This window comes from Dreissena polymorpha, chromosome 11 (genome assembly GCF_020536995.1).
Source record: "Dreissena polymorpha isolate Duluth1 chromosome 11, UMN_Dpol_1.0, whole genome shotgun sequence".
Taxonomy (NCBI): domain Eukaryota; kingdom Metazoa; phylum Mollusca; class Bivalvia; order Myida; family Dreissenidae; genus Dreissena; species Dreissena polymorpha.
Window position 1 is genome coordinate 46,369,623 of NC_068365.1, and position 68,688 is coordinate 46,438,310.

Below are 68,688 nucleotides of genomic sequence, written 5' to 3' on the forward strand. Positions count from 1 at the left end.
TAACAGATACAGCTTTAATAAAGATCATAACTGTTGACGTTTAAATATTATAAGAGATGTTATAGCAATATATGTAGTGTTGTGTTACATTCCGTTAAATAGAACGTTCAGTTTCTTACGATGTGATGCGTTTTAGCAAGTGCAGTTCACAGTTAATTTTACCGGAATTTTTAAGAACTATTGTCAAACCATAAGGCTCCTTCCATAATCGTTGCATTAAAATCCATCTTGATTGCCGTCCTTGTCTTGAAAAAATAATTGCGACGTATCATGTAAGACTTAAGAAAACGACGCTCTTTCATAATTTATAATACGCATCTATAACCTTTACCGCGGGTTATTCGACAACAAATTATGACATATAACATATAATATTGATTAGGATCGTTTTGTTCTTTATCTGTTTTTCTGAAGTACGTAACAAAACAATGTTGCGTCAATTGTATTCATAGATAATTAACAAATGACGTCCGATTCATTGATAACAAGATGTGTTTGTGAAACACCATGTTCCCCCATATATTTGACCTTTGACCTTAAAGGATGACCTTGAAATTGACCTTGACCTTTCACCACTCAAAATGTGCAGCTCCATGAGATACACATGCATGCCAAATATCAAGTTGCTATCTTCAATATTGCAAAAGTAATGGCGAATGTTAAAGTTTGACGCAAACAAGCGAACAAACAAACCAACAAACAAACAGACAGGGCAAAAACAATATGAACTACAGTATATACTGGGGGAAATAAAAATCCCAGATTAAATATGACCTCATAGTAATACAGGGTGCAAAATCAACGGTTTTTTTAGGGGGTTACACACGGGCTAGACAGAATGTAAACACACAGATAAGAACTTTATCTTTGCAAATATCTCAAGTTATTGAAGTACATTTGCAAAAATCTAAAGTGCGTAAAAGACAGTTTTTCTTGAAGTTTGTGCCGATAACTTAAGGTATAAGAATAAATCCTTGAATAAGTCTGAAATTGGTGACAAAATTTCACCTTGCGTTACGCAAAGTCGTACAGTATACATGGAATTTTTAACAAGCACACAGGTTTATTAAATAAAGTAATTCTTTTGTATTTCAAATTGCTATAAACAGCATAAAATATGTCTTTTATGCACTAGTTGAAATTCTTAAGAAAAAATCTTTAAAAAAATAATTTTGAAAAAAAGCAGCACTTACCGGTGTGTAACATCTAATAACATTTAATTGAGAAAACCCAACCAAGTCACGTAATCCTGCACCCTGAATATACACTTTAGTGAACTCACATGTAAACAAACAAACATAAAATAAAGATTAATACCGTGTACGTTTGTGTAAATATTATTATTGATTTTATCTCAATACACATTTTCGTTACATTCCGTTGAACAGGAAGGGTAAAATTGTGACGGTATGATATGGCGCAATTTAGAATTTGCAGTTCATGTTCAATTTCCCAGAATTCTTCAGAACGAAAATCAAAACATTAGGTAAAACTCGGGTAAAACATGAAACCGGCGCAAAAATATTCAGTGGTATTTAATTGAATAAATATGTATATTTATTATTTTTACCACCGATGATACAATACGCTTTATTTGAAAAACAAACTGCCACAAAAAACGTCGAATGTCGTATTGTGTGCCGCTTTGAATGTTGCCTGTCGCCGTATGAAGTCGACACCTGACAATCAAAGCTACGGCATGACTTGAGACATTTTACAACGATAATCGACACTTTAAGCCGTCACTCAGATATCGAATATTTAAACTGTTCAAAAATTCAAAATAAAAATGTCACATATAGTGTGTTGAAACATCATCATGTTATTTAGGTTGCACGCAAAGGATAACGCTTGTAGGCTGCCATTTAGGTAAATTAAACGTGTTTTTAAGTTTATTCATCGCTTTCCTTTTTTGCTAACGAACGACGTCTGTTTAGTGATGCGCACGAAATCTGTGCGCAGAACTGCGATTGTGTTTATGAAGGGGTGCATGTGTACTCCCACAGCCGCAACAGCAAAAAGTATCAAAGGCTCTTGGAGTATATTAAATATGGACTATGACAATTGAAAGTTACCTATCAACATCGACATTTTAGGCAATATAAATGGCGATCGTAATATAAATGGCAATCGATGAAAATATAACCCGGATTAAATTGAAAGGGTTGCCTTGTGACAAAAAATAATTTTGCCAACTAAAACAACTAAACTACAAAATCACGTCGTACACGTCAGTGTCATGTTTGTAAGGATCGCGTCTTATTGAACGTATGTGAACAATTAAACTATCGAAATCCTCAGCTAATAAACATACTTCACAGATGAATAATACACAAATATTAGTTTATCAACTAACCATAAAGATTATCGCTGTGTTTGCGTTATAACGAACTAATCGTAGTAGATCGGGAATTGTTTATCATCGAGTCCACATGTTGACCAGACGCTTGCAAGGGTAAGGTCATGGGGGTGTGTCAGTTTTCAGACCACTTCTATATTCGCCATATCATAACAGTAACCAGATGTACCGAAAGTGAGTGCACTCGATGAAATTACCGAATCGTAGTGTAATTTTCCAAATCCCACTCGATAAATTCGAAAAGCTAAATAAGTTTAAGCCATATTAAAATGATGTTTTATATGTAGTTGAAGTTTAACGAGGTATGGTATTTCAACTAGGATTTAAAACGATAACTTTTTAACTTAATAACATCGCCATGTGATAAACCGTGTGCAGCCGGCCAGGGACTCGAACCCGGGTCGCTTTCACTAATCTCGCTGTCCACGAATTCGACTCTTATGAGACAGTGTATAACATATCCCGACAAAACCATGTACTCGTTCTATGCGGAACTGTACATGCGATGGCACCAATTTGAGCAAAAAAGGGACACAAGCTAGTTCAATCAGTCTGGGCTTCTAACCCAGGACACCTCGTTATCAGGGCGAGTGCTCAATAACAATATTTTGCCTGAATTTTCGAAATGTAACAACATTTTCGGCATCCAATTTTTGTTTCGTAGAAACGAAAAGGCAGCTTCATTTTAACATTTAACCCTTATTTATAAATCAATTCAGCGTTCACAGTTTGCGTTCATTTTCTCATTATGTTTACACTATTTAGTTTGCATTCTGGTGAAAACTGCATGAGAAATGATTAATGACGCTCGACTGGTCATTGTCGGCTCGGGTACTACTGATATGTATCCCGTATTCGCTTGAGTAAACTTACATGTAACCGGGTACGGTAAACGTACCCGGGCGATATTGTACCCGAGTTTCATTCCCGCCCATAATCCGATGTCGTAAAACGCGCTATCGATTGACGTAAAACGATATTGTTTATCTTAAACAAACTTCTTTTTAAAAAAATGCATCAGCATGCTTTTTGAGTATGAGTTCCGATAATATAGAGGCCATTTTACAGAAAATTGACATAAATGTGAACATACTTAATTAAAAAAAAGCCGACAACGACCGATTTAGCGTTAAAATTACCTGGTACGTTTAAGTAAATTTACCTAACGCGGGGTACATGTAAGTAGTACCCGAGCCGACAATGACCAATCGAGCATTAATTACATGATGTCCACTTGCTATTGATATTTGGCAGTATGGACATCAAATATTACTTTCTTGTGAATTTAATTTGCTTAAGTAAATAAGCGTACAGTGTTTTGATGTAATTTTTACAACGACCTACAACGACCTACAATTGTTGAGTCAACTAATGTAAGAAATTTACATGTTCGTTTTAGAAAGGACCAGACGGCTGCCGGTTAACTTCTGTACCATGAACTGTTTACAAAGAACAAAATCGGAATGTCGTAAAATATGTTTGCTTCCCCTAAATGAATAGAAAACAGATACACTTCGAAAAATCGAGGACTTCATAAAAATGAACTTTTTTGGTTTCATATGACCAGACAGATGTTTTTTTGGAATATTTTGGCATGGAAAATCCGAAGAACAGTGTAACACATTGATGGGTTCTAAATTTGAGATTATTAAATGGTATTTTTAAATTATAAATATAAACATTCAGTTATCAGAAAAATTGCAAGTTCACAATAATAGTATAAAACACAGATCAATATCCGAAATTCAACATCTTATATACAATGCATTGATTTAAACATGTAAGTTTCATGTTAATTTGTATTGCCCCAAAAGATTAGCATATTGTTTCCGAACTGTCCGCCATTCTGTCCTCCGCTCTGTAGCTCAGCCATTTTTAAACAGTCGTTTTCTGAAAACGGCACTAGCGCAAAATGGAGGTCAAGATCAATAACGAGCTAATCACAACATTAACGTTTGTTATATACCCATTGAATTAATACACTTAATATTTGAAAACTAAAATGATGTTTCACTTTTAAATCTAAGGTACGTAGATCGCATTCATCGGATGGGCTGTTCACAAGAACCACAACGCTCACTCCTCATTATTTCGAGCTGCTGCCCTTTGTTATTAAATGTTCTTTGGCTAGGTAGATCTAATTGGCTTCAGCACTCTGTAAATACAAGATGGTGTAGGATTTATCCAGTACACACGACCAAAATCTATTTCACATATGTTTATTAATACACTGAGAATTATTTGCCTCAATGTGGAAATAATACTTGCGTTAAACATAACTGAACATGTTTCTTTCATATGTAATTTAAATTTAAATTTAAACTACCATGTATTAAATTGTTCTACAAGACATTAACTTTACATATATAAATTCAGGTTCCCTTTGCATAGGATCTTGTAATTATTTCATGTATTCAACCAAGAATCGTGTAATTACATCAACCGTCAAAAGTCCCAACTGATGCAACTAAAAACATCTTATACTTGTATATCATTGAATTTAATTGTGTTGGAATGGCATCATAATTTGATATGCTTGATCGCACCGTCAATATAAATATTCAGCAAGAGTAATTGTCGTGTTCTTGCCATGTTGCATATGGATGTATGCCTAAGGACATACATGACGAAGAACGGAGTTAACTTTGTGCAGGGATGTCGTTTGATTCGCTGAGCAACAGGAGCTCCATCAAGGTGATAATTCCAGTCATTTTGATACTCGTTGACCATTTTCATCAGACAATTAACATGTCATTGATTTGAATGACCAAACAGTTTGTTATAAACAGCATAAGAATGCTATAAAAGCTAACAGGCATATATTAAGGTGAATAAAATATTTTGTTTCAATACATGTTCAAAGATATTCTCATTTCATTAAGCAGTACTGTAATTAAATGATAATGGATTAATGAATATGTCTTTACTAGCTGATTCTGAATAATAAACGTACATGTATTCATCAATTGATAATGAGTTGGTCTAAACGTAACATTTATGGGTGTTTGCATTAATGCACAGTTTATGAAGAGAATCTCATACAAAATGATGTTCATCAGTTCATAAACATCCTTTTGATAGCCGTGTTTGTTCTTTCACCATCCACAAGTCTGTGAATAACAAACAGGACGATGTTATACGGTGTTTTCGATCCCACACTAATCGGAGTTCCTCGTGCGCCAATAAATAAAAAATCCATTGTTATCCAATTTAATTTAATTGAGATCATATTCAAACTACTTTCCGTTCACAAATAATGTTCGTATATTTTTAAGCTGTTCAAGAAAAGGCAATCTTTGCATCCCCCTTTGGTGTCTGCGCACGCGTCAGCATGCAAGTTATTCTGATTTCTCAGAACTGGCTTGAGGGGTGCTTACCTAATATCCTTATGGCAGCAAAGGCAAATATTAGAAATAATATTTTAAAAATAGTCAATATTATTGTCCATATATAAAAATGTAAACAATGTTGCGGTTAGTTTTTTAGGAATAGTTCCTCGATGAACTTTATTCAAACTGTATTTGCAACGTCCCTTCGCTATTATAGACCACAGCTAGAAACTATTTATCGTAATTTAACAAAATTAAGGGGCTATTTCAAACTTAAATAGTTGCAGTATTTTAAAAAGACAAACATAAAAGAAGTATCTAGTTTGCAATTGAAATTTGTTGAGACGTAAAGTTTTTAATACAGACCAATAAAGTTCTATGGGATTTAAGTCATTTCTGGATTACCAATGATACAAATTGTCTCTATTTATCTATGTCTCGTTTAATATAAAACTGCGGTAATAAAAACTGATTAAACAACAAAGTACTACATACAAAATGTGTACTTTACCTCATTTACGAACGCTCGACATGGTCAGTCAGAATGGCGTTTACATCATGTGCTCAGTTGGATGGTATATACAATGATTCAACCACTTGGTGCATTAGTAGCAGTGAATATGTACATGAGGCCAATATAATGTTTCTTGGAATAGACCAATAGGATCATCACCTACTATCCCGTAGACGTAGGAAAATTTATTTTTAGAAATATTTACAAACGAACTTTTCAGAATGAAATTAAGAAATTTATATTCATAATTGACTCAGATAAACAAATATACAAATTATCAAATACATTAAATATCTATCCTAAGAAAAGATAAACACCTAGGACATTTACATGAAAGCTTATTTTGTAAGCATTAATTAATTGAAGAAGTAAAATGTAAAAGGATTAATTACAATTTTAACACTACCATTTAAACATTTTCCCCTACTTTATCTTGTGTATTTCTTAACCTATACCTCAAGTTCATAACATCTCTGGTCTTATTGATGACAAAGATTCTATCTAAATTCTCCTGAAACACAACCTTTGAACAATAGTGTCCCCTGCAACAATTATGTGCAGGCAACAAACTTAAACCAAATTTATTCTGAAATAATTTGTTTTAAACGTAATAATACATGTAATGAGCAAGAATCACACAATTACGTTCAGCATACAAATTATAGTGTCATTCGAGCTTCTTAATCAACATTAAGCTTGGCTTAAATTGACATGTTCAGGCGGGTAAGACAATTTTCGACATTTTCTTGTTAAAATGAGGGATTTTAGTTTGTCGAATATGCAAGTCAATATTTTAATGCGCTTAATTTTCCGACATTTAATCTTTTCAACAACTTTAAATTTCTTATAATGATATTGTTCATAAACAGGTAGTTAACGTAATGCTTCTTGCATACTTTGGTGTCAGATAATAGTTGTTTTTGTGTGAAAATTTGCATTTTGGTCCTTGAAATATGTAAGTCTTTATTCTTATGTTAAAACGAAATGTTATATTTTACCAACAAACATGCAAATGCTAAAAGCAATGTGTCTTGCATACTTTGGGTTAGAAATTATTTATTTTCTTTAAAAAATGTGAATGTGTGGTAAAAAAGTATGCCAGTCAATATACTTATCGGCTGTATTTCCCTATTGTCCTTCTTCTTCACAACTATAGCTGGCTTATTTGCTTGCTAATGTAATTGTGTACAATCACGCACGAAAAGAATAACATCAATTAGTCTTGCATACTATGAGTTTAGCTATTTTTGTTGAAGTGTTGATTTTTCATCCGCAAAATATTTAAGTCAATATTCTTATGTGATGATGTTTCAAAATGTTCACTTTTGTTTAAAAGCTTGGAATTTATTAAATTGATCACAGTTTGCATAAAGTCGATATTCTTACGTCGCTGTAAATTATTATCAACTTATATATCTTATTTGAAATAGTATTGCTTAAAATGCATAAAAAAGCGTGTTTATTTTGCGTACGCTTGGTTATTTTCTCGTTACTGTGTGGATAAGGCATACAAGGGAGCACGACAATGTTGTTTTTCTGTGATTTGGGACAGGAACTAGGCATTATCTTATTAAAATAAGGCTTTTATGCAGTAAAAGAAAAAAAGACGAACACAGTATGTGCTTAGGTTTTCAAACTGTATTTATCCTATTTAACACCGATCCCACATGCATTTTTAACGGTCACTATCAAGCAAAAAGCTTCCTGTGAAGAAAGAAAGTTTATTGTGTGATTATTTTAGAGCACGATCATTTTGTTTATGAAATTCAGCTTCAGGCCATACAATATGACTGTTAAATTGGCAAGTAATGATTATTATGAGCTATTTTACCAACTGTTTATCTTAAAACCAAACAATCTCACATAACGAGGATTGAAAACTGGTTTCAATGTGTTTGTGTATTTTGGTATTTTGAGGTTTATGGTATCCTTCCGCGCCCCAGGTTGCATTATGAGTGTACTTGGAGTTTCTCCCAGCACTCCTACCTTATGAACCTTCTTGTCTCACTAAGATTGGGAAACATTGCGAATTAAAATCGCAATATTTAGCCATATTTAGCCATTTAGTTGTTGCATAAATATATTCAATTTAGGAGTGGTAGTGTGCTGTGGCGGAGAATTCCATTTATCAGGTGTGATGACCACCAACCAAATTTACATGATTCCCGGAATGGGAATTTAACCCGCGTCGACTAGGTGTGAAGCGCTTGTACCAAGCCCTACACTTACCGGAGAGCATCTCGGGTTTCGGTAAACGTGTTGGACATATGTGCTATCCCTCTACTTTTTTCATTCAGATGGTAGTTCAATTTCGTGGTTCCACTGACGGTTACGGGCGCTTTACCAATGTATCCTTTAATCACAAACCCTTAGATGGAAACTGTGTACTTAAAAGGCTCCCATTTCCTGACTCTTATCAAGAGAGGTATGAAATATCCAAACAGGGACATGTCAAACTATTTGTTGGTGTCCAATCTCTGTATGCTTTACTTTTTTTTAAACATATAACTTTACAATCGTAATGATTAGTAGTATTATATAAACATATATTTAACATACTTACATGCATAACGATTGATGTGTATATTGTAAGACATTAATTTTGCAGTGATTTATATAAAATTGTAACACACATTTTCATTATATTCAAATGAAAAAAGTATACGGGTACCCTGCCGTAGGTCCTTCACCTGATTCTGTTTAACTCAATTTTCATTTCAATTTCTTAAGTGTGCACCCATGTCATTGTATCAATATAACAATCTTGTCGGTGTGAAATTTACGAGACATGATTGTTAATACTGTTTATACCAAACCCTTAACTTAAAAATCTGTATACTTATTCAATGAAATAAGTATACTTCTTTGAATTCGCAACTATACGATTCGTTCAAACATAAAGTTTATCAAGTGACGACTATTTTTCCTCTGCGATTGCATATACAAAGATATCCTTCAAGCCATCAGGACCATTCAGGTTACATTTGATATGAAACATCGTACATAGGCCCTCGTTAGTGCTGCACTATTTTTAAAACAAAACAGAATATATATATTACAAATATTGTCGTGTCAACGCAATAAAACATATACATGTTCAATTAAATTACTTCTCTATGACTGTCATTCTCAGGACCTTTCGAAGTATTTATTTATACCATGGTGATAATTAATCTCTGCACGCTTCTCCTAGTCAAGCTTCTGATTTACTTGAAATAAGAGCACACCATTATATCATGTAATACTTAAATAACAATTGTCCTACCCGATTTGGCCTGTTAAAGTCATCCAAAGAATAATACCCCCCCCCCCTCTAACAAAATTAAATAAATTATGTGGAATGGATAATGAACGGAAAATAGACATCCAATCATTAAAGGTAAACAAGTAAACGTAAACTGAGACCAGCTGATACGAACAGAAATACAAATGTCCTCAGCAACCATTGTTATGTCTAGAGAACATCTTTGTTGTTGGCATCTACGGTAACGTCTTGTTGGAAATTGTGTTGCACATTCTAATATCAGTTCTGAAATAAATATATAATACTCTGACAATATGAAAGCAAAGACTTTCCGAACATGGAGAAAAAAACACACGTTCATAGATATGCGTGGCGGATTTCTTTGATTATTAATTTGTGTTATTGTAAAATGTGAATGTTATTTTAGTCAAGCAATTTTCTAGAAGAGGATTATTAAATTAACCCCTATATGTGCTGTGTTTGAGTTAAATATTATCTTATTGCATTAGATGTTTTGGAACCACCTTATATGCCGGATGGCGTTTTCGTTTTGCGCATTTTACGAATCTTGCGATTGACTCGCCACCTGGTCATTTAATCGTGCGCATCAGTTTGTTTCCTGTAAACTATATGATTACGATTGTTATAGTCTTATGATATTAACAAACGTTGTTGTCAACCTTAATTTTGATCAAATATATAAGATAAAAAATTGAAGGGAAAGGGTCGATATTCGGCGGGTCTCAAAGAAGGAAAACACGTATATAGAACGAACACTTATTGGATAAAATCTACTATAGTAAGACCAAAATCTATTTGAATGGTGCTCTATGCAGTATATCATAAATATAGGATCATCACAGAAAGTGATAGTCGCTGTATTTGCCGGCTTCGATAATAACACTTTATGCATGCAATACTTATATTTTATACTGCGTGTCGGCTTTTGGTTTTGAAACGGTAATGTGGCGCTTCCATGCGCAGGGACGCTTAAAAGGCCTTAACTAAACACTTTAAGATAATTAAGCCAGTTATATGAAATTTACTTGTATAGTGTCGTCAAAGTGGTGCCTGTCTTGTAGCCATAGTTCTTCTATTATTTCGTCAACGTTGGAACAGAGATACCGGTCCATGAACGACTGAACCATGCCTTCTGCGGACCCCTCGTACGATTTCAGCACCACATTATCATCTACGGAAATACAAGGCATTACATATCTATCGAATGTTAGTTTCTTGTCATTTATAAGTAATTTTCACCATCAGGGGTATTGGTCTAATGACCTTTGGATTTGCAAAACGCGCCTCTTTTAGAGTATAATTAAGAAAAAATATTGCTGAAGCTCACCTCATAGACTGAAAAGAGAATTGAGCTGAATATTTCAATTTAAGGACAAGTTCCATCCTTAATTTGAAATATGAATGACTTTGAAAAATAAATACTTCTTAAAATGGATATGGCGCAAATTTTCAACCCCAAATTTGACCCCAAAACAATGTTGATGGCAATAAGCAAAAATGGTATGTTATTAGTATGTTAGCTTTTTTATAACTACAGTACAATTGAAACCGTGTCTGTAAATCCATGCATCCTGTAATTTTTCACAGTTAATACCTCGAATTATATTCACTTTCATTAAACAACTTATTTTGAAAGATAAATGAACTATTTCAATTGTCAAAGTACGAATAAAACGAGGATATACAAATATTAAAACTTATAAAACTTTGTTCAAATTCTTATCTATATTAAATATGCAAATTAAACTCAATCTGAGAATGTATTTCTATAATAAACTTTGAGGCATCTGAGAAAAGGAACGGTCACAATTTCACATCAATTTCACATCAATTTGCCCGAACATTTCTTAATTAGTTAACAAACTTTAGATACAAACTTCCATCGACCTGTTTTATGACAATGCCTAGTATTTGTTGATTTTGTTTACAATTATTTTTGTATGTATTTGAAGATGCAATTAATATTGAATATAAATAAATTGATGTCGTTAACTTTAATCACCTTCATCTATCACTGTATTATGCTGTACAAAAATCTTGCGTGGAATTCTACGAGCAAGAACAACGTCTCGTAACGCTAGGAACTTGACGTCTCCGTCTTCGGGTACTTCAGAATAGTGATCATAAATCTTCTTTGCCTCCGCAAAGTCGCCAATGGCACGGTACGTCTGCAAAAAAATACCGAGGCGCAATATCATGAATCAGTGCGGAATTATGAAACAGTCAAAACTTTCCCTTGATGAGTATAAACTAAATTTACTAAGCACACACATGGTTTAGTAAAAATTTCAACTGCAATACTATGTGTTCCGTCTCTCGGCAGGTCCAGTAAAATTGTAGAAACCCAAAATCTCGCATAAACTAAAAATCAATCATTTTATATTTTTAGTCAAAGCATTTTTTTTAAATTGGAAGAGAATAATTTATATTATAAAATAAAACTACTACTAGTTATCTAAACAAAATTACAATTGAATTGAAAGAAACGTGCACACTTTTTTGTGTAGCGGATAAGTAGAAAACAACTCCTCTGAAAAGTGTGCAAACAATCAGATAATTGAACTTAATTAAGTAGTCGCATGCCAATACATATAATTCACTCACTTAAATTAGATGTGAAAACATAAGGAACACAAATTTAATCTAAATTTAATTGCACTCAACAGTAATTTTAATACATTTTGAAAGCATTCAGTTAAAGGTTTTTTTGGCTGAAATTAAAAGGGGTTAAAAAAAGCATCAAAATCGCAAGAGAAATCATGTTACATAATATAAGTTAAATATGTTGCAAAAAGGTGTGTTTATACAATGCTAAACAGTTTTAAATAAAATACCTGAAGTTTCCTGAGGAAGTTTCCAAGGGCAGGTTTCCCTACAGTATGTATCTTCTGGCGGTCAATTCGAATTACAAAGTCTGGGTTGCCATCACTCCCTGTGATTTCAGAGATCTCCAAGAAGCCTTGCCCTGCCTCTAAGAGCACGCGCAGTATCACAAACCTGGAGACAACAAGTACACATGTCACAGGATAAGAATAAACAACGACCTATGTGGCAGACAAGTGATCATGTCATTATAACAGCTAGCTCATACAGTTAGACCCTATCATCGTACTGTATCCGACAAGGCCTGCCTAAATTAAGCCTAACGGTTGCACAAATCAAATTAAAACAAAATACACACACCCAATTGCAAGGTGTTTTGTGAAGTGATTCAGCAGAAATTTTTTCTCGATTTTTTAATTGAATAAATCAGACCATGATAACCACAAACAGGTCACTGACATACATGTATATGAAACATAATGAGAAACTTGTATGATAATAAAATGTAACATAATATTTGGTTTTGATTGGCAAAATATTACACAGAGTTGCATCAGAATCCTAAAATGAACAGCATTGAGCAGTCTTTGCTGCTCTTTTTATGTTCTACAACGACATTAGAGACACGCTGCCTAGTAAAGGACTCTTAAATTAATACCAATTAGTAATAGTTAAGTCTAGCATCAACATATTAAACGAGTTAGCATGCTACTAGAGGCTCAGCACACACCATGCTCTCATATGGGCCGACCGCCATGTGGTCGTCTCTGGCGTGTAGAACTCAAGTGCTAACAGACTCGTCCGCATCAGGCTCAACCACACCACATATACCACGTCATCGCCGTCATGCTCATGGTCAAATATCCTGCAGAGAGCACATATCGTTAATATTTTTAACTTTTTATGGTTTCCATTTAGTTGTCAAATGTCAATATATATATACATATTAAATTATTTGCTTGTACATAGCATAGTATTACAATTTGAGTTGATTACAGGTAATTGTGTACTTCCAACATTTCCATCAGGCTAAAAAATAAATAACTAATATGGATATTATGGCCCTAAAGAGCTTACATGTGTTAATTGACACAAATTAAAGACTTGAACAGGTTATTTAAGTTGTGACCATACATGATCCTAGTTCAAAAAATGGCCTTCATATTTTCAAGATGACGATTTAGACCAAGTTTATCAAGACTTAGTAAAAAAAGAGTTCACAGATTGGTAACACGTGTTTTAGATATGACCCGGTGGTATCGTTTTAAAACGAATATGGCCGAGATTGAAACATGGCCTAAACACTGTCAAGATGAGCATTCTTTTCAAGTTTCGTAGAGATTGAGTTATATAATTAGCCTCAGGATGAGTAACAAAGTCTTTCTTAGATCTTACCTAGTTACCAAGTTTTTGAACAAACATGACTGAGATTTGTACTCGGCCTAGATAATGTCAAAAATATTCTTACTTCGGCTAGGTTCGGACAAGTCCGTTTCTTTGGCTGAAAAAGGACTTTGTCGGAAGTGCACCCTTGAGAACGCTCTAAGAGCGAGAGTCCAATCAATGACCTCATAATTGCTAGGAACCCACAAGATTAACTATGCATCCATTTGAAGTCCATCAACTATATTCAGAAAAATGCAATATTTGTCATGGGGAAAACTTCCGATATATTTTAATGTTTTCAACTAAAAGTGTTCTAAATTCAAGGTACCCTCAAAAAGCAGCCCAAATAAAAAGGAGTGTTGTATTCGTTTAATTTTTAAGTCTTAGAATTGGTTGATGATTATCATCAACCTTAACCACTGTGCCTGTCTGTCATTATCATAACCAGGTAGCTCCCTGAGATTGTCCTTGGTGTCTACCATGAACACGGTCAGATAGCCTCTCTGAGATTGTCCGTGGTGTCGACCATGAACATGGCAAGATAGCCTACCTGAGATTGTCATTGGTGTCTACCATGAACATTACAAGAAAGCTTACCTGAGATTGTCCTAGGTGTCTTATATGAACATGGCCAGATAGCCACCTTAGATTGCCCTTGGTGTCTACCATGAACATGGCCAGATAGCCTTAATGAGATTGTCCCTGGTATGCACTATGCATATTGCCGGATAGCCTTCATCAGTTGTTCTTGGTGTCTACCATGAACATGGCAAGATAGCCTACCTGAGATTGTCCTTCGTGTCTACCATGAACATGGCCAGATAGCATACCTGAGATTGTCCTTGGTGTTGACCATGAACATGGTTAGATAGCCTACTTGATATTGTAATGTAAGGTGACACAAGTCTACCTTATAATGACTTTGATGTCTATCATGAACATGGTCATGCAAATTCAGCTAAGAATATCGTATGGTGTCTATCGTAAACATGACCACACAAGTCTTTCTGGGTATGTCAAAACAATCCCCGTGTTATGCCTCATACGAGGCACCAATGGTCTACCTAAGTATGTCCTCGTTGTCAATCATGTACAAGGCGACACACTCCGCGCGGCATTCTTCGTAGGAAGCCCCGAAGCTTGGGAACTTTGTGTCCCACGTCTCCCCCGGCTTGTACCAACTGCTAATCTGAATTAAGATTATCAGAAGAATATGTTCATGACTCTCATTGACTGTAAAAAAAACTGTGCACGGTATAAGTTCCGGACTCAAGTTGTGTCTTAATGTAGTCAAAGATTTACAGATGCTTTCTTTGTACCTCAATGAACATTCAATTGTCTAAAACCAATATCAATTCTGCCACATAGACGATTTTAAACACACAACCACAAAAGACAAGAACCCGTCTAGAGTTCGCTCGCTTAATTACAGTATTTGAGAACTCATCGGTTAGTTCTAACAGTTCAAACAATAACCAAGAAACACTGTACAAACGGTACGTATAGATTCCCGCATCCCGCATCGAAAATCATGTCATGTCTTATTAGCGATCTTTAGACAAGTTGAAATTTGAACTGAATCCTAATGTTAAAACTGATATGTTTATCAATCTGTTTCTAAAATAACAAATATCAGAAAGGTGCTTAGAATGTATTCTTATCCAGGGTATCGTAAATATCGTAATGTTAATATGTAAGCCCTATGCTGCTTAGTACTCTTGGTCCCATGTGCTTGTTCCTACCGGTTCGCCGGTCTCAGTGTGTCGCACTGTGTTGATGTCAAAGTTCAGGTTACCATCAAAGTCCTAGGATTCCAAACAACGAAAGCAAATACATTTTTATCATTCTCTTTTGAAGCAAAACTAAAACACATTTAAATAAAAGTAAAACAATTAATTCGCAAATAGCTTCAATGAACAGGAGAATTGATCGAGACAGTAAATATTTGGACACCACTGCACTAGTAAAATAATGCCATACATTCAGAAATGTAGGTATCCTGTGAAAGAAACGTCATATGTGTATGATTGCGTAAGCATTCAGATATTTAATAAAAAAGGCCGACTGGCGTCATATTTGCTTTTGAATTATCTTGATATATACACATCGTTGTGCCTTTATGTTTGTTTAAGAAAGTATGTCAAGATGCGAAGAATAACATCATGGTTTAGCAATCATTTGTTGCTTGTTACAACTGAAAGAGACACATAATTTACTCAACGTATTATTTGATTTCCGTGATAATAATGGTCAATTTTACACACAATTAGACATTACATAGGATCGGACATGCACCTCATTGAACAATTTTCCACTGCCATGTCCGAACAGCTCGTGTAAGCCCACGTGCAGTTCATAAGTGGGCGCCATCAGTTTCAAATACAGATCCTGAAAACCACGAATACAGTTTAGAAAATATCTTCGTGGCTGAAGGAGCTATATACTCAAAGGTTTATAATTAAGAAAATATATGACGTAATTAAATGAAAATTACGTAGCGACGGATACACACCATCCTACAAACGTCTTATAACTTATAAACTGTTGGGTAATACGTCCTTTTGAAAAGGTGATGGCAATTGTCGTTCTAATCGACACCATTTAAATGAAAACTGCTTAGTTATTAATTGTTAACATTTGACAACTTGTATTGTACACCAATGAAGATTTGTGTGATTGTCCGGGTCAGAATGCATCTCGGCAGGATGCCGCCGGGACACATTTTACGAAACCGAGACAGCCCTTGTTAGACCAAGACATACGATATGTGTGTTTATAAAAACAGCTCTTTCATGTAATCGTTTAAACGTTTTTCAATGACATTCTAAGTATGGGAAACCTCCTGTTGTATATAATCATTGACAAACAGAACTTGATCATCGAATAATAACTGCGAAATACTAGACAATGGATTATGATATTTGTACTCTCCACTTCCTACTCAGTGTTCCTTAATAGCATATAACTATTGCATAATTGCCTTCGATACTCAGAGAATACTATCCACAATTAACAAATATTTTAATCGATGCGATACTCGAAAATCTCTACAAATACTGAATACAGAGTAATGGTCCCTGTTCTTTGCATCATAGATATTTAAAATAAAATACTGCAAGAGTTCTAATAATACTAGAGACAGCCCTTTTTCGTGAAATTAAGTAGCATATGAATCCCTTTATTAATTACCATTTTTTATTTTACATATATGCCTTCCATAAAAAACAAGATGTCACAATGTCATATTGAATTAAAGAGCAAGATCAACTAATTTGTCTAAAATAACAAATACCACGCCTTTTTGGCCTGTATGATAAGTGTTTTGTCCCTTTTTGTGAAGAACTATAAATTAAAACATTTTTCTGAGGCCATATGCATACCTTGTCTTTATCATCAATAAATGTTTCTCCAATGTAGCAATCGACATTGACTTTGTTGAAAAATGTGACGTTTTTGAAGCCCTCATCTTGCCGTATATCATCGTCTGCAAGCATGTGCATTTTATTATTATAAGAAATAACGTATTGAGCCAAAAGTATTGATGTGGCCATGACGAATGTGATATAAATTTTATAAATGCATTTAAACACCTTTATATAATACTGTAGTACTAGTTGGAGTGGCTCTTTAATTTATTAGTATATTATTATGTCATAAAAACTAACTAGCCCCGATTGAACAAACAAGCTATGTCTTATTGAGCAAAAAGGCATCCTGCATACACAATGTCACTGTTATACACCCATGCAAACTTAAGATCTTGACCTTTAACCATGCAAGTTTAAATATTGTAATCACAAAGTGTGGAGTGCTTTTTGGACAAATTGGGGACAACTGACTGACAGACAAGTGCCCATGGTGATACAACTGTACCACCATCATTGCGAGGGGAAATATAAAGTGAGTTTATTATCAAATATTCCCTTAGTGATCATCTCACAGCTATATGGTATATTGCAGCCGTCAGGAACACCGGATGCCCCATACGTGAGCAGATCTATCGATAGTGTGTCTGGTCTCAGGAATTTGTCCATCTCGTATTCAGCCGGCCATGGTAGGGTCTTCAACAGCCGCTCAGTGTTGTTGACCAGTTCCTGGTACTTAGCGCTCCTTTCTTTATTCACAAAACCCACAAAAGCTGTAAATTATACAATGTGTTTCAGTTACTTGAAAATTGCAAAATAATTATCACCATAATTATTCTACGTTTCATGAACCTTTTCCTCTCATATAAATGACTCTGTAGTATGACTCTATTCCAGTAACTTGACATAGCAAAATAATTATTACCATAATTATTCTACTTTTCCTGACACCCTATTAATAGCCCAAATAATTATATTGTGGGATACCAAATATTTTCCTCTCATATAAATGACTCTTAATCTTCGGATAATTTCATTTTATCAAAATTGTTCCTATTTATGTCGATCTGTTGTTACATTGCAAAATGACAGTCATAAAACATGTCATGCATAGCAGAAAGTCAGCGGACCATGACCTATGTTGTACGTATGTGCATATAAATGTATACCTGGCAAATGATATTATTGATAACTTATAAATGCAGCCTCAGGAGAGGAAGAACGACGGTAATGTGTTCATCAAAGAGATTACTGCACGTGTTACCTTCAAATTCGGCACGAACACCCAATGGATCCCTGTAGCTCTCCAGGAAAGCAAAAAACCTGTTTTTAACATTACATATTGTAAGCCAGATATATAAATAAGACCATTTATAAAAAGTATTCATGAAATTTAAATGGTGTTCCAAAAAACGAGTCAAAATGTTTTCTTAGGTAATCTGGAGGTGATTCCACGGAAATTTCCTCGCGTGAATTTAAATAAGATGTTTTAGTGATCTTTGTTCGTATGTTTTAAAAATGCCTAAATCGCTATTGTTTTATTTTTGTTGTGATTCAACATCAATGATTCCATAATAGGTTATATAGGTTATAGGCCTGAACTTGGAATGTCAAGCAGATCGACGAACAGTTTCATCCCAACAATTGATTTATAAAACATTTACGCCCTCCTTGTCAACACATGGCCACCCCAACCCAACTATACTCACGTTTCCACGGCGGGACTCTTGTTCTTGATCCAGATTCTGGCCATGTCCATATGTGACGGAACAGACCCCGTGGTGAAGCTGACAATATAACCATCCAACATGCGAGACTCCGCCTCAGTGGTCGCAAATTCCTGTCACAACATCAGAAAGCGTGGCTTTAAAATAGTTCGGTTTATTGCCATTATTGAATTCAAAACTGTCTAGCACATGTCCAAACATGTTTCCATATTTTTAAGTTAATTGTATTACAAATGTATGTGAACGTCCGTGGTAATATCGATGTATAATACCAGCGCTATGTTTTCAGACGTTATGCAGATTTCGGCTTTCATAGCGAAGTTAATCCCCGATTGGGCAGACATTTGGCTTTAAATTTTCACCTTGGTTGATTTTACCAATATAAAAAATACAAACTACTACGTTATTGTCTCAGGTTGCACTTTGTTAATCTAAGAAAGCGATCTATTGTCATTGTTCATTACATCATTCAAAACCCTAAACGTTCTAATATACATGGTACAATTTCTATATCAATAGCATTTCTATTATCATAAACATTTATGTGTTTTCAAATTTTTAAATCAACCTGTGACAAAAAATATACAATATACTGAAAGTTTGTAGCTGCAATTAAATTAATATCCCCATGAATCGTACGGTTCTCGCACATCGAGCGTCTCCTGGTATCGATCATTTTATTATCATTAAGAACTAGGCTTTCGTTATGACGTCACATGCATGCGCTGCGAGTATTTTTAAATGCAAAAAATAAATAAATAAGGAAAACACTATTATTATTGCCTGTTAAAATCTTACTTCAACTAAAATAATCCAAATGTATCCATATTGATTACATTTGTTTAGTCCTCTTCATTAAATTTCCACATATATAGCAAAGTGTAGCAGTCGACAGAACTTGTGTAAACAAATTTGTTTGATTTTTTTTCCAAACCAATTGCTGTAATTTGCTCCCGATTTGCAAAAATCATAAAACTCCGCGCCGAATTTGTCTTGAACCAGCATAGCTGGATCAAATACTTGCCGATATGACCAACCATGTAATGATAGCCGAGCCCCGTGGTACAATTGCTCGTTGTAATTTTTACTATATTTTAATAATGGTTATTAAGTTTTTATTATAAATCTAAACTGATTATTGACTTTTTTCAAAATATTAAAGAAAATGATACAATTTCTCTTTGGAGAAATCATCGGTGATTCTAGAATAAGAGCTGTGCACACATTGCTTCAGGTGATATACGCGTGTTCAGTGGAAAAACCCGTCTCGATTGGACGCTAATTTTTTCAAATCGTTTAAAAGTAACATTCATGCGAAATGTAATTGAACAAATAGCGCACTTTTTGCTCATGCAATTTTTGTAGCACTTATATGTGCCCATGTTGCTCAAAAGAATAATGACCGATAAAACAAAAACTTAAATTGTAAATAGAAAATTTAATTACTATAAAAGTTTGAAATGTTTAAAATGAATATCATTTTTTTGCAGAATTGCATCAAAAGCCTTCAGCTTATTTAGATACTCTTAAGTCTGTTTTCCGAAAAGGACAGTACTTGGCGTCGTTTTTTTAAAGGTCCTGAAAACGCTCAGTGGTGATTGAAACCAGGACACCATAATAAATTACACCAGAATCCGAAGCAAAAACAGTGCTATTTTTACAATTTACAATGTTTAAATTTACCCTTGCTTTTTCGAAACAGGTGACAACTTTTGCCAGCAGCTTAGAGTAGTCTCCCCTAGTGATATGGAAGGTGACTGGTGCGTCTGCTCCCTCCGCTGTAAACTCATGGCTGCCTAGCAAACATTTATCACACCCAGGTACAACGCCGTCTGAAAAGTACAACGAAAATTACAAGTTAAAAATGTGTTTGACTGTAACTTTGTCTGCATAATTTTTCTTTAGTAGCTTTAAATTTTCAAGGCAGATATTTTAGGTTGACAATGTTGCATATGATATAGAAACGTATAGCAGAGGGAACCGTCTTGTGCTTACCACCCCCACCTCCGCATTATGAAGAAATATTAACTCTTTGAATCAAGAAGTAATTAAACGTGCATTATTGTTCAAAAAGATGTGTTTGTAAAACATAGAGACCTTTGATTAACTAGGTGCCTTTTTGCAACGTTTCGTCGCTTGAATGCTTCAGTGCTCTAACTACCATTTTTATTTTTTGGAGAAAAACGCATGTACGGGTTTAGCCTTTATTTTCTTTATTATCAGCAAACGGAAAATATTCATATAATTAAATGATAATGTTATTTGCAATTTAATGTATGGAGATAGATTCTGGCAATTGGCTAATCTGAGCGTGAATTCCATTTCCCGGAGATGGTGCAGTACAGATTTCACCCGTTTGTAAAAATGTGGAGATAGAGCAATATGGAATCGAAAATTGAGAGATAGAGCAAAATGAAATCGAACAACTTCTTCTGTGACGACTGAATCTTGAATCCGATTACGTCATATTAAAGATCTCGTTCTCACTAACACAGCGATATAAGAAACAACTAATTTAAAAAAAAATGGAGCACTATAGCAACAAAGCGGCGGTTTGTCAACAATACCTTTGATTATTTTTAAGTTGCACCACGAACGTGTTTGTCCTTCCCCTGTAAAAATGACGTTAACCTCCAATAATGGCGCATGCATTAGATGTGACACATTTGTAGTAAATAATTTTAACAACAGGGCCAAGACGGACATTGATCGTTTAACTGAGTTATCGGATGTGGCCAGTTTTAAATCAATTGGCATAATATGAATAATCTTTGTTAAGTGCTGCGAGTTAGTCGCATACCAAATATAAGCAGTGTACTTAATTGATTCAGATTCAGATTCAGATTTTTCAAACCTATATGATCAGCAAATCTATTTTACAGCCACATTGATAGGCAAACAAATTTTGATCCAAGTGGTTACACCTCTTGGTCTTGTTGTTCCATAGATTTTTAATGTAAAGTTTCACTATTTGTCTAAATAAATCTAGTGAACCCTGGTATATGGCAAATTTAAAACGCAGAAGCAAAATTTCAACCTACTATTAGAAAACCAATACTCGATTTTACACACCAAAAATAAAAATCCTAACCGATGAGGTGTAAGAGAAGAAAATTATTATTATTAACTATATACTTGTATATTAATCATGTGATTACTCATGTGATCACTGAAGCGTTAGTGTTTACCATAGGGGCATGATTTAAACGAGAGTTGCAAAGTTCCAACATCTGATGTCACATACTGAATATTAAACAATAAGGTATCGGATATGAAGTTTGTTTAGGTCATGCTGCTACATAATTCTTTAAAGGTCATTTTATCCTCAGAGCGGGGCTGAATTTTTTCCTTAAGGTTGATATAAACTAAGTTGGAAGAGGACCGCATATGAATGTCACATTCAAAATGCCAAATCTATGAGCCTTGCGATTTCCTAGGAATAGTTAAGTTTTTACTATATCCATATAAGGAACACAAGTAAAAGCAAGCGAGGCTTTTTGACCATAGGGGTATGAATTAAAAACTTTGTAGAGGACAACCATAACAATTTGTCATGCCAAATATCAAACATCTAGCCTTGCGATTACAAAAGAGTGAACATAAGTAACCACTATGGACAGTTTTAACCCCAGGCGCATGAATTTGTTAAACACCAAATAGTAAACCCATGACCAATGAGAAGAAGTTGTTTATGTTTATTTACTGTTTAGTTCTATGTAAATCATGTGAACCGTGTGGCGTGGCGGGTTTTTAACCCAGGGCATGTTTTACCATACTTAGTAGAGAAAACCTATACGATGCAACACACACACCAATTGTTTCCCACAGACTCTTGCTTTGTGAATGAAGACGTTTTTCTCTTAAAATATATTTTTAGATATACAGCGGACCGAAAAAAACACTAACAGCTTAGAAGTCATGATATCGTCTAAATTAACAGTTACTGCATAACGGGGGACGAAGGATGAGCATCAGGCGATTTGTAAAGCTCATTTTGTGCTGGTAGACCATGAGTATTAAACTCTTACAAAAAGCAAGATATCAAATGTAAATAAAAACAAGAAGGGAATTTATTGTATTTCTAGTTCATTAAGGTAGTCTCTAATTGTAACACTCTTGAGCAGACCATTGGATTAATGATAAATAATTTTATCAAATTATATATTTTTCTTCCATTAAAGAGGCAAACACAAGTTTGACAAGTGGAGTTAAATTCAGTTTATATGTTAACACACATATTTACAAATGTCTCAAGATGTGTAAACATTATAATTATTTCCCAAAAATGGAACAATATGAGGATTAGTTTCCTGGTGCTTTAATACATTATGAAACCTTAACATAATCTTACCCCCCGTTTCTGACGATGCAAGACGTATCTCGTACTCGTGCAAGGACTTCTTGATCAGCCTTGTGTTAAACGCGGCCAAGTTCTTGGACAGCATAAACTCTTGTGCAAGTTTGGCATCGTCCATATCACAGGTAAAGGAGTAGTAAGATGATGTACACTGCAATATATTGAGCCAGTATTAAACCTTGTTTATTAAATCACCTATATTAAGCTGTTTGCATGATAATTTCGTCCAAATGACATAATAAACACGTAAGAAATTAATATATGAAATACACATCACGTTGTTTTAAATCTTTGAAAGTTTAATGTTAAAATTAATTCTGGCTGGTAAACCTTGTTTTCCAATTAGTAAACAACCATTAACAAAATCATCTAGTTGAATTAGGCTTTGTATCGAACTTTTATAAAAATGAAAGTTAAAAATCGCTATCAGTATTCAGATCCGATATAAAACGAGTTTACTTCTTTTGAAAACATAGGTTTTTCAAGTTAAATAATTTATTTAATGGATTGAATCGCATTTCAAAATCGACAATCAAATAAATGTATTTACATTTTCATTTAAGCACGATTTAGCACGATTTGTATGAACTACATTTTACTTTCTAGCCAAGGAGACAATCATTATTTTGTATTTATGCGACATATTTCCAACATAATGGTATATGCAATCATACACGTTGCATCCTAAATAAATTGATTAAAAGATAACTAAACAACGGCAGAAACCATTTGAATTGCATGTAAACTCATTAAATGACCGAAGGAACATCTTTTTATCAACAACGAAACACGTCGATAAACAATGATTGATAAAATGGAGTCATCGTTCTCATCTTGAATGGCTCAGTATATGATAACCTCTTTGTATCATCTTGCTTTGGTAGATCTACTGTTTAAACAAGTCTAAATATGATAGTTGTAATAACCGATAACCTGCCCATAATGGTTTAAATACTGTCTGATGTTATTGTGTAAGCCTTGCGATCATGCGAATAGCGACACCTTGCTGTATTGCTTCCAATATAAAGAAGTGAAACTCCAGCTGCTGGAGCAGTATTGAATTTTCATTAAAAACAATTAGTTGGTCCTTTATTTAAGGCAAGTGACCGATTGCCCAAACAGTACAAAACAGCACAATACAGCACAATACAAACCAACATAAACACAAAATATGAATAAAGCTGGGGTCACCGCCTTGGAACGGTCAATGCAAGCATTGGGGTTTTAAACCTGGTTATAGAGCGCTCAACCTCACACTTTGCCCAGCAATATTCATAATACATTTAAGTGTAAATAAAATTTAACGTCATAGCATTGTAACTCAAATTAAACAATAATAAAAGGGAATTAAAACGCATTCAATTTAATTACTATTTAATTACTCAATTGCATTGAAGATACAAGAGTAACAGAATTACAACTTTTTGACGAACGATCAAATAAAACTATTAACAATTGTCAACTACATTCCTTCTTTATAGAAAAGATTTGAGAATATAGAATCATATAGTTAATATCCCAGATAATCATCGCGCAAATACAGGAAGCCTGACGCATCATTTTGAAGCGTTTGCTGAACAATTTCGCTTATGTTTTTTTTTTAAACTTTCTTCTCCAAATATAAAACTTAAAAACTGTGCACATTTGTGAATAATCAAGTGACGTGTGTATTAATTAAATTGCAATCATTAAATCCAATATTTGAATAGTGTATATATCCTTTATTTATATATAAATGATGCAAAGTTGGACCATAACTGAGAAGTCAAACTTTACAAATTATCTAGTAAGACGCTTTCTCAAGTGCATCTTCAGTTATAAGTTCACAGCAATATAATTAGCCGGTTTCTAAGATAACAAGGCTTTATGTACGTGCGTAATGTTTAGTATAAGATTAGCCTGTGCAATCCGCATTTAGCCCGGTATTCCCAGAGTGCAGGTAAAAATTAATAAGTGCTGATTTTTCTGACATACTTTCCCGTATTTAGAAAATTAACAAACAAGGCGATCACTTGAGACGCTCAAAAACTTAACAATTCGAACAAGGTAGAGATCTCGGCTGAGACATCGTTAAAACAAATGTTCTTACCGAGGTTCATGAGGATTAGCCAAAACAGTGACCTCTAGAGTATAAACATTCTTTTATTTAACCTAGTGACCTATTTTAAGTTCAAATGAACCAGTTTCAAACTCAGCCGAGATTTGACATGGGTTAATGTTTACGGAGTTTTATGCAGATTGGTAAATAAATTTGGCAATGAATGCGTTAACAATCTTTCACTATAGCCATATACGCCCCACCCCCCTACTTTGCTTTGTTCACCTGAATCCTTTTCGTATTCGACCCAGATATCATGAAAAAAAATCTTGACAAAATTCCGTGCAGATTGGACTGTAAACGCTGCCTCTAAAATGTGAACAAAGTTCTACTAAAGCCATATAAGCAAACCTGCCCCAACCCCTTGGCAGCAATGTTTTCCAACTGATTAAAACAATGTTAGAACTCAGCAGAATAATCAATGAGAAAAATGTTCTGACCAATCTACATGAAGATTCAACATTTAATGTGGCCTTTAGAGTTTTAACAAAGTAAACTTGACGACGCACGGCAGACAACAGACGATCACAATGGCTCACCATGAGCACAAAGTGCTCAGTAGAGCTTAAAATGCTATAAATATTAATAAGTAATGTTTTGTGTTAAAATCTTATGGTAACCATAAGCATAAGTAACTTTGATATACTCCGTGGATGGACAACATAATTGGTTCTTAGGCTCAAGTGAACACAGACCTGTTAATAATCAGTGTGTAAAAAAACAAAGTTCTTAATATGGAACAAAACTAAATAATCACTTATCAGGGAACTGCAACAGAGGACGACACTTTTATGGTATTCTAAAGAATTCATGTTTTTTCTGCTAAATAACAAAAATTATAATATAATATTCTTAAACCACGATCTCTATACAACGCAAGGTATATGGATGTGAAACTATAATAGTATAGGATATATTTATATGTATTTGTGATTGAGAAAATAAAACTTCCTATATCAGTAAAATATGTCAAAATTGTGAAATTGCTCTTGTCCTCAAATAGCCAAGCATTTCAGAAGTATATAGACAATATGTCGAATGCTTCGCCGAACTAAGGCAGTGTTAAGTGAATTTGTTCATTACCAAATAACAAAATTAAAGGTATTTTCTCTATAAAACTGTTAACGTGAAAAATAATTATGATCAAGTTCTTCAAAAATGTAAGATTTGCCGCAAACAAAACTTGATATTTAATATTGTTTTTAACACCAGAAAATGTTAAAACAAGTTTGCTCTCGCCTAACATTTATTATTTTCCGTAATATGTTTCATTATAAAGTTGTTTGGCATTAATCTAATCTATCTATAGGCCCGCAAAAAACTCAAAGAATGACCTGAACGGAAAAACAAATACACCAACCTCATACAAGTGCAGATGTTTACAACTTACGTATATGGAGCTTTCCAGTATTAATTCGGTGCATTACCACTCAGAAAGAAAGTAACAGTTTTGTTTTAGACGGTGATCATGTCAAATGTTTCGTTTATATTTCTAGAATCTGGACACAGAATGACATAAAAACACAAAAATAAAAGTCACTGGTTACCTTTGGACCCAGTCCTAACACGCGATGTCGTTCCTCCAGCGAGTACATACGGTAGGACAGAGAGTTCCACAGCCCTGCTATCCCCTCTGGATCATTCTTTCCTGCTTCACTTTCTAACACTAGACGCTCGAACTTTTCCTAAAAATAAACATCGTATTTTTAATATTCAGTAAATTGTATTGAAACAATTGTCTTCCACAAGGCATTCGATATTTTTCAATATTATAAAAGCAGAAATAAGTATGTGGCATAGAGTCATATCATGTCAATATAACACTAATGCGTACTGGCACATTGATATTTACAGTATCTTTGCGTTATTCTTCTGAAATATAATATTACACGTCTTAAATTTACCAAATATCAAAAATACCAGAATATTATTCCATACTATGTTTTTTTCTTCTTTTTCACAAACACATTCCTTCTGCTTGTGTGCACTCTATTCGGCAAATTTTTTCAAATTATGTTTTTGACGATGCCGCGAAGTTATCATACCATGAAAAAAAATCTTCACAATGGCGACCTATGTAAAAGACCAAGCCAGTCCGATTTTTCTAATAGGCATACCTCGCTGATTATCATTGATGGTTAAGGAAGCTCAGCTATAAATAGGACAGCATATTCTGGGAAAAAGATTTAACAATGGTTTAAAATCGTTAATTTTAAATTGGTTATATTCAATTCATTTTATGTTTATAGATCAATGAAACAATATGCATTTTCTGTATTGTATTTGACATTTGTCGTGATTCTGTAAATAAATTGCGAATGAAAACGTGTATAATTAACGTTTAATGCGATCATGAGTGTAAAGAAAACGAATTATTTCGAATCTGCCATTTGTAAACGTTATAGCGAGTATGTATAAATAGCATAATTGTATATTGCTTGCTGTTTTCAACACAAATTAGGTCATATCGCGGAGATTCAGTTAACCTTACCATGTGTTCATGGGCGAAGTCACGTATTCAAGTCGTATTCGACTATGTGCTCATACCTACTTTCGGCAATCATCATGGAATTATTGCGGTACTTAACGAACAAACATGCCTAAGCTTATTGAATTAGAGAACAAACAATAATCAAAAGAGAAAAATTATGTGTTCATGCACATGGGCATGTGAAGTCACGTCCGTACACATAACATCATTAACTTAGGAAAGGAAACAACGAAATATAAAGTTTGGTATGATATTCATGTGAAATTAAAGAGCATGGTGTAATTAAAGAGCATGTCAAGTTTTGAATATATCTGCTACGTAACGTAATGTTATAACCCACAAACATTTTACTGTAACAGAACGTTTTTTTAAAGATAAGTGGTACAGAAAATGCACGTCGAATATCTTTTTAAACATATTTCTTGTTATATTTGATCGAGAATGTAACCCGTCTCCCAGTTTCGCTGAATGGTCAAGTTCCCCACGGGTACTACTTACCCGTAACCCCATTTTTTTTTCGTACCCAACATTTTCCGAACCCAATTATGTTCGTTCCCAATTTGTTTTCGTACCCAATTTTTTTTTCGTTCCCAATTTTTTTCGTACCCAATTTTTTTTCGTACCCCAATTTTCTTTCGTAACCAAATTTTGTTTCGTACCCATTTTTCTGGCAATATTTTTTTAATAAAAATTTTGGTATCCATTTTTTGTTCGTACCCAAAATGTTCGTACCCACATACACAATTGTGGTGATGTAGATAAACTTAAATTGAAGCTTTTATATCCATCCTCTTCAAAAGCATCGTCACACCAGTACTGTCAGTACTTTGATTGTTATAAAGAAACTGATTAAAGGTCAATTTTAAAGAAAATTCAAAGTCAATATATTAAACGCTATTTACATTGAAATATGATTAAATTATCGGAAAAATAACGTTTGCGTGTTGTGTTTAACCTGAAAAAAGCTGATTTTGTTGACTTTTATGATCGTAACTCGCAAAGCGTTGATTCGCTTATCTCCCCTGTTTTCCCCTGTTGTGTGACGTCAGAGCTGAACAAGCATTTTCGCGTCCGCTAAGAAGATAAGCGATAGATCAGAATTCGGGTTTTATTTTTTCTGTTTGTATTGATATTTTCGTGAAATTGTTTTCACAGTAATAGGGAAAATGGTTATCTGTGCGGCCTTTCGCTGTAAATCACGTTCTGGAAAAGATAATGTGATTCTTTTCCAGTTTCCGAACGATAAAAAACTGAAAAAGATTTGGTGCACCAAAATCTTGCTAGCCATGTTTACAAACACAAACTGTTTTCTCAAAATAAAAACCGCCGCGTCTGTTTCTGCCTCGGCATCGATTTACAGAATCACGCCGCGTCTTTACACGCGGCGATTACCCGAGTAAAAATATTTACAAATATTTATTGTATTCTATAGCAAATGTTAAATAATTTTAAAGTTAACGAAATTAGAAACATATACAGATAATACGCTGATATATTTACTTCTGCGCGATTGTGTAAACATTTCGTCAGCTTCTCTTCGTACTTCATACAATTACCATCGGATGTCAACTGTCAAAACAATGATAATTCCGTATATGGCCGATTTCCGTTTTCAAATTAAATTCTGGTAAATATTGAAGAAAAAGTGCTCAAATTCCTAAACACAAACTTTCTCTTTTTTTTCCAAAGTATCAAACGAATTTCGGAAAATGTTTCTTTTTAAAGATTTGATGAAATTTCGATTAAAAGTTTTGTAGTGGATATCAACTAAAGTTCCGGAGTATCTCGCGAATTATTTGCCATTGACAATTTCTTTGAATAAAATAAAAATCAAACACGCTGTATCGTTATCGTTACACTCTTTTAGTTCGTTCATTATTGAAAAATTACATTCAATTGCATACATTTGTATTGTACTGTATACTGATCGCACAAAAAAATCATTGTATACAATTCAATGTTTGTATTCAAATTGTCAAAATTATTTATACCTTGTTTGGTCTGTGTATGATGTATGTTGGATGGTTCTCATCTGTTTTTAGAAATTATTTTGACAATAAATATCGTTATTTTAAATGATTAAAGAAAGTCTCGTTTCCGAGATCATATACGGGAATTCACTGTGTGAGTTGCTTCGATATTTTTACTGATCTATAAAAATCATTGTTTTGACAGACGGCACGTGCTTATCTAAAGTTTGTGTGTCGTAATACACAGGATATTGGATGTTCAGTGCATGATTGGGCAATAAAACAAAAACGCGGTCTGCGGTTTTCGGTAGAACGTTTGTACTGACCAACATAATATTTGATATTGCACGTGCTTATCTTACATTTAGGGATCAAAAAACACTGGTCGAAGCCATTGTGTGCTTCTTTGAGCCATAAAACACAATCACGCTGGCTATTTTCAGTAGCACGCATGGTCAGATAAAAACAAGTTATAGTAATAAATCACAGAGATTATGATCTGAGAACTGCATGGAGTTTGAAATGAAACAGAATGCCGACAAATCAAAATGGTCTAAGCCTAATTTTTAAAGGGGCCTTTTCACAGATTTTGGCATTTTTTTAACTTATTCATTAAATGCTTTATATTGATAAATGTAAACATTGGCTCGTAAAAGCTCCAGTAAAAAATCAAGAAAAAAAAATAAAAAAGGAAAAGAACATTTCCCGGAGCAGGTTTCGAACCAGTGACCCCTGGAGTCCTGCCAGAGTCCTGAAGTAAAAACGCTCTTGCCTACTGAGCTATTCCGCCGAGTACACATTTGTGACGTATTTTATACCTTATATAAGCAATCTTTGTAGTTTCACAAAATTTAACGACAAAAACAGAACTCTCCAAATTATTCAATCGTTTCGCGTTGCAACGCTTTATAATTTTTAGGTTTTAAAATCATCAAAAGATGCATATAATGGCTGTATTAGAGCATGGTTAATGTTCAGTATTACTGTTTCCTCACAAATATCATAACTAAAACGAAAACTTACGAATCTGAAACAACTTTTTTTCAATTTTGTCAATTTACCAAAGCGTGAAAAGATCCCTTTAAATATAAAATTCGACATGTAGACATATATGGTGAAATTATTAAAAATCAATTATGGGTTCGTCGTGGCTACAAACCACGGACTCTAGATGAGAATAGACACTCCGTGTACAAACTGCGAAAAGCGTAAACAACACGAAATTATCACTTTTCCAGGTGCGGGAGCCTACAGCTAGGTGCGAGCACGGTTTTCTTTAAGCATCGGCGACTAAAAGGCTAACAACATTGAAATTTGGAAAATAAGACATATTCTGTTTATGTCTGCTTACAATCCCGAATGTTTATTTGACGCTTGAATTTGTAAACGGCACGCTTAGAGAAGTCAATCAGAAGTGTGTTTCGGATTATAAATGTGTATTCTTATAGGGGAATTCAACAAAACTTTTGTATTTGTAATATATTTGTAATGAATTGAATATAACTTTGTTAAAAAGCTATCGTGTCGAAAAACTATTTAGATAATATAATGCGTGAAAAGCACGATTTCCAGGAGGATTACAACCGGTTGCTATCATCAGTAGATCTAACTGACTACGATTTTATCGTGGAGGAGTACACATAAGGATTTTCGCAAAAATTAGGATATTATGTTTTTCATTTTCGTCCATTAATAAGACGCTTCGGAAAAAAGTCGCGTCTTAACCCCCGAAAAATACGGTAGCGTGTTTTCTGTCCTCTGAAATGTTATTGAACTTTACATTTGCACTATGCATTTAATCGGATAAGATTACGAATTACACCAAACATGCGCGCTGAACAGTTAGAGCATCAATGTAATTACATCGATGGGTGCAAATGATAAGAATTATTGTTATAAGTTAAAGTATGTGTTTCAATAATACGATTTCGTTCACTTGCATTTATTTACAAAAAATACAATAATTTTGATATATGATGAACAATCTAATAACGAACATTTTAGGGCTTTCTCCAGCCATTTTGGGAAAAGGAGTCTTGTCTTATTGAGATTTTTTAAATCGATAAAATGGCGTGTACTGTACATATACGGTCTAATTTCATGCAGTGCATCTTCATAATGATTATATTCGTCGGAAAAGTCCATAATTTAACATAAAAGTATTGGTGTAATAGCAATGCAGTTGATCGTCTCGGTATAAATAACGCTGTTAAAATAGCGTATGTACAGCTCTGACGTCACAGCAAGGGAGGTAAGTCAGTCCAACTTTTAGAAAACGGCGCGTTATTGGAAGATTTACCTGGTGATTTATGGCATAAGGCGTAAAGCTTATTTGTTGCAAATAGTTTTATTCCGCATCTCAAACAATTATGTTTGCAAAAGTGTTAAAATTGACCTTTAAAGATATGCTTTAGTCGGAAAAAGGGCAATATGCCCATCATTTCACACTTTACACAATACGAAGAAATATGTAACTAGTTGATGGTGAGGCATGTAACGTATCTGTACATACATATAGAAACTTAAAGATACAGCAACATTTGGTTTTGATAATGAAGTACGGCAAAAGCAATGGGAGGAAAAAATATAACCTTTACCTGTCTTAGACCAGAGATTGGGTTCTTTCGGAGAAAAATAAAAATTATAGCTCAATGACATGGAATTATGTTTTAAAACGTGTAAATTAAAAATTTGAAAAGAATTTTTCGAATACATGTTTAAAAAAAATATATATATATATATATATATATATATATATATATATATATATATATATATATATATATATATATATATATATATATATACATGCGTGTTATTTTGAAACAATAATGGTTTGATTCTTTGAACAAAAATATCACTTTCAGTAAAAAACAGAAGTGTTCGACAGATAAACACATTTAAAAAATTAAAATATTCACCTCTTACCTTTGAAAAGCCAGGTATAAACTTCATGTCTCCAAATGACGAGTAATTTCCCAAGTTCATATAAAACCCAGCCACATAAATTCTTAAAGCCTGTAACAAACAAATATGCATTTTAAACAGCTTCACTTTTGGAGATATGTATGCATCGCATAGCCTGGATAAGACTCGGTACATGAACAAATCCACACTCTGCGCATGCCCATGGCTACGATGTTCGAATGCACAAGACTAAACTCTGCACATGAATAGGACTTTGCACAGCCTATGACCAAGGCTACACTATCTGCATGACCGAGACTAGACTCTGCGCTTCGATGTTAATTTAAAGACGTAGCACATGCAGTCAATAAATGAGAACTAAATAATACAAAATAATAAAAAGGGCATTTTACTCAAAACTAAAGCAATACTAACGCCTCATAGTTGATATTAGAACATTTAATGAAGACCAAGTGCCTCCTGCACATATATTTTTATTAAAACAGGCCTTTTGAAATAAAGCAGCATAATTTTATTGTTAAAGTACGTGAATAATATGTTCTAGATATTAATTACAAGATAAAAATATACACTTTTCCAGGACTGTTAATTTTTCAGGACTTGTGAAGGTGGAAGCAGTACGACCTGAATTTCATCCTCCGTCAATCCTTGAGTGCTTGCTAGGTCCTGAATTTCTTGAAAGGTCTGCCTTTTGAACAGCTTGTGCAGAAGAACAAAAATCGCTGGAGATTCAGTTGACACCTAAATACAGAAAAATAAATGCAAAGAAATATTATGGCATATACCTTCAACCTACATTGAAAACTGTTATAAGTACCAGTTAGTGGAATCAAAGAGCGTCCTCCCCAAAAAGATGCAAACAAATCAAATGGTGCAATCAAAAGTATAGTAACCTTTGAAAATATTTTCTCTTTTCCTTGTTTTACCCCCCCCCCCAACTCTCCCCCCTCAGAACATATTTAGGGGGGACAAAGGCCTAGGATGGTTAAAAATAAAACCTTTTTAACTTAACATATCTATGCTGCGTGTGTGATGTATATTAAATACATGTGTCTTTTTACCATGCTTTATATATGGAACCATTTGTGAACGCGGCTGAGATATCGTTAGAATAGTTGTTTTTATAAAGGTCCATGCATTTTTGGACAAAAACATATTACTTGTGTCATAATTATAATTACTTTCGTTTTAAAAACGCCACTTGTTTTGAATGCAATCATAGGGCTCATATTGCCTCAGATCGACCAAGGTAATAAAATAAGTTGAATCACATAGATGAGCATTCCACAGATGGAGACGACCAAAATGTGCATTCCACAGACGAAGCTGTCTGCCTTGTCAGTTTATCAATTGCTGATAAGGAAGCGCGAAGTGTGATTTGGGTTACCAATAGTATCAATGGAAAGACAGTGAAACTCGAATTAAATACTGACTCCTGAGTTTCTGTCATGAATCAAGATGACACAAATTAGACACAAAATAGACTATTATCAACCACTTTGACTCTAAAAACCTACAATGGGGATTTGATTATTATAATTGGAGTGGTGAAGTGCAAAGTTGAACTAAATGGTAAAAGGACAGTGTTGGACTTGTTTGTTGCCAAAAATAGAAGTAGACCTTTACCATGAAGAGAATGGCTGAAAGTATTAAAGCTGAATTGGTCATCACTCAAAACACGTCAAGTTGATGCGCTGAACAGGAAAGTTTAATATATAAAAGATAAATTTAAGCCAATTTTAAAAAAAGATTCAGTGTTCCTGTTTCTATGAAAAATTGTTAAGAAGCTTTTACTGAAGGAATTTCGGAGAATGATACACATATCTATTGGGCGACACCTATTTGGCCAGTTCCAAAAGAAAACAAGGGAGTCATGGAGACCCTGGATTGCTCTCTTCAGTAGGAGTACCGTTAATCAAGGGTTGTTTACGCTGTTTTGTCAAAAGAAAGGTTTTTGTTTTGGCAGACATATACATTTATGTGTTATAAGTAGGTATTTCGTGTTTTTTTTAAATATTGTTTAAATAGAAATCTGTTTCCAGTTGCGACAAGGGTTCATTTTGGATAAAAGGAATGTGAGGACAGCATAATCAGAAAAAGAAAATGGAAGTACTTTTTTCACAAATTTTAGTAAAGCTTTGAGGTCATAAGATAAGAATATCATCAAATTAGGATGTTAAACGGGATGAATAGTAACGACTTGTATTTGCAAGAACAGCTCTAGATACCGAAAACACCTATGTTTGTTCAATAGATCGAGTTTTCATAAAATAGTATTTTGCATATTTAATACAGTATGTTGAATTGTTATAATACATCTAAGTCAGTTGTAGAGAAGTAAATGAGTATGCTAATATGAACTAGAAAGTCAACATTGATATCCAGTTTAGGTACCAAACATCTGACAATTAATCATAGTTAATATATAGAAGTAAACACACACATGAAATATGAAAATGTATCATATCCAAACAACTGTCAAACTATTTGGAATTTAAATGCACACACAAGCTGTAGCACAAATACATTTTTTTGCAAACACAACTTCAAAAACAACGTATCTAATTACCCAAACAGTTTTTGTGCATCTTTAAATGTGTTTAATTGTTTTGAATACCCACTTATTCACATTTTGGACTAATATTATTTAAACTACCAGATCAATTTTCTGACTTAACTTGCAAGTATGATTCCAAATGAAACAAAAATAAAACCTGTTAAAATCACATATCTTTGAAAGTCACACACCAAATACTGAATGACTGCAAACTGCATAAGCAGTCTATTATATCAATGGTGTCCATCTAACACATCAAGACCAATGTATTTGATGTGAGAGCACAGTTAATTTGCGCCACTTACCAGGGTTACACAATCATCACATGGTTATTTAAAAAGGCAACAATCAACATCAGTGTAGCAGCAACAATGCGAACACGGGTATAAATGAGTTAAATGGAGAGTAGAAAACGTGAATGAAAGGTCAAATAAGACATATCTAAGAGTTTTACTGGTTTACCACTCTGCTGAATTTGATAAAATGAAAATAACAATCTGAAGTAATGGAAACAATTAAGTGGAGTAATACAATACGTGATCTTAAATATTTGGATTGGTAATGTTTCTGAATCCATAACCAGTATAATCATCATCATAATCGTCATAAATGTGCCCCTACAAGGTTTTACTATAGCCAAATAAGAAACACTGCCCCGCCACCTGGCGGCCATGTATTTTAACGAACCGGAACCATTTTCCAAAATCAGCCGAGCTATCATAAGTAAAAATGTTCTTACCAATTTACATGATGATATACCATAAATGTGGTGACTTCTAGAGTGTTAAAAAAGTTTTACTATAGCCATTTAAGGCAAACTGCCCCGCTCCCTGGCGGCCATGATTTTCAACCAACCAAATCCATTGTCAAACTCATCCGAGACATCAAAAAGACAAATGTTATGACCAAGTTACAGGAAGATCGAAAAATAAATGAGACTTCTAAAGTGTAAACAACCTTTATCTTTAATTTGACCTAGTCACCTAGTTTTTTTTACCTAAAGTGACCCAGTTTAAACTTAACCAAGAAATAATGGGGACAAATCTTTGGACCAAGTTTCATTAAAATCAGACTTACAATGTGGCTTCTAGAGTGTTAACAAGGCAAAATGTTGACGACAGACGACGCACGACAAACCAAAAGTGATCTTAAAAGCTCACCATCAGCAAGTTGTGCTCAGGTGAGCTAAAAAGACGAAATCCAAACCTGCGGTGATTTTAATGTAAAAGTAAACCCAGAACTTTAAGTCGATCAATACCCTTTACCCTGAATTGAATAGTTTTTGTATCCAAAGGAAAAGGAAAACGATTTACAAAAATAGACCTGAAAAATCCTTATCTTCAGATGAAAGCAACAAGTTGATGAAGAAAGTAAAGAGCCGTGGACATTCAGTACTCACAAAGGGTAGTTAAGAAGCCTTCATTATAGTTTGATATTGCTTCTGCTCCTGCAATATTTCATAGAATTAAGAAGCAAATAATGTGTGGAATTCCTGGTGCAAAGATAATCATGGACTATACGATTATCACTGGCAGTAATGAGGAAATTCATTTAGAGAACATTTAACAAGTGCTGCAAACATAAAAAGAGTACAACATCAAAGTTAATCCTGATCAATTTCAATTCTTCCAGAGAAAAATTGAGTTTTGCGACCATGAAGTTGATGAAAATGGTTTACACAAAACAGATGACAAAATAAAAGCGAAAGTTAACGCGCCAAAAATAAAAAATCTAAAAGAACTGAGAGCCTTCTTGGTATAAGCACAATATTTTTTTAAGATTTCTGAAAAAATCTCGACAGAACTTTATACGTTGCACAAATTTTCTATAAAAGATGTTATGTGGAGATGGACAAAAGAATGCAAAAATGCTGTAAAACAAGTAAAAGAGGTGATCACGTCAGATTTGGTTCTTATTTACTACGATCCGACATTACCGTTAATGCTCGCGTGTGTTGCAAATGAATATGGCGAAGGAGCAGTTTTGAGTCACTAATTATCTGACGGATCGGAAAGACCAATAGCATATGCTTTGCGAACTCTCATCTCAGCTGAAAAAGCTAACAGTCAAATTTGCAAAAATCTGCAGCTTTGGTGTGGGATGTAAAAAGGTCAACTGTATATTTGCACGGGAACAAATTAACACTTATAAAAGATCACAAGCCCCTTTTTCAATATTTTACACAAAGAAGTGAGCAACTTAAACTACTGGCGCAAGATTTCACAGGTTTGCCTTATTCTTGGCAGGATATGTGTATGGGATACATTTCAAGAACACTAAAGAACACAAAACATCGTGGGAACTGCGACAGCCTGACTAGATTACCATTGAATATGAAACTGGTGTTAACAATCTAGATGCGGCAAAGGAGTTTCTTAATTAAATGATTGAGAACCTGCAAGTTATATGTTTGAAAATAGCAAATGCTATAAAAAACGATCCAGTTTTATCACACGTGTACGAAATAGAAGCAAATGGAATGAGTAAAATTGATATGTATCTTGTCAACATGAACTAAAACCGTACATACCAAGACAAAATTAACTTTCTCAAGAGTAATTATCCCTGCAGCGTTACGCAGAATAGTAATCGAAGAAATTCATGAAGGACACATATGTGTGGTGAAAATGAAGTCTTTGGCAAGAAGTCATGAATGTTGGCCCAATATGGACTCCGAGTTCGAAAATTTGACCAAAAGTTTGTCGCATGGCCGTATGGCCAACAAACCTAGTCCTCTAGAAGCACCCATCCATCTGTGCGAATACCCTACAGCACCTTGGTCAAGGATACATATTGAGTTCGCGGGACCATTTCGATGATATATGTACCTGGTTCTGGTTGATGCATGTTTTAAACTGCCGATTGTCGAGGTAATGCAAAAAACAACCATGCATACCATAGAAGTGATAAGGGTTGTATTTGCAAAGTTTTAAGTATGTCAAGAAAGTGTGTTGGACAATGGTCCGCAATTTGTCAGAGAACCATTCAAACATTTTCTGGATATGAATGTTTGAAAACATTTTCGCAGCGCAACATATCACCCTAGAACAAACGGTTTGGCGGAGATATTTGTCCAGACCATTACACAGGCACTTAAAGCTGATAAGCACGAGCAAAGAACAAAATAGACAAGGGTTTTAAATTGTTTAATTCAGTACCGTTATACAGAACATTCTACCACAAAAAAGACCCCAGCCAAGTTGTGTATATGTCGACCTGTGTAGACCACACAGGATCAAGTAAAACCAAGTCTAAACAATCGCCTTGAAAATGAACAATCAAAGATGATACGATCGATTAACATCGGCACTTCGAAATTGGTGAACATGATGCAGTTCGTGAGAACAGAGTGGGATGCAAAAGATGGACATCTGCTGTCATTCGCGCGAAAACATGTTCGGTCACTTATAAGGTGGACATTGAGAATGGAGTCATCTACCGAAGACACTTAGACCATATTCGTGCATCTTACAAAAACACCCTATATAGCCTCCCATCTTACACATCGATATACCAGTTAATAGGCAATACACCCAGTTACAGTTAACAATTAAAATTCTGAGTCATGAGTTTACAGTCAAAACCACCGACAGAGACGGAAGTATCGGCTCCATGCAGACCACAGAATCATCATCAAGTCGACGCTATCCATTGAGGGTAAGGACGAAACCAGAAACACTCGACCTGTGACTGGATTCCTTGTGTCTAAAGGGACATAATAATGCCCTAGGTAGTCAAGAACTTTTGTCAGATGTTCTTAGCTAGATAAATAAGATATGTTACTTGATTACTTGGGTTTAACTGGACAAAATAATGCCCTGGTTAATCAAGAATTTTAGTTAAATGTTCTTAGTGTTTATGTTTTGAGTTTGATTTTTGTTTGAGTTAAACAGGTATTAGAAGGTGTGTATTAAACTCAAAGTGCTGTTCATGTAATAAGATGAAAACACTGAACACATACGGTTAACCTCATTAACAGCGATGTTTCATCATGTTCAGAATATACACTGTAAAGAGACTATATTGCAGCGACTCTTTTGTTTTATTATGTGCAAATTTAAAGAAAAAAAACGTGTGAGTATTATCTTTAAGACATGAAGAACAGCTATGTTTTGTTAACTTCTATAAATAACTTGACATAATCATATTTGTATCTCTTATTAAGGGGAGGGTATATGTCATGTATCGTCGGGGATTTATACGATACCAAATACATAGTTGTGTTTAACCTCCCGGTGTATGTGAAGAAAATACACCATGAATAAATTTTAAAACTTGTTCTTGTTATTATCTTGTTACTTCCTAAACTCGGAAACTCAGCAACTTCCGGAAGTGTTTCACTATCGCCAAATACATATCTAAAAAACACTTCCATTCACACTTGAAGACACGCCTTTCAATAGACTTTTTATTAAAAATGGCCGTGATGTAAGTATAACACATTTTCTTCGCACGCGTTATAACAAAAATGTTACTTTTATAGAGTTAATAAGGTTTGACTAATTGTGAAAATATTGCTCTTTCTTACACAGCTAAGATAGCATTTGATATAACATACTATTTTAATAGTGATCACATGGTTTTAAGTTTGCCTTGAATTGAAAACTTCCCGCTCCTGGTGGAATTTTTTTTAAACAGACGACAAACATTTTTAAAGCAGATAAATCTTTGTATCAGATATTTTGAGAAAATTTCCTGAACATGGGACATAAATGTGACTTCTAAATTTTCCAAATGTTTTAATATCGCCATATATGCTTTTCAATTATTCAAAACCATTTTCAAACTCGGTTGAGGTATCGTCAGACCAAACGGTCTGACCTTGACCAAGATACATGCATATTGCACAAAACTCATGACTTCTAGAATGTTCACAATGTTTAACATAAGCCATTTTTGACAAACACTCGATAATAAATTGCTTTACTTCACCGGTTATTTGTTTTACGTTATACATATTTAATAAACAATTTTTAACATTGATACACAGTCATAACAAATATATACTTTATTTAATACTTGTCATGTATATGAGAAATAGAGTAACACATGTTACCATAAAGCGAATATATGATCACCATTAACTTTTAAAAGCTTTTAAATTGTAACACATGTTAACGATTAACACATGTTGACACCTGTATACTTGTATGCTGTAGCTGTTAGAACGTTGAGTAATATTTTAACAAAAATGTTGTTGTTTTTTAGTTTATTTTTATCTATAACATTAAATTATAATGATTTAAAAATACCAGTTACGCCTAGAGTATGATCCATGCTGGCCCAAGAGCCATGATTTGTACAAACTTAATATACAATGTGGCATACCGAATATAAACACCTAATACTTGTTATAGAGAATTAAGACCAATTAAAATACTATTTTTAAAGTTATTTACTTTTTTATTAAATTTTATAAATCATAATTGAAAAGGGGCGTGTATAGTTTAAGCCCAAGGGGCATGATTTGAACAAAATTTTGAAGAGGAGCATTATAAAATATAATGTTGTAAATATTTCAAAATTTAGATTCGAGTTTACGCGATTAAAAGTATCTGCTCACAGATTCTAAGTCGAAGCAGGGCGATGGCAAAAACCTGAAAAGACACCTATGATAACAGAAAATGTAAACACTGTAACGTTCTCGAAGATGAGTTCCATTTCTTACTAGAAAGGCCAGTTTTAATAGTCTTAGAAAACAATATATACAAAGATATTATTGGAATAACAAAAATATGTAAAAATTTATCGAACTCTTATAAACTGACAACGCAAAAACAATTAAAAATCTTGCAACATTTATTTTTAAAGAAGCTCAATTGAGAACAGATTTATATTATAAAATGTTTCTCTCCATATACTACATTCTATTTGTATCCATAGCAATAAACGCTTTATGTATACACATTCTTAGAACATCCGATTTAATTTGAATAAGATACGACTCTACAATTTGCATACTATATACCTACCTTAAATTAGTTCGTAATAATAAACACTGTTAAAAACGTATAAATACCTGTTAAAAATAGCTGTTTATTTTCAATATGCATGTTTTTAGAGTTGCAAGTTCTCTTTGTTTGTTAATTCTAAATTTATATTGCTAAAAATTATATGTATATGCCTGTAGGTCATTAACCAATGGTAACTACATTGTGTGTTATATGTATGTGTACGCATGGGCTTCAAGCCTAATGTATTATGAAATAAAACCGAAAACCTATAAATAGTATAAAACCACTGACCCAAGAAAGTTGTTGGGTTTATCTTTAGTTTTTGGAAAGTATGTATTCATAATTTTATCCATTGGGCGTGGGCACTTTTGACCACATGTTTATGATTTGAAGTAACTTAGCTATAAGACATATCATGCCCAATAACAAACTTCCGGGCTTGTGGTTTCATAGAAGATTTTGGATTTTTCAATATACACACGAACGGAAAACAAGTTACCCCTAAGGTGAGACCACTTTTGACGGTCACCCTAGGAGAAAGATGTGAACTAACATATTAGAGGCCACCATACGATGTTAAACACCAAATAAAAAAATCTTGACCATAATGATGTCAGCTAGTATGTAAGTAATTTAGCAAATAATCTATATAAATCGTGTGACATCTAAATTACATAAAACGCCACATAAAAGTCGTTTTTATCACTTATTCAGTGTCTTGTCCCACCAAGCAATTATCAGTGTATCTAACATCCGCATTGAGTGTTATTAGATATCATATAGCTAAATATTGAAATAAGGTTTATGAAAATAGTAATATAAACCTATATTTGTAAATGAAAAAAATCTTTAGAAGTTATTGATGAAATTGAAAAGAATAAAGATAAGGTGTCGTAAGCACATGTGATTTTTCTACACTATAAACAACGCTTCCGCACACTTAAATACAATCCAAACGTGTTTCTTTTATTGAAAAAAAAAATGCAAGAGAGAAGTGTCCTTATCTTACTTTACATATTAGATAATTACAACATTTGGACTTGTCTTGACTTTTGTGCAGCACTGACTTTTCTTATGGATAACTTGTTTGTTGAATTTAATGGTAAAATATTTAAACAAAATATCGGGATTCATATGGGTACTAATTGTGCGCCACTTAAAGCTGATATTTTTTTTATTGTTATGAAAGCGATTTTATGTTAGAATTGTCGAAAACTAAACAACTAGATCTGAGTCAACGTTTTAACCTAACTAGTCGGTACATTGATGAAGTACTAAATTTAGATAACCCATACTTTAAACAATATATTCACAAAATCTACCCGAACGAACTAGTCATAAATAGATCCTGTCAATCAAATACAGATGCTTATATTTAGACTTACATATTGCTTTTAATAATAATATTATTAAGACAAGTTTATACGACAAACGGGACGACTGAAATTGTGAATTTTACGTGCCTAGATGGTAACATCCCTAAAGGTCCATCCTATGGTATTTACATTTCGCAGTTGGTCATTACGCCAGAGCATGTTAATGTATTAAAGATTTTAATGATCGTAATCGTATATTCACAAAGAAATTGCTAAAATAAGTATTTTTGTACCATAACATACGACATAAATTCGCCACAGTTTGACTCAAAGTATGGTGATTTATTTTCAAAATATAATGTTTTTTTTAAATGGCATTTAATTAACTGAATTTCCCACCCATAATTTTATGGAGATATTTTGCAGCGTGTTCGCAAATTAAAATATCTTAAAGAAAATGATTATATTTAACTTTTCAATTTAATAAACTCATTTTTTATCGAAATGATATTATGTTGACGTACTTAAAAACACATACTTGTTGGTTTTCGATTAACTTTATCTTTCTTCTCTTAAAATTTGGAATTATTAATGGAATAACCATTTTATATATTTGATTATAAAATATTCAATAACATAGCTGGTTTTATTGGTAATTCGATTTTACAGTACCCTTCATTTTTTTAAATTTTTATTTTACAGTACTGCCCCTTTAATTATATTGGATTGTATTTACGTCATCGTGTCATCGCTCCTAAATAACGTCATCCGACATACTTTCACTGTAATGGGCTCCATGCATAGGTCATGGGGTTTATATCATTAAACTTTATTTAAATTCTCTTTCTGACGGGCGTTTCTTGCTTGATTTATTTTTTGGCAGTTGCATAAACAACCAAGCTATGCAATATGGATGTTTTACACACATTATAGCTGCTTCTTCCTGTATTTGCACGATGATGATATGACATATTTACTATATGATGCTATGTTCTTTAACAAAAGTTCTAAAAAGAAGGGATGTATATGATATAGTTGACACTTGTTCAAAATTTCATTTCATCGTTCCTCAAAAAGTTGTAACTCTGTTGCTCTGGTCTCCTTCCTACCATTGAGTAATGAAATGGTTATTAAATTGAATGCGTTTTAATTCAATTTTATTATTGTTTAATTTGTGTTCCAATGCTATTAGGTTAAATTTTATTTACACTTTTATGTATCATGAATATTGCTGGGCCAAGTATGAGGTTGAGCGCTCTAAAACCGGTTTAAACCCCCAATGCTTTGCATTGACCGTTCCAAGGCGGTGACCCCAGCTTTATTCTTCTTTGTGTTAATGTGGTTTCGTATTGTGCTGTTTCGTATTGTTTGGCGATTGGTCACTTGTCTCAATGAAAGGACCAACTAATGTTTTAAAATGAGAATAAAAACTGCCCCAGCAGCGGGAGTTTCACTTCTTTATATTGATACATGACCACAATACCATGTTACATGCTAAAACCAAAAGCTCTCGGCCTTGGGCTTTCAGAAAATATGAGTGTTAACGTATTAATTATATACATGAAAGGAAAAGAAGCAATCTCCAGGACAGAGCCAAATTTTATCCTGGGGTTAATATTTAAAACCAATTACAAAAGACCATCATATAATCACCAAATATGAAACGACCAACCCTTTCGGTTTCTTAGTCGAATATTTGAAAAGTTATTACCCATATAGGCCTTTATAAATCATACAACGCGTAGGGCGTTGTCAGTTATGACCTCAGGGATATGATTTGAACAAACTTAGTAAAAGATCAATTAATGCTGTTATACAAAGAAATTGTAACGTTTGATATTTGCTGTTCAAGATAAAACGATGTCCAAGTTTTCATTTTTTAAATCTATTTTAGCTGAATAGACCTATATATACAATGGACCCGAATAATTCAATTGACTTTATTATATGAGAGTCAGCAAATGATAATTGCTTAGATGTTTGGTTAAAATCTACCCAGTTATTCAGAAGGAGAAGTTATTAAAAGAAAATATTGACAGAAGTACCCACGTACGTACTGATGGCCATGACAACGGACATGATCACGGTATCCTAAAGCCTCCCAATGAGCCATTGTACTCAGATGAGCTAAAATACAATTAAGATAAAAACATTTTATCACAAAGACATAATGTAAACATTTTGGAGACATACCGGTAATAATGAGCAAAGTATGATTCATAGACATATGTGTATTGTTCATTTAAAAGGACATAAACACTAAAAATCAACGAATATTTTGCACAAATTTCGAAAATAACGTGAACACATAAAGAATAGTGTTCCTTATAGCAATAGACAAAACTTTAACGCTAGATGTGGTCTGGTAGCATAAATGTTACACGATAAAAATGCTCGTTAGTAATTTTTTTATGTTACAAAATATTCCGTGTGAATTTCTCGCGCCGATATCCGAACATTTACGAGCGAACGAAAGATTGGCTTAGGGCAGCGTCGTAAGCACGACTTAGTTCTCTTGAAAACGTCCTTCTTCCGACGCAGCCCGAAGCCAGTCTCGCGTTTGCCTATAAATGTCGTTGCGGCAAATTCACATGGAATATATTTTAGAACAAAAAATAAAAACGAGAATATTGTATCGCTTTAAATGTATGTTACCATACTACATCGTGCGTTGAAAGTTTGGCTATTGCTTTAAGGAAAACTGATGTTTTATGGGTAAACTATATTTTACGAAAGTTGGTGCAAAAAAAAAAATCGTTTATTTTGAGTATTCATAAAACTTTAACATACACGTGAACATATACTCAAAATTAGCTTAACCAAATTTTCTTGGTAATCTTCTTATTTTGAGCATGCCATCTGGAAATGCATCAATTTCAATTTGTAAGGCATTTCATACAAACATTATTTGATCATTAATTTTGCTTGACATTTTTCGAATGTCAATACTTGTTTTTGGCAAAACTCTTTTGCAAAGAAATAAATTTTAACTAAATATAAACCAAACATAAACTAGAATATTAACTTTTATATGAACTAAACAAAAACTTATATTTTAACATAAATATAATCTAAACAGCACATGTGTCTGGATTTTAGGTTGATTATAATATTATAAGATGTAACAGGCATTTCAAAATCTTCAACAGAATACGAGTACTATACTTTTATTTGATTTTATTCCATTAATGGGGTGTTTTAAAAGAAGAGAATTACTGTTAAAGAAGAAAGCAATTCAAAGGAGTTCAATTCTGACAGGGCAATTGAACATAGAGGTCTACACGAAAGTTATTAAAAATCATTTATGTTGTTGATCATTAATTTATAATGTCAAAAAAACTATTATAACCATATCTAAAGTATTATGAAATAGCTTAATGATACAAGCACCGCTTGTGAACATTTTATAGGGATCATTTGCGGTACATGAATTCACTGGAGAAGGCCATTTCATTTTTATCTATTGAAAGAGAATTGATGTGTTGAATATACTTAACAAACATGATTATTGGAGAATATAATATTCTTATAATTTGAGATGTGTTACTTCCACAAACGTGGTTGAATAATTAAATACACTGAAAGGATCGAAGGAAGAGAAATTCTTCTTTAACCGAGTTATCATGAGACCAACTGTTCTGCGGTTCATTAATATTAGACAAAAATGTGACTTGTAGTTTGTTCACATAAAGTAACGGTAGCCACGTAAATAAAACTGCCCCGCCCCCTGTGGTTGCCATATTTTCAACTTTGTTACAATTATCATCAAAACAAATCAAATTTAATGAAGATTGGAGCAACTGTGACCATCATACAAGCTGTTAATTTAATTTGACAAAGTGACCTACTTTCTGGTCTCACGTGATCCAGTTTCAACTCGGAAACAAAATCATTAGGCCTAATGTTTCGATGACCAGGTTTCGAGACGATTAAGCAATAAATTTCTCGGTTTTAATATTCCATAATGTGAAAGTTCAACACAGTATATTTGTTATAATTAACTCAGCGATTCCCACCTATTGTTTCTAACATGTTACCTGGTAGAGAACAATGAGCCCCCCATACCAGCAGGCTCTGGACAGGTAGTGGGCGTACTTCTTCTCTTGCTGGCTCAGCTTGTTGAAGGCTGCAGAACATTCAAGCAGGCAGAACTCAGTATCTGGCCTCACATGGTGCAAGTCTTCCGAAACAGCGGGGTCACACATTTCGTCACCAGTTGAGGAATATCTTAAATAATATATACAGTAGATGCAATATGTCATCTTATAACTTAATCTATTAAATATAACTATAATAAAGTGTTAGAGGAGGAAAAAAATTATATAAAATATTACAATAGACGAGGAGCGGAGAGACAACCAAAACTAATTTTTAAACAGATAGCAGGTCAATAACTTCTCCCGTTTAAAAAAAAAATACCGTCGAACTAATTTGTACACCCGTGAACATCACAAAAAGCCAATAACTCAGGGAAATTTTGCAGACAAAATTAAAGATGTTTTTCTAGACTTTAACATACACATACCTTTTATGCATATAAGACGTCTGGAAACTACCTAGTGGACAGCACTTTTATAACCATTTTAATATTGAAGCCGTAAAAACAGTAGAATGACAGAGACTAATCGGACAAACTGGAATATACGGAATACCTGCAACGAATACGCAAATTAAGACCGAGGAGGCACTGGAACATCTTTAACAAAGTATTTCCACTCTGACCAAGAATAGGTACAGAAAAGGAATGAACGATACAAAATGGATGACATATCTCTATGTGTTGGTGTGTATAAGATGCTTCACAGGAAAGCTTGTACTATTAGAAATTAAAAACAACCCACATTTTAGTTCTGGACTTGATATTCTGGCCAATCAGCGATATTTCAGACGGACCCAGACCAATCTGGTCCAAGTTCAGTCGTTTCTCCAGTATCATAAGAAGCATGAAGTAACCAAAAACTAATGGAGCATTGAAGACTATAGAAAATTTATGAGCAACATTCTTTCAGAAAATTCGGATGATAGCATAGGCAATATATCATTAAATGGCATGAAAAGGTGAATGTATCAGCTTACTTATAAAAGGTCAAAGGAAAAGACCTTTCACAAATTAAGTGAAAACATAAAGAACATCTGGTGAGACACGCGCGAAAGCAAAGTCGTCAAAAGGGAAGATACGAATGGACCGAACCTGAATTGGAAGAACATGTGAGGGAATATGATGTTGATTTTTGTGAAGAATGCAGCATGAAGGATGGAGGATGAAAACATGGGTTAAGGCCGGATTTTGATGGAAAGTTACTCGTGTCAAAAATAAATGCATGCAGGATGTCTGAACATTAATGTCGATGAAAATGAACCGTTTTTAAGAAACGTTAATTAACAGTACCGCGTTGTTTTTTTCGATCGATACCAAAGCCTTTCACAAAACTGGCACATATTGTAAAGTTATATAACCATAATATAAATTTCATTTCACTTTCATAATAAAAAAATACAAGATATCAAACAAACATATTAATTTAACGAAAAAGTACATAAATAAATAATAATAATAATAGTAGTAGTAGTAGTAGTAGTAGTAGTAGTAGTAGTAGTAGTAGTAGTAGTAGTAGTAGTAATAGTAGTAGTAGTAGTAGTAGTACTAGTATTATTATTATTATCACTATTTAATTGATAAACATAGTAATTGCATGTTACATGTTTAAAAAATATAGCTATTGTTTATTGTTGTTTTAATTATGCTTTCAGTCATTCAAGGGGTGTACCTTCTAAGATGATGCTACGATTAGCAGCGTATCGTCTGAGAATAAAAACCTGTATCCAAACTTCTGCAGAGAAACTCTGTTTTCCAAAGCTGTCATGTTTTTATAAGCTACCCACACGTACTACCCAAAACAACGTCCTTCCTAAGAAGAGAATGATTGACCAGGAGTTCAGAATGGCGCACTACGGCGCTCACCTAAGGCCCTAAGGAACTAAACTATTCTAACAAAGAGGAGCTCAAAATAATGAAAATGCTTTATGAAACATACATATTTACATTGTTTACAGTTTGTTTGTATTTTAACCGGCTGAGATATCATAAGAACAAATGTTATGACAAAGGGTTAAAAAAGATTCGACACATAAAGTGACTTCTAGGGTTTAAAAATGTTTTATATTGGACCTAGTGACCGATTTGTTGCGCTCGCATTACCATATAGGAAAAACTGTTCCGCCCTATGGCAGTCATGTATTTTAAGGAAATGCAGCCAATAAATCATTAGATCAAATGATCAAAATTTCGTGAAGATTTGACTGTTATTGTAACAAGATTGTATTTATACATGTATACAGTCATATAGTGAAAACTTCCTCGCACTCTAGCGGCCATGTTTTGAAACGGACCATAACCATTTCCGAACTCGGCCCATGTCATTCTAACAAATGTTCTGAATTAATTTTATGATTATTGGGGAGTCCATTTGATTTCAAGAATGTTACTGTTAGCAGGGGTTCACTAAAGCCATATGAGCAACCATGTTTTTTACACGCACCGGCACCATTTCCGAACTTGGCCAACATATTTTTTGAAAATATTTTCCAAACAAGTTTCATGAATTTTGACAAAAAAATATGACTGTTACATGTTTAAGTGTTATTATGGACATTTTTCACTTGAATTGAGCTGAAAAGAATTAACATGTCAAAAGAATTAGTTAAAATGTGGTAACTGACCAATTATCTACAACTCATCTTGCTATAAGTTGTTCATAACAAAATAAATATATTATTATCGATATCTTACATGAATCACCCAGTCCTCTAAGCCGAAATGATCCGTAAAACAAAATTGTGTCTTTGTGTCGTAAGAACGAATCTGCATGAAAACTACATTTAGACTCACATCGTACATCAAATCATTTCTGTCGTCAGTTGTCAAAAAAAAAGTACGGTTGATATTCAAATGGATTATCTTTCTCTTTCCGGCATATTGTTTTAGTATGTTGATGCTGCATTAACAAATATAAGTGTATATGAAGTGAAAACACCAAAAATAAACAACAATTACGATAGACACCTATATACTGTTAGATGCCCATAATATCACTTTAACAAAGTTTTACTCAAGCTTCTATAGCCAATTAAGAAAAACAGACCCATCCCATTGCGGCCATGTTTTTCAAATGGACCGCAACCAATTTCATATTTCGGAAAAGGTATTCCTAAAATAAATGTTCCTACCATGTTTCATGACGATTGGAATACAGTTGTGACTTCTACAGCGTTATTGAGGTTTTACAATAGCTCCTAAAACCATATAAGGAAAACTTCCCCGTGCCTTGGCGGCCATATTTTTCAATCGACTGTTACTATTTTCAAACTCGGCTAAATTATCCTAGAACAAATATTCCTAGCAAGTTTCATGAATATTGAACTAATACTGTGACTTCTACAGTGTTAACAAAGTTTTATTACAGTCATATAAGGAAAAATGCCCGCCTTCTGTAGGCCATGTATTTCAACGGACCGAAATCATTTCTGACCTCAGTAGAGATGTCTTTTGAAATAATGCTGTGCCCAAGTTTCAGGAAGATCGTACAGACAATAAGACTTCTTGGATGTTAAAAATGATTTACTATAGCCATATAAGGAAAAACTTCCCCGCCCCTAACTAACGGTCATGCTTTTCAACGGACCGGAACTGTTTGCGAACTCATGCAAATTTGAAAATAAATGTTGCCTCTATAGTGTTTACAGGGTAAATGTTGACGACGCGAGAACGGTGACCCACGACGCACAATGGACCAAAAGTGATCACAAAAGCTCACCATGAGCACGCTGTGCTGAGGTGAGCTAAAACACACATGACAAAACTTGTTTCAATCAGATATTAAAACTGATCAAAAAGAAAACTTATGTAAATAGAAGTTGCAGCTTTACCTTTTGGCTATATCCAAAAATGTATCAGTAATTGTTTTTGGTTCTATACTGGACAATGGTTTTAAGATATTTGCGCAAGTTACAACAGATAAATTTTCCAGTTTTTTACCAGGACCACCTTAAGATTCTGCAACTTTATTACGTTTTCACAACGTTATTTATGAGTTCGTTTGTTCAGCTATAGAAACATGATTATTTAAAATATCTCAAATAATAAATAAAAGCTGCATATAGAACAGCTTAAAGACTCACCTGCAGTTGTTAACCGTTTAAACACACTTACTGACTTACTTGAACTGAAATACAGTTATATCTTGCAACGAAGGTAGTTATATTTTAAGTCGCAATATTAACGTCGCCAGATTAAGTGCTTAATGGCATTAACATCAAATATCTACTAGCTACCTAAACATTAACGACAGTTTATCTGATGAATTAGTTACATCATGTCGTTCCATACAAAGACCTATAGAATACACAGATTAGAAACTTCTTCTCCGCTATAGATATATTCAATCAAATATCGCGGCAGGCGTGACTCCGCGAGAGTCACGTGACATTCATTTTGGACATGCCGCTAACAGCTGTTGTCGGCCATTTTGTCGCGAATTACGAATTATTTCTTCGTAATTAATCGCAAATATGTGTTGTCGTAGGGTTTTCTGTGCATGATCTGGTAAGTTTTTATTATTTTGATATTGTTGTTCACAATCTGAATGTGTAAATGAATGTTTTTAGCGCTCGATTGGTGGTTTGCAAAGCAATATATGTCTGATTTAAGCCCCTTTATCCTATTGTACACGTCTGTCGTCAAACGTGTTTTGGTTCTTTTTTAAAAACTTTTGCATTTCTCTTCCCAGATTGATGAAATAAGAATTTTATGCTAGGTGATATGTTAATCTAGGTATGAGTTAAAAAACTCGACGAAAAAAAGGCATTTTAAAGGATTTTGCCTTTTTACAATTGGTACAATTTTATGTCATTCAATCATTTCTCACAACTGTCGCCAAACTGTTTTGTTTATTTTGAAAATCAGTTATATTTCTTATCCCAAATTGTTGAAGTAAGATTTTTATGCTAGGTGAGATGTTAAACTAGGTATAAATTACAAAAAAAACTAGATGAAAATTTTCAATTTAATTGAGTTTGCCTTGTACAATGTTGGTACAATTTTAAGCTCTTTTACCCTGTTGTACACAATTGCCGTCAAACGTGTTTTGGTTCTTTTTGAAAAACTGTGTCATTTTGCATCCCAAAATGATGAAGAAAGATTTTTATGCTAGGTGATATGTAAATCTATGTATGAATTAAAAAAAACTGGATAAAATGTTTATTTTAAAGGATTTTTTTACCCTATTGTACACATCTGCCGTCAAACGTGTTTTACTTTTATACAGCATTTCACCGTGTTTATAACATACTATTACAAACAAGTATATTAGAATCTACCACATTTACAACAAAGACTTAATTTAATTGGAGATCACAATGACAATTAAAGAATGAATTCGCCGCGGCCAGTGATCACACAATTAAAATAAATCAACAACGTAAACTGATAATTGACGTTAGGATCCCTTTTTTAATTAATTCCAACGATTGAAGAAAAAACAAACAAAACATCTTTTACAGTTTGCTAATTGATCCGACAATAAACACGCGCGTGAAATGTTTTTGTTTCTTTTGCGAAAGCCTAGTCCAGGAAACTTAGAGCTTTTATTAATTATGAACAGAACAGAACAATACTTTATTTCTCCCAGGTATACATAGATACAACATGGGGGACATATAATATACATGTTACAAAATACATATAATGTTTTCGGTTCAAGTGTGGGGCATTTTGTTGTATGGGTGAAGTCATATAAACAATGTGTAATAATAATAATAATAATAATAATAATAATAATAATAATAATAATAATAATAATAATAATAATAATAATAATAATGATAATAATAATAATAATAATTATTATTATTATTATTATTATTATAATTATAATTATAATTATAATAATAATAATAATAATTCGATGAAGAAGAAGAATCAACATCAATGTCATAATCATAATAATCATAATTATAATAATGGCACAATTACGAGGGACAAAAGCATCAGGATAAGAAATGATTTTCGCGATCATTAATCAAGCACATATGAGCCCGGTATTAATTATGAAAAGAAAAGAAAACTTGGTATTACAAACAAAGCTTTAATAACCTATAACGCATCAATCTAAATAAAAAAAGAGAATTAAAAAATTGAAAAATCTAAAGAATCAATAATGAATTATGTTGGACTGAAACCGTTTTTTGATCGAACGATCGTGCATTTATTATAACTGGGATCACCGCCTTGGAACGGTCAAAAGTAAAGTATAAAATACATCTCTCATTGTATAAGCACGGATGGCTGAGTGGTCTAAACGATAGACTTTTATTTCAGGGGTCTGTGGTTTCGAGCCCAGTTGAGGGTAACTTTTTTGTTTCTTTAAGTTTATTTTTTTTATTTAATGGAGCTTTTAAGATCCAATGTTTACATTTATTAATAATAAGCATTTAATGACAAACTGCGAAAAGTTCCCTTTCAGATGTTTACTTAAAATGACACAAGGTAAATATTTACAACTTATTGGTTGTTTATTTGATTTAAAAGTAATTTTGTTTATTTGCCTTGTCAGCGAGGTTACTTTGACGTTATTATCACTCTTATCTTTTTTTTCAAATCATTAATAGAAAAGATAATTTAAGCTTCATTTATGGAAAACAGGGCTTAATGCATATGCATTAATTATCATCCCAGTACCAGAGACTCTCTTCAAACGAAAAACACCATAAAATCAGAAAGTGTCGTCCTTGATTAGCTTGTGCGCACTGCACAGGCTAACCAGGGTGCATAGAATACCACTTATTTGATATGCATTCAGCGCCATTTTCCCTGAACGCAGCCAATATGTATAGATTTCAATGACAAACTGGCCAATGTCGTCGCACAAGCTGTTAAACACTAATGATTACATACACACACTCACTCACTGTCTGCATTGTACCAGTGGTGAAATATAAACAGGCTAATCAATGTGCACAGGAAGATGCAGTGGTTATCGTTCTTAGCGTAACTTAAAGCAGACCCACTTGCAAAACTTCGTCTTAACCTTAGTTGTCTGCAAGCGAACAACTAAAAACGGCTATGCAAGACGAAAAACAGATATTCAGAAAGACTTCTATTAAAATTGATATTATCAACATGCTCGTTTTGCAAATAAGCAATTGAATTATTTATTTTTAAAAAGCGACGAAAATATTGACCCGCCATACAAACCAACAAAGAGGCACCAGTGTTAAAGTATTTCTTGTGTCGATTGGGAACTCGGAAAAAATGTCATACCATAACTACTACATATGCGTAATGTCATACCATAACTACTACATGTGCAATGTTATACCATAACTACTACATGTGCAATGTCATACCATAACTACTGCATGTGCAATGTCATACCATAACTACTACATGTGCAATGTCATACCATAACTACTACATGTGCAATGTCATACTATAACTACTACATGTGCAATGTCATACCATAACTACTACATGTGCAATGTCATACCATAACTACTTCATGTGCTGTCATGCCATAACTACTACATGTGCTATCATACCATAACTACTACATGTGCGTAATGTCATACCATAACTACTACATGTGTAATACCATAACTTCTTCATGTCATACCATAACTACCACATGTCATACCATAACTACTACATGTCATACTATAACTACTACATGTGCGTTAATGTCATACCATAACTACTACATGTGCGTTAATGTCTTACCATAACTACTACATGTGCGTTTAGTCATACCATAACTACTACATGTCATACCATAACTACTACATGTGCGTTAATGTCATACCATAACTACTCCATGTGCGTTGATGTCATACCATAACTACTACATGTGCGTTAATGACATACCATAACTACTACATGTGCGGTCATACCATAACTACTACATGTGCGTTAATGTCATACCATAACTACTACATGTGCGTTAATACCATAACTACTACATGTGCGTTAATGTCATACCATAACTACTACATGTGCGTTCATACCATAACTACTACATGTGCTTTCATACTATAACTACTACATGTGCGTCATACCATAACTACTAAATGTGCGTTCATACCATAACTACGTCATGTGCGTTCATACCATAACTACTACATGTGCGTTCATACCATAACTACTACATGTCATACCATAACTACTACATGTGCGTTTAGTTATTGGCGTAACTATCTTCATACCGCCTACACGACAATTTGCTGACCAGTGCAAACTGACATTCGCAGTTAGATTGTCAGCAATTGAACCTGGACGGTTGTAATACAGGATTAAATAGTGTTGTGGTTTTCTCTTTTAAATTATGTAACAATCCTTTGTATGACGTCGAGGGCAGTAAATAAGAGATTACATTTCATATTGAATGTCATGGGATTTTCGCAAAAGAGTGGTAGTTAAATACTATTTACAACACCAGTCATTTATTTGCATTAAGTGCGATACAATACGAGGGTTAAACGTAATGTGGTAAAATATCATTAAGCTGTCATTACGATCTGAGGTCAAATACAGGGGCGACATTATATTGTAATTTCCTTTCATATTGATTCTTTAACTTAAGAATTAAATGCAATTACGAGCCATAGCACAAATATTATTATTAGTTGAACAACGGAATTTCATATCGAATCAATGATAAGTCATAAAGTGTGCGTTGACATTGCATGTTCACGCAGAAAAACGCATGCACCCTCGTTCGTATTACATGCAGGGAAGATACAGTGTGTCTTGTTCTGATAAAACTGGGCATAATACATGTGCGTAAAGGAGGGACTTCCTTGAAACTAAAAATACCATTAAAGCGGAAAGTGTCGTCCCTGATTAGCCTGTGCGGACTGCACAGGCTAATCTGGGACGACACTTTACGCACATGAATTAAGCCCAGTTTTCTCAGAACAAGACACGTTCTTGCGTTGAGCGGACCCTCCGTCTAGTAATAGTTGTTATTCGGAACTCTCCATTCTGGGTTTTCCGATATTTGAGCACGCGCGGTAGGTACAAACAAAAGCTGACTAGCATATTTTAAAGCGGGTATATACGATTTTGTCAAATATTTATGAATTTATATAAACTGTGTAAAAAAACTTATTATATATATATTTCAATTTAAATTAAAATAAAAGTTAAGAAGAACATGTGTCGAAAAATGCGAAATAAGCCAGATATTTAATTCTGAAATTGAAAACGGCTGTACAGCCGAATTCGCCAGCATGTATACCGTACATGTACGATGTGCATCTAAACTTACGAGGGGTGTTCCAGAAGTTCGTGGATTTTCGCTATAACTTTCATTTGGTAACATAGATGGACAAACAAATAGCATGTTAAGAATATTTCGTCCTTTCCAAATCTACTCTCCAAATATCATGGAAATACATAAAACAATAAATATATATCAGAGATTTAAACATGTGCACAATGCGCACACCGACGCACGTGTAACGTTTCTGTTCAACGTCAATGACGTTATGAAGTTAACAACTGTCAAATCTTTTCCACATAATCACCTCCAACGCGAATGCACTTTACGTGTCGGGAAATCCACTTGTCAAAAGTGTCTGTATACCAGTCAGCGTCAAAAGACGACACGATTCGCTTTGCTGCAACTATAAGTTCCTGTTTACTTGCAAAGCGAATACCGCGCAACTGTGATTTAACTTCCGGGAAGACGCGGAAGTCCATAGGGGCCAAATCCGGGCTGTAAGGATGACTTAGGCGCTGTAACGTGAAATTTGCCTTAAATTCTGTTTATTAACGACATTTAAACTCAATTTAAATTCGCGTAACGCTCATACTTATAATAAAATACACGCGTGCGCCGCATGTCGTTACTGAGGTCTCTATGGCAACGCGTTTCAAACGCGCTTTATGAAATTCATGCATTTTTAGCTTATATATAAAGTCCGTGATAATTGGTTTGTATAATATGTAAATTTCATTGACTTTTACCAGCAAACTAATAAGTTATAGCGAAAATCCACGAACTTCTGGAACACCCCTCGTAGTTAAACGGTTTATAATACAAAGACGAATGCTTCGGTTATTGTAGGAAAATATGTACGTCACTATCGGCTCGGGGCGCTAATTTCTCTTTGCTGCATTTTATGAAATTCGGCTTTAATGTATAATTTTTCTTGCCTATTTTGTGTTATTGTAACATATTTTATCAATATATTACAATTAAACACATATAAAAAATCGTATATACCCGCTTTAAAAGAGAGTGAATCAATATTTTCTCTTATCGCTGAAGAGTAAAGACCACTTTTTCTGCTCAAACGTTCGTGATAGTTGATAAAAATACCAGAAATTAATAATTTTTCTTTAGATGATCTAATCTCGATAGTGTTTAATTTGTAAGAATACTATGTAACACGATATAATGCTGCATGTACATGTATACCGCTTCGGTCACGTAACTATGTCATTGCATATACTGTGCGTAGGCCTGGGCATACAGTTTTAATGGAAGTTTGTCAACTAAACTACCAAGACATTGACGCCATCGTATATATTATATATTCAAATATACTTAAAATCATACAGACAAGTACCAAACAACAAAAACCTTACTATCCTCAGTCTATTCGTAGTACTATAACTAATATATCGTTCCATATCAGTTGGATATTTATGTCTAATGGTTTAGCTCTATTGTGATGCTTTTCTTTAATCAAATCTGAAAAGTAAAGAAAATTATTCGCTAAAGATTCAGACCTTAAGATTAGAAGACACATCACTAAAGAGCTTCACCATATATTACTTTTGTTTGCTATATACTTATAAAGCATGCCGAAAAAAAACAAGAACATCAATAATGTTTTTCAGAAGAAATATTGTAATGTCAAGCCGTCTGTATAGGTTTCTTCAATACAATACAGCTGACAAAGTATTTTTTCGTGTCCTTTAAGAATGTTAGCTACTGGACCCATTCGTATAGGCGGCGGTACATCTGAACGGTGTATTTAGACTTTAAGCCTGTATAAAACGTCTGACATACGTGTATATCAGTGTTATATTTGTCATGTGTGATTATAAATAATAATAGTTATAACAACAAAAGACTTGAATTTTGACATTTCCTAAAAGAAACACTACTTTCGTTTAAATACTTATTATCCACTACTGAATGTGAAGCAAATCGGATATTGACGTTACTGGTCATTACTGTATTAATGGCATTGTTTGTACCTCCCGCGCGCGCTGAGAAATCGGAAAAAAACCCACAGGGCGCGAGTTCCGAATTAAATCTATTGAACACTAGTGCCAAATCCTAAACTACTAACTCGTCTTTCCAGTCCTAACCAAATACCCAAAGCAGAGCATCTTCTTGAGTATCTTGCTTATCGGCTATCTAGCTATCTCACTTAACTCTCCATGGCACATAACAATGTTAGCCCTCATTGTGCTTACCGCGGACCATACACACATTTATAGCATCCTGTTCAAAAGACTGTATCATACAGTGGATTCGTCTATATAAATGATGACAATAAATGCAGCATTGTATAAGTATGGTTTACACACTGTTTATTACACGTTTTCCTCTGGTTTATATGGACATTTAAATGATTTAAACAGGAGGAAAAATATAAATCATTGAATCATACAACATTAACAATCATCGTTGAAAATTATCGTTAGATGGCTTTCAAATATTTTTAAGTGTACACAGGTAGGAAAAATGACAAAATTTGTTGCAATCAAATATCCCAATGTATTTAGCGGAACACTTGACATACCAAGCAAAGTATTACCATTTAAGCCATACATCCTGCTTCAAACTAAATTGTTTCAAGATACAGAAGAAATTAAAATAACTTGATGATGTGATTGTCTCTATTGTCTTGTGATCTTTGAAGGAGATGCGGAGCAGTCTTCTGAGACACTTTTGTCTTGTTCTGAGAAAACTGGGCTTAATTCATGTGCGTAAAGTGTCGTCCCAGATTAGCCTGTGCAGTCCGCACAGGCTAATCAGGGACGACACTTTCCGCTTTTATGGTATTTTTAGTTTGAAGGAAGTCCCTTCTTACCGAAATTCAAGTTTAAGCGGAAAGTGTCGTCCCCGATAAGCCTGCGCAGACTGCACAGACTAATTTGGGACGACACTTTACGCACATGAATTAAGCCCAGTTTTTTTCAGAACAGGACACACTTTTATTCGAAGGCCTGCATCTTGAGTTTTGTGTCCGCGTGGAGCGTCCTGGCGGCGCAGTAGTACAGTAGGATGGAAACTACCAGATACTTATAGAACCTGTACTTGATTTGGAAGCTGGCGGAACTGGTTGATCAAAACATGCTCAGTCTTGCCGTCACCGCCATGGCGGTTCTTATCCCGACCTCAGAAGTTTGGGTGCCATAATTTGACAGGTTACTCCAAATTACTTGAATCTGTTCACATCTCTCAGCACCTCGCCGTTCATGGTAACGTTTGCGTTGGTTGGTGTTGTTCGTGCTGTTCCATCCCATAAGCTCCTGTTTTTTCAGAATGTCTGTTGGTAAGGTCTTGGAGATCACTGCTGGTACCATCATTGAGCTAAGTAGCATCAGTAAATCGCAAGTGAACGATGGACCTGCCACCATTTGATATGGAGGTGTGGCGGTCTTTGATTGCCTCGTGTCTAACCTTCTCAGGAACAAGGTAAAACAGGGATGGAGAGTTGAGACGTCCATAACCGACACCCACTGAAGGCAAAAAGTAACCTTTATGCCCAATGAGAAGAACTGCGCTGCTGGCGTTTTCGTATTCTTGGTCGACTTGCACCAGTCCTTCCAAATTGATCAATTTTTTCAGAACCCTCATGTCACACGCGGTCGGAAGCTTTCTTTTAGTCTTTTACAAATTTATAACATATTCATTATTAGTTTACCTATTTAAAGGCGTGTGATTGTGTCTGTGTTTGAATATTTTTTGTTCGAAAGGTATTCAAAGAAAGAGAGTGAGTATTGAATATAGATATATGACTAAACTCCAGAAACGTCATCAGGCAACACATTATTGAGGGCTCGGCTTTTATTAATCACAATCGATATATACGAAATGGCATTTAACTTTAAATCATATTTAAAGCAGTGTGCAGCGCCATCAAACGAAAATATCCGTCACACTCGATGAATTTCTATAATAAAAAATATATTGTACACACAAGTATAGAGCACGAAACACTTAATCTCGCAGTTATGTGTAGTCTGCAAACATTCTGGTCCCGTCTACGCACTCGAACAACTGGGACTGACTCATATGACAGAACGTACGAATCACAGAACGTACGAAGCACAGCGATTACATCAATTCAACTTTCTGAGAATTTACCTATGCAAACACTTACATACGGATTATTCATCACGCCTGTCCAAATTTTAAGGAGAGTAATTAACTGAATAACACAACTTCGCTATTATGTTTATTTAATAAGTTACAGTGTGCCACCAAACAAAGTATTACACGGACGTGATATTACACGATTAAGGCAGCGGTCACTCTAGTGTGACGAGTGGTTTCTTTTAAGTAACGATTTGCTTTAATTGCATTGTGGTTTTGGTCATTACTGTACTCCTAACGCCCTGCATATGAATGTTCTATTGGGTATACAATACACTTTATTATGCAATTGCCATTCATATAAATTGGTAAATTATCTTCACAACGAACACGCATGTGACAAGCAGCACTCTATGACGCATGTGGTCCTGCCCCACATCCTCGGACAGTATGATCTCTCACTGGCTTGACGAATCTCATCTCTCATTTAGTGAACTACTTCAAACGCTCGTGTGCCCCGTGCAGGATCCAACATTTAATACGTCGTATTATTGCATTGTCTGCACAACCGTTAGGTCATTTCATGTGCTCTGTCTCGTTTTACGTGCATGGTTTATATTCTAAATATATATCATTGACGGATCTACTTATCTTTAAAACGCCCACAACAGTCTGGCATGCATGGATATAATTAAACGATGTACCGGTACTTTAATTGATTTTAAAATGTATTTACTTTCAATTTAACATATTTGATAATTATTTTAAGCTTCGATCAATCTTTTAGACTTTTTATTTAGACTTTACGACTTCAAACGGTATCAACGTTGATTTGTTGTTCAATGATACATCTTCTTTTCGGACGCAGAGTTCTTCACAATTTATTATAAGGTAGTTGTATAAACGTTTTATATACATTTCAACCCAGTTTTTTTTAATTTACTTTATAAGTCTTGACACACATGTCTTTGAGAACAAGAGATCTGCCCAAGAGCTCGGACGTACACACATTCCACAGTCTAAATACTAAATAAAACAAGTTTGAAATCAACACAAGCCATTCAAATTTATAACGAGTGTGTCTTAACGCACGTCGAGATGTGTGTGGACTTTTTATCATCCTATTTATTTTATAGAGATAACTTATGCAAAATAACATCAACATGGCCCTTTTTTGACGTTCATAAAGCATAGAAAGTATGATGAAAATGGTCATGAGAACTGAATAGAAAGACAATTTGCGATCACCGTCATATTAAATGAGTATTGTTTGAATAATGAATACCTATCTTACTAAGAATATAATTTCAGTATGCAAAATCCATGTACAAAACTTTTGATTTTTGACACCATATACAAATTCAAAATATACTATAAGATAATTGATGAAAATAAATAAAAAATAAATATGCGAGCAATACTTTTTACTCACGAATTAGGTAGTCATAAAGACAGCCCTGTTGACACGTACTTTGTTGTTCATGCATTACGTGTTACCCTAGCAGTTCACAAGTGTCAACAGCTCTGATCTAAGCATGGATACAGAGCACTAATGCGCTGTTTCGGCGTGTGTGTTTTTTTACCCAGCAATTCACCTTAAATGGCTTTTACATAACGCCAGCAGACAGGCATGAATATATTCGAATATTTCATAGGCTGATTCGAGATTAAACCTCTGAACTTTGGCTACATCACTGATTCTGTGCTCAGCGCAAAGAATGTATCACTATTCAGTGTAGGGAATCCCGGACTACTCTCTGTATGTTCAAACGACACAAAGTGTGGCCCAGTTACAATTACGCTTCAAAATCCATCTCGCAGAATTTCAGGGTTAATACTGGTTCACTAAATTGTCCGGGAAATATATTATTAAATATCGATAAACACAGTTTTGCTTTCAAGATGAGAAAACAAACGATCACGATAAGATGAAAATCGTTTTATTATCCAACCACAAATGTTTGCCGTACTCGGTCAGCACGTCTGGAAATCGTTCTTAAACGCCTGGATAGGCAGCCCTTATTACAAATTTGCAATTTTAATTCAATTTTGTATCGAAAAGAATTGTGCTCAAATGTCCTATTTACAATTCGCAATGAGATTTTTAATGACCCATGTCACGCGCAAATGGGTTTATTCCATATGCGCCCATCACATGTATAGCCCACTAATCCTGCGCATCTCTCAGCCGAAACACATAAGACCCATTTTCGCATGACACATTTTCGCATGACGCGTTTATGAACGTGCGATTTAAATGTGTCGAAAGAAAACTGCGTGTAAATCAAATTCTAACATACGATATATTTCGATGGTGAAGAAATACACCCATAATAAGGTATGATGTGCACACCCGTTCTATAATTTTTATCTTATGTGTGGTTTGACAATGATAACACACATACCATGCGGTGAATATGCGACTTACAAGTTAACAAACACAATAATTAAACTTTTTGTTTTCAATTTATTATTTAGAAACGATTGCAAACTTTAGTTCAAAGACAACATTTACGCTTACTACCTTTTTAAAAGATATTTCTTGTTATATTTAGCTGATTTTTATATTCGGTTTTAGCAATTATAAAGATAACAAGATAACATTTTTGTTGCTGTCTATATTACATTATGGTGTTTACTCGCATAGTATAATTTTTACTACTTATACTAATTTTACTACTTATACTAATGTGTGGTTTGCCTATTATAACACACATTTCATGCGGTGAATATGCGACTAACAAGTGAAAAAACACAAAAGTTAAACTTTCGTTTTCAGTTTAATTATTTAGAAACGTAAATTTCAAATTAAATTTCAAAGTCAGCAAAAAAAATATTCTTATTATAACACACATTTCATGCGGTGAATATGCGACTAACAAGTGAAAAAAACACAATAGTTAAAATTTGTTTTCAATTTCATTATTTAGAAACGTAAATTTCAAATTTTATTTTAAAGTCAGCATTTACGCCGACTACCTTTTTAAAAGGCAATTCTTGTTATATTTAATTGTTTTTAATAATCGGTTTTAGCGATTATAAAGCATTTTTGTTGTTGTCTATCGTCCCCCTGTAGCTATTGTTGAACTCATGATCACCCGTGCAATAGACCAGTTTCACATTACTACGACTGTTGCTATTTTTAGATATCACGTGACGCGTCGAATTTCAGAACGAAGCTGAACGTGTTACTTTCTTTAGTGGTGAATACCGATATTATATCAGTTGATTATTATTGTTTACTTTCGGAAGATTCATGAGCACTGACACTGGTTACAATAACGTCAAACATATGCTTACAGGCATGTGTTCAGTAAATACATTCATTTATAAGTAATACTATAAACATTAAACATTTTAACATCTAACTAATAGTTAAACGACATAATATTTAGTACCATTAGTGAATCTTTTTATAAAGTTTATTTCATCTATATACAAATAAGAGTTACCCATTACCAACAGAGTAAAGGTGGTCTAAAGACTCGGCATCGATAATTAAACAAATCAAAGATATACAATATAGCTGTTTAATACACTAACATAATTAAGCGTTCGGATGACAATGCATACACAAATCCGAAGAATTGTTCATTTAGATTTTATTCTGCTAATAAACAAGTCCACACAATTTCCAATTAATAAGATACGTTCAGTAACTCTCAATATCGAAAAATATTGAAGGCCAATAATTAAAAGTTCGGCGGACGGCCAGACCCTTACGGGCCTGTCCCGCGATTCACAATTACAATGAGAGCACCGACCCTTAATACAAATAAAGACAATACATCTGACTTTTTTGTAAAGCGCCTTTAAACGCACAATACTGTATGAAAAGGGCGCTATATAAATGTGGTATTTTTATATATTATTTTAATCCGATGTATATGCTAGCCGAATCTCTACAAAACAAAATCTGACCCTCTTGTTATACTAAATGGTTGCCTATGGATCCTGTAGCTACAATAAACTTGTAAATAATGAAAATGACCTACAATATCGAAACATTTTGTTATGAAGAGGGTCGACTTTTGTTTGGTTTTTAGCTTAATTTGATTTTCTTTATTGTACCTTGCAATCTGATCGCTGTTATGCATGATCTTTTATATACCGACAATGGGGTTTAATTTAATCATGCTAAACTGTCTTTACATTTGAAGTCTGTTATACAATAATGTTTACATTTGAATTATTTGCCGTAGTTGTCGACCCATTATAATCCATGTATTACGTCACAATACAATACATAGCTTTACATGTATATAACTGTATTTCTCAACGGTATGGGTGTGTTGATGTGTGATATTTTTTATTATCGATCGAACGTGTAAGAGGTGTGTTGAATAACTATAAGACAACGCACTATTAAAGGCGAAGTGCATGACACTATCTAAATGTTTGTTTTTAATTGAATACGTTTTCTTTTGCAAATGAATGATAATATTGAAGAAATCCATAGACAAGTTTAAAAAAACGGACGTGATTCAGACTAAATTTTCTATGCATGCATATTGATAACTCTTTATACGATAATATAAGTGAAAAATATATAATAAATCGCTAATCTTTGTATTTTTCGCAAACATTATTTAACACCTTTGTGGTCAAAAATAGTGCTCGTTTTGATAATGTTGTTCCGCACGCTACCTAAATTAATTTATGTACTTACAGTTCTCCCAAATGCACCAAATGATATTATTAACGATATAAAATCAGCAATATTTAATTTCATATGGGACGGTAAACCTGGTAAAATTAAACGAAATCAGTTAATTCAATCTGTAGAATATGAAGGTATCCAATTAACTCATTCTTGAATGCAATCAAATTCATCTGGGTTACAAGATACCTAGATAATACCAAAACAATAAATGGCAATTATTCTACCAGAAAATTAAAGAAAAAAATGGAGATTCCTTACTTTTTGAATTTTGAATGTAACATCAGCATGAATATTTTACATGAAATTGCAAAAGAAAACATATTGCTATCTAGTGTTCTATCCGCATGGAGTAATGTTACTTATAATCTAGAAACCCAAACCAACAGTAAAACTATTTTATGGAACAATAAAGACATAACTTCAAACAATATGACGTTTTTCTATGAACATTGTTTTAACGAAAAGTCGTGGCGACTGTCGCGCAAAATATCATGCGTCGCCGCGACTGTCGCGCAAAATATCTTGCGTCGCCGCGACTGTCGCGCAAAATATCGAGTATCGCTTCGGATAATATGGGGGATATTTGAAAAATATAATATCGTGTATCGCTTCGTGTGTCGCGCAAAATGTCGTGCGTTGCTTCGTGTTTCGTGTGTCGCCCTTTGAACGCGAGACAAGACTCAAGTAGCGATACACGATATTTAGCGCGACAGTCGCGGCGTCGCACGATATTTTGCGCGACAGTCGCTGCGACGCACGATATATTTAAGATTTAACACGATATACCGTCTTTTGCGCTACCTACACAATGGCGATATTTCGTGGTACATTCCTCGCGCGTCGGTTCGTGCATCGCGCAACATATCGTGCGTCGCCTCGACTGTCGCGCAAAATATCGTGCGTCACCGCGATTGTCGCGTTAGCTATCGTGTATCGCTCCGTGTGTCGTGTGTCGCCCTTGATGAAAAAAGGGCGGGATTATAGATGGCACTATCCTGATTCCGTAGTTAATAACTATTATCGATTCAGAAAAAATCTGTAATACGATGGTTTTAGTCTGAAAATATGAAAACATAATCATGAAATATATAATTAAAATTATTAGTTTTTTATCTTTAAACACTGTCAAATTGCTGTAAGTGAAAGCTTAAAAAAGATCGCCAGTAAATATGGTCATTATATTATTTTCCTTAATATAACCTTCAAACTTGTAGAATGTTATTAATACATAAACTTCCTGTTCTCTTTGTTTCCATCTTGACTAACCGTTCTTTTTTCAATATATTGTTGTATCATGCACACTTATAATTTAGTATAGTTCTGTTATTTTCTGATTTGTTCGCAAGTTGAATGACGTGCTTATGACCGCTCATACATAACAAGATAATTGTTCGCAGCGAGAAAAAAACACACAATTATACTTTCAATGAACGCAACTTAATATCTATGTGTAACAACTCTGGTTCTGGTTTATAGCTGTCTTTCTTTGACATTATTGATTTCCGTCGCCTTGTTGACAAGGGACGTTAAGGGCCGTTATTTGCCTAGAAAATATTGCTATTTTTTATTATTTTATATTGCATTATTCAATAACATATTGTGAACAATATGACGTGCTCTCTACGTTGACGTTATTGCATCGTACGCCGCATACATGACGTCACATTGAACGTTCTAAACTCGCGCGTTTCTTCGCAAAACGCCAATTTTGAGCATATTATTATGTTTATCATTCTTTTACGACAACAGAAAACACATTAACCAACTTGATTTTGCTAAAAACTGCAATATGTTTTCGTGATCTAATCGTCTATATCGTTTAATTTTTGGTTAACGTGTGTGCTGAATGTGAAAAACACATTTATTATGCTCCCCCAAAATTTATTTTGGGGGTAGCATATAGTCGCCGCTTCGTCTGTCCGTGCGTGTGTGTGTGCGTCTGTCCGTCCGTGTATAATTTTTGTCCGGGCTATTTCTCAGCAACTAATGACCGGAATTCAATGAAACTTTATGGGAAGCTTCACTACCAAGAGGAGATGTGCATATTATCAGCCGGTTCTCGTCGGATGATTTTTCACAGAGTTATGGCCCTTTGAAATTTTCCATTAACTGTTCATATAGTGCAATTCTTGTCCGGGCTATTTCTCAGCAACTAATGACCGGATTTCAATAAAACTTTATGGGAAGCTTCCCTACCAAGAGGACATGTGCATATTATCAGTCGGTTTTGGTCGGATGATTTTTCACAGAGTTATGGCCCTTTGAAATTTTCCATTAACTGTACATATAGTGCAATTCTTGTCCGGGCTATTTCTCAGCAACTAATGACCGGGATTCAATGAAACTTAATGGGAAGCTTCACTACCAAGAGGAGATGTGCATATTATCAGCCGGTTATGGTCGGATGATTTTTCACAGAGTTATGGCCCTTTGAAATTTTCTATAAACTGTACATACAGTGCAATTCTTGTCCGGGCTATTTCTCCTCAACTACTGACTGGAATTCAATGAATATATCTGAATATATTATGCAACATTGTGACAAGAAAACCTTTGGAGAGCATCACCCGTCTCCGACGGTTTCTTGTTTTCTTCTAAATCGAAATTTGATTGAACCATTTAAACTTCATACATTGAACGGTTGTTTCCATGCATTATCGCGTACGCAATGAAGTTGCTTTTTACCAGCTTAACTAATAAATAGGTGGAGTATTCCCTTTGATTCACGGGAGACCACTCAATTAACTTATTTCGGCCAATGGGAAGCAATCTTATCAAGCGAGCGGGATAAATCTATAATGAAGATATAGAGTTTGCTTCGCATTATGTTAGCTTGAAAATTAAAAGTAATTTACTCAAATATGCGGTTAAGTATCGTCAACATATTTTAACAGACATTCATGTTGTGGAAAACGTGTTTTTTGATAGCTATATTATATAAAAGTCATGAAAAACATACTTGTATTTACACAGATGAATTCACACGAACACCAGGTAGAACCAAGCAACGTACCTTCCTTCGGTTATCCTTAATCCATTGTTTTCTAATTTAAAGTCCATCACATAAATTGCTACGTGTTAAAAATGTTTCAAGGTTTCAATAATCCATCGTATTCACACAGATACAAAATTGTAACAGTTTGTAGTAGCTTTAAAATTCAGTTTGAATATTCTCGACTTGCTCAATAATAAAGTGTTATAAAAACTCTGTTAATTTTTAAATATCAATCGGTTATAAAACATGAATTAGGCTTATTCTATGTCGTTGTATAATTCAAAGTTAAAACGAAGACCGTCACTTCAACTCGATATTTATTTTCAGTATCGAAAACGATTTGTTTAATGCGTCATCGATTTAATTGTGCGTGAACAGATCAGGGGCTCGAAGTCTGCTACGATTTTAACTGTTATATTTTAATTTAAGAATTTTATATTGACTTATTAACATGGGAGGCGGAAAACTACAACGGGCGAGGCATGGTCAGGGGTGATAACCCCAAAAAAGGGTTAGGGTAAGAGTTAGGGTTAGGGGCGGGTTAGGGTTAGGGTTGGGTTTAGGCTTACCCAAACCCTAACCCGACCCCTAACACTAACCCTAACCCTTACCCTAACCCTCTAACCCCCCCTTGCGCAATACCATACCATGCCTCGCCCGTTGTAGTTTTCCGCCTCCCTATTAACATATGCTCTCATTTAATTTTCATTTAGAATGTCTAAATATTAATCTTGTGCAATATGCACCAAGCGAGTCTGTCTGAAAGAAAGGAGGAAATTGAAAACAGACGGAAATGAACCACTCATCAAGTACTTTCGAAAAATTATGATTTTGCAAGATGAAGTTACGGACGAAGATGTTCACTGCCGTCTTAAATATACATCAAAATCGGCGGCAAGATTAAGTACATCTCCAAGGAGATTTCCGCAACATGAATCAATTTTTTCTTTGCCATTACCATTGCACATTAAATCAGCTGAGCTCAGCCATACTCGTTGTCCTATTTGCAACAGAAAGGGTGCTCGTTCGAAAGGTTTTACAACAATAACGGGCGAGGCGACATTGCATATTTTCATCGACAAAAATATTTTGTTGAAAAATAATGCGCGATGCTGTAAGACTCACATGAGTCGGGGAAAGTTTACGCCGGAAACACTTTCTGCTGATATTCTAGGCAAAGTCAGGTCCACAACATACTGTATATGAAACCGGAAGAGATTAGCAATTTTATCGACTCTCTTAGGCAAAGTGTGACAAA

General features: G+C 34.1%; 1 protein-coding gene across 1 annotated transcript; it reads right to left on the reverse strand.

Annotated features, from left to right (window-relative positions):
• Window positions 1-11,461: 11,461 nt before the first annotated feature.
• On the reverse strand, window positions 11,462-59,039 carry LOC127849816 (dipeptidyl peptidase 3-like). The gene is made up of 16 exons (XM_052382569.1): window positions 58,910-59,039; window positions 47,281-47,398; window positions 46,477-46,666; window positions 26,771-26,908; window positions 23,120-23,276; window positions 20,452-20,600; window positions 18,751-18,881; window positions 18,306-18,364; window positions 17,617-17,814; window positions 17,057-17,160; window positions 15,972-16,064; window positions 15,419-15,481; window positions 14,741-14,865; window positions 13,021-13,155; window positions 12,302-12,464; window positions 11,462-11,635 (listed from the first exon to the last, which is right to left on the reverse strand). The coding sequence occupies exons 1-16, from the start codon at window positions 59,037-59,039 to the stop codon at window positions 11,462-11,464; spliced, it is 2,127 nt and encodes a 708-aa protein (XP_052238529.1).
• Window positions 59,040-68,688: the final 9,649 nt, after the last annotated feature.

Coding starts and splice junctions, on each gene's coding strand:
- LOC127849816 (XM_052382569.1), bottom strand. CDS start 59,039: ATGGTACCAGCAGTGATCTCCAAGACCTTACCAACAGACATTCTGAAA. Junction 23,277..26,770: donor TGTTAGGACTGGGTCCAAAG/GTAACCAGTGAC, acceptor AATATATTGCAG/TGTACATCATCTTACTACTC. Junction 16,065..17,056: donor TTATTGATGATAAAGACAAG/GTATGCATATGG, acceptor CGTGGTTTTCAG/GATCTGTATTTGAAACTGAT.